The sequence below is a fragment of the Sciurus carolinensis genome, chromosome 15, assembly GCF_902686445.1.
Source record: "Sciurus carolinensis chromosome 15, mSciCar1.2, whole genome shotgun sequence".
Classification (NCBI taxonomy): Eukaryota; Metazoa; Chordata; class Mammalia; order Rodentia; family Sciuridae; genus Sciurus; species Sciurus carolinensis.
Genome location: NC_062227.1, coordinates 30720964 through 30793052, shown reverse-complemented (window position 1 = coordinate 30793052; position 72089 = coordinate 30720964). Strand labels below are relative to the sequence as shown.

Here is a 72089-nt window from a genome sequence, read left to right as displayed (position 1 = left end):
CCAACGACCTGGAAAAAGCAGCAGCAAGCACCAATGAATTATAGAAGACAACTGTGGTTCCAGGCTGTTCTTGCCAGCTCAGGTGTCAAGGAAACTGGTCATAAAACAAGGCAACCGTGGACTGCAGTGGAAGGGACAGCTCGCGGATGCAGGGCTGGGCGGGGTCTGGCGGCGGGCTGGGCGGGGTCTGGCGGCGCGCTGGCAGCCGCGGGAGCCCGAGCCCCGCGCTCCGCGAGGGGGCGCCCGAGCGCAGGCGCGGTGACGTCACGGTAACAACCGCCGCAGGATGGCTTCCAGCTTCAAGAAGCCAACCTTGGCCTCCACCAGCCAGAAGAAGAAAGTGGGTCCGAAGCCTGAACTCACTGAAGACCAGAAGCAAGAAGTCCGGGAGGCGTTTGACCTCTTCGATGCCGACGGAAGCGGGACCATCGACGTGAAGGAGCTGAAGGTGGCCATGAGGGCGCTGGGCTTCGAGCCCCGGAAGGAGGAGTTGAAGAGAATGATCTCCGAGGTGGACAGGGAGGGCACGGGCAAGATCAGCTTCAACGACTTCCTGGCCGTGATGACCCACAAGATGTCGGAGAAAGACACCAAGGAGGAAATCCTGAAGGCCTTCAGGCTCTTCGACGACGACGAAACCGGGAAGATCTCTTTCAAGAACCTGAAGCGGGTGGCCGCCGAGCTGGGGGAGAACCTGACGGACGAGGAGCTGCAGGAGATGATCGACGAGGCGGACCGCGACGGGGACGGCGAAGTGAACGAGGAGGAGTTTCTCAAGATCATGAAGAAGACCAACCTCTATTAAAGTCGGCTCGAAACTTCAGGTGACTCACGAGGTTCCCTGCTCAACCTGGAAGACGGCGGCTGAATTCCCTCCCTTCCGCTCTCGATTGTCTTGATGGATTTCTAACCTCAGCATCAGTTATAGTATTTTAAAGATTTCCGTAACCTGAATTTTTCCCCCCCAAAAACAGATCTTCAGTACCATTGGTTAACTTAAGGGCCCTGAAGGTCCACCCACCACTTGCCTTACCTTGCAGGACACCCATCAAACTAAACAGGGCAGCTTCTTCCGACAAACAGAAATGTGGTTCCTGTGTCACTTCTTTGGTGGTCTTAAATGATCTTGCTTCCTTTATCATTCCCTAGATTCAAGTTAGTGTTCTAGCATGACGAGGTGGAATCTGCCAGCAGGTCATTCAAGCCGTTGCTTGTCACTTAACTGAATACTGGTTTGAAGAAAAACAGTATGGACACTTAAGAACTTACTGAGCTCAGGAAAAGACACTTTTAAAGTATAGGCTTGCCTTTGGGAGGTAGTAAACCGGGCAATGTAGACTGTTCCCTGGCTTCATCAAATGCAAATGGGTCCTCATTTAATGACTATAATTATCCACGGAGGGTTATCCTAGGCCAATATGTAGACCAAAGCTACAGAATAAAAATAAAATTTCATATTGATCCAAGCAAATTATAACTTGTTTATGAGATTAAGCTAACGATTTTTTGTATGTTTGGTATTGGGGATTGAACCTGGGGTGCTCCACCACTGAGCATCACCCATATATTTTTTTAACCATTTATTTTGAAACTGGGCCCTGCTAAGTTGTCCAGGTTGGTCTCAAACTTGTTATCTTCCAGCCTCCGCCTCACCATCCTGAGCATCAGGGATTACAGGTGTGTACTACCACACCTGGCTAATAATTTTTTTAAAGTAAATATTTACAAACATAAGATCTTAGTTTAGAAAACGTCTTAAAAATCTAATACATTCCCTGGATTTGATCTCCAGGTCCACCACCACCACCAAAAAAGGTGGGAGGTGGGGAATTCTGACACATTTTAAGCTACTTATCTTCCTGGAAAGATCAATGGATGTTTTAGTTATTACATTACTACAGCATAACCACTATATGCATTTTATTATACAAGCCACTACCTACCTTCTAATTCTTAGAACTCTTGGTTCTTGGTACTTGATTTAGTCCCCCTCTATATAGTTAATGTCAGAGTATCTGGGATATAAGTAGTTCTCTGTTTTATAAATCCCAGTAAACTGTTTTACCATAACTTGGTGTATGTGTTAATACTACTTAGTTTCTGTTATAAATTAAAACTTTCTTGTTTTGAAATGAAAGACATGTGTCCTTGAATGTCTACAAATCTGAAGTTAGAGAAAATTTAACATATCATTTGAGATGGAGGTTTTGACTAATGGCAACAAAAATTGTTAAAGAAATATTGTTAAGGATATCTTGGTCACAACTAAACCTAAATTAATCTTCATAAAAAGTCTCATTAAAATAAATGCTCAAGTCCTGGAAAAGTTTTCACTTGCTCTGCCAGTAATTTTTCCCTTCAGAGGGTGGTGGCTCTAATCAAGGGAACTATTACTTGGAGATTCTCATTAACAGGGACTAATTTGTCAAAGCAGTGGCACTAGTTGAAGTGATGGATATGTAGGCATTCACTGTGAGAAAAGGATTTTGCTGAGGTAGTTGGCACAGGGCAGGGGAACTCACCCAGACTGCAGATGATGCTACCAGTTCAGGGTCAAGAACTTTGTGTGGACTCAGGTGCAGTTACGGTGGCAACAGGTGCAACTTGGGCCGGCATCTATGTGAAGGGCCTGATCTGAGGACAAAGGGTACATATGGCATTCTGGGAAATGAGAGTTCCTGGCGCCCTCTTGACCAGAGTCTTGGCACAAGCATTGACATATCAACCAAGGTAGAAATACCAGAAAGAAAGTTGGCAGAACTAGGAGACAGGATCAGAGCCTCTGCCAACTGGACTGGGCTCAACATTGGCTCCTGGCCTAGCAGAGAAGAGAAGTGAAAACCAGGAACCTGGGCTGAGGTCCAGCAGTCAGGCTGGCCACACTGTGGGGTCAGTTGCAGAGGCTGCAGCATAGTACTTAAAGGGGTGATCTGAGGTCACAATCCATTCCCAAACCAGGAAAGGGGGCTTCAGAATCTCTCTGAATCCCATTCACTGCTAAGAAAGAATCTCTCAGTTCATTGAATAGTGTGTTGTTCTATTTCTTAGTTGATTCCTACTCTGGAGAACAGAGAATAAACTAGGGTAGGAGGGTGAATTAGAATATGCCTACACTGATAGTTGAATTTTAAGAAAATTTAATCATACACTGACTGGGTCAGACATAGACCTGTTTTTTTTTTTTTTTTAGCAGGAGATAGGAGGTATTGAAGATTGAACCCAGGGTGATCCACCACTAAGCTACATTTCTAGCCTTTTTTTTTTTTTTTAATTTTTCAGTTTGAGAAAGAATCTCATTGAGTTGTCCATGTTGACTTCAAATGTGTGATTCTCCTGTCCCAGCCTCTAGGGTAGCAGGGATTACAGGTGTGCACCACTGTGCCCAGTTATATCCTGGTTTTTACAAAAGTGGACCATGCAAAATTCAAAGAATTTGTAGATATCTTTATGAAGATGAAGAAACAGCTGTAAGGGCTGGGAAGAACTAAAAATGTCATTTTCATGGGGCTATCACAAATTGTTCCAATAAAGAAAAGAAGCCTATCAAGGATAATGTGACTGTAGGGTCCTCATGGATGTGCTCTTTCTTTCTATTGACATTTGCAACAGTTGAAAAACAGAGCATCAGGCCAAGGATGAAAACACAACAGTATCAAGGTTATATTAACATATTATCAAGAAAGCTAATTCCCCAAATGAGCAGAGAACATTTCAGTTATTCAAAAATAAGATATAGGTAGGGATAGGCCTATCTCTTGAGATGGTTGTAGTATAGTTTCGATGGGAAGTAGACTCAGTCTGAGATTTGTATGCAGGACATGAATTCAAGTGTGCCTTGAGGATCACACAGGGAGGAGGGAAGAAACCAGGATTGGCAAGAAAGAGGTTGTGTTGAGATGAGTCACAACAAAGGTTTCAGCTGATCCATGGACACGTTGAAGCTAGATGGCTGGCCCTCCAGCAGTGTTTCAAGTTGGGATAAGAAGAGTTGGGTCTTTAAAACTTCTCACTGATTAACACTCACTGGGCATGAACTACCCTGGAAGTCAGGGTATGACCTTGGGTAAGGTGGTCTTCTTTGGTCAAGGGCAATCACTGAAAGGGACAGTCCAGCTACAAACTGACTTCAACTTCCCAACACCTGGGAGAATAAGAGTGCTTCAGATCCAAGGTGCAGGCAGGGCAGGTGGGTAAAGAGGGGTCTCTGGGCAGTGTTCCACAGCTTCTACTTACTATAGTCCACCTCTCGTACCACTGGCCTTTGGTTTTGTGGGTTTGTTTGTTTGAGGGTATTCAACCCAGGGGTTTTTATCACTGAGCTTCATCCCCAACCCTTTTATCTTGTTTTGTTTGAGACAGAATCTCCCTAAGTTGCTTAGGGACTCACCAAGTTGTTGAGGCTGATCTTGAACTTGCAATCCTCCTGCCTCAGCCTCCCAAGTCACTGGGATTACAGGTGTGCACCATCATGCTTGGCTGAAGTTTGGATTTTAAGTGTCCCTCAGGAGCCTTTAGGTTAAGACTTGGTCCCCAGCTTGTCACCATGGGAGGTAGTAAAATTTTAAGAAGTAGGTCCTAGTGAGAGGTCTTCCAACCATTGGAGTGTGCTCCTGCCCCTTCCTCTGCCTTTCTCTTTGCTTCTTGGCCTTGAGGTGATAGGTTTTGCTTTGCTACATGCTTCTACCATGATGTGCTGCTTCAGCAGAGGTCCAGAGCAACAGGACCAATCATGAACTACAAACTCTGAAACCATGAGCCACAATTAACCTTTTCTCTTTAAAACATTGGTTGCCTCAGGTATCTATTATAGTAAAAGAAAGTTGACAAATCCAGTCTTTATTTCTCCTTCTCTTTTCTTTTGAGGGTGAGTACTGGGGATTGAACCCAGGAGCGTTTTAACACTAAGCTACATCCCCACAACCCCAGTCCTTTCTTGATTTTCTCTTTTGTATGTACGTTGAACCTAGGAATGACTTATGTCTGAGCTACATTCCCAGCTCCACCCCACACCACTTTTTTGAGGCAGGGTCTCACTAAGTTGCTGAGGCTGACCTGGAACTTGATTGGAATTGTCCTGCCTCAGCCTCCCAACTTGCTGGGATTACAAGTATGAACCACAGTACTTGGTCTTTTTTAGATGTTTTTTGTTGTTGGTGTTTGTTTTGAGACAGAATCTCACTAAGTTGCTGGAATTATGGGCATGTACCATTGCACCCAGTTCTCCTTCACTTCTGAAGGATAAATTCATTGCATACAAAATTCTAGGGTATTGTTTTTTACTTTCAACACTTGAGGTATTTACTCCACTTTCTTCTTGTGTGCATGGTTTCTAAGAGAAGTCAGGTGTAATTCTTTTTTTTTTTTTTTTTTTTTTTTTTTTGGTATCAGGGATTGACTCCAGGGACACTTAACCACTGAGACACATCCCTAGTCCATTTTAATTTTTTTTTTTTTTTTTGAGATTGGATCTTGATAAATTGCTTAGGATCCCCACTAAGTTACTGAGGCTGACTCTGAATTTGTGATTCTCTTGCCTCGGCCTCCCCAGCTGCTGGGATTAGAGACGTGCGACCCTGCGCCTGGCCTGGTGTAATTCTTATCCTTGTTTTTCTATAGTAAGACAGTTTTGACCCTTTTGCTTTGTTTCAAGAATTTCTGTTTGTCTTTGATATTCTACACTTAAGATATAACTATGTGTAGATTTGAGGGAATTTATGCTGCCTGGTCATTAATTCTGGAAAATTCTCAGCCATTAAACTTCAAATTGTTCCTCTCCTCCTTTGTCTGTTCCTTTTCTTTCTTGTATCCTAGCTAGACCTGAAGTCTGTGTTATCTTGTATCAATAGGAACTACTCTGCTTTCCTTTAATAATTATATAATACACGTTTTTCTATCCTTTTACTTTCAACTTGCTTAAATTGTTATATTTGAAGTGAAGTTTTTTTTTTTTTATAGATGGCATATAGCAGGTTTTACTTTAATTCACTCTGTCAACATCTTTTTTTTAAAAAAATGGTGCTTGAAATTGAACCCAGAGCATCACATATACTAAGCACATGCCCTGTGACTGAGTTATACCCCAGCCCAATCTCTGCCTTTTGAACCGTATTTTCAGACCATTTGTACTTAGTACAAATACTGATATACACAGGTTTAAATTGCTATTTTACTTTTTTGCTTTCTCTTCTCCATTTTTCATGTGTGTTTTCTTTTTCTTGTCTTCACATTAGCTATATGAATACTTTCATCATTTCATTTTGATTTACCCATAATGTTTTGGGTTCTTTTTTCCTTTTTCTTTCTTTATTTTTTCTTTTCTTTTCTTTTTTTTTTTTTTTTTTGTGTGTGTGTGTTTTTTTGCTTTTTGTTAAAGTTGAGATGAGGGAGGGTTGGTATAGTCCGAAGACTTTTATTGTTTTCTGAGGTTCTGGGGACCCGAACCTGGGTCCTTGAGCACGCTAGGCAAGCACTCTGCGAGCTGAGCTATTTGCCCACTCCCGTATTTTTTTTTTTTTTTAAGTACTGGAGATTGAACCTAGAACCTCAAACATGCTAGGCTAGGCAAGCACTCTATCACTGAGCCACATCCTTTTATTTTGAGACTGGGTCTCACTAAGTTGCCCAGGCTGGCCTTGAACTTGTGATCCTCCTGCCTTCAAGTAGCTGGGGTTAGAGCCCAGAGCCTTATGCATACTAGGCAAACACTCAACCACTGAGCCACATCCCAGCCTCGGTGTTGCATTATATACACATAACATCACAGTACACTGGTGCCATCATTTTACCAGTTCCAGTGTAGTACAGAAACCTTTCCTTCTTTCACATCCTTTACCCCATTTATAACACAACTGTCTTAAACATTTCCTCTACATATGTTTAGAACCAGATCAATGTTATAATTTTTGTTTTATTCATCAAATAATTTAGAAAATTCAAGGGAAGGAAACTTACTGTTTTACCTACGTTTTTGTTTACAGTGTCATTCTTCCTTCTTGATGTCCCCAGGTTCCTTCTAAAATCATTTCCTTTTTGTTGAGAGAACTTCCCCTGGTCATTCTTTTAAGGTAGATAGGCGAGTGACAAATTTCCTTCGTTTTCTTTTCTCTGAGAATGTCTTCATTTCCCCCTTTATTCCTGACAGATTGGCAGAGGACTGGGTATGGGATTCTGAGCTGATGAGTTATTTTCTTTTGGCACTTTCAGAAGTATGCAGTATGGCTTCAAAATGAAAATTAACCAAAATGTGTAAGTTGCTAAATGAAGAGGGGGCCTGCCTCTGTAATCTGGAAGATCATGCTCACTACATCTGAAAAGGAAGTGGAGAAATCAAGGTCTGTTGAAATCAGTGAGATAAATGGGATGAAGGGACACAAAGCCATGTCTAAAGAAAAAGGATTTAAAGGGAGGAGCTTATTTCTTCTGATACAGAAAAGTACTCTGGATGCATATGACCTTCCAAGAAACAGAACTTGTGTCATAGGCTTCCAAGAAATTTCTATCAGAGAGAATAAAAAGGGAAAGAGATTGTGGTTTAGTATCAGGAAGACTTCTAAAGAACCCGGCCTGCCTGAAGATAGACTGCATTGCTAAGAATCGTGTGCCTGTCATTAAGGGTGCAGAAGCTCGGTTGGATGCATATTTCCCAAGACACCACGGGTATTTCAGGCTATTGCGATGTCATACCAGGCATCTCCATGTCAATATGGGTTTCTAGGATGTAACATGAAATGGAATTTATGTATTTCTTTCTTTCTTTCTTTATTATTATTGGGGATTAAACCACTCAGTTTAACCACTGAGCCACATCACCGTTTTATTTTTTATTTTGAGACAGGGTCTCGCTAAGTTGCTTAGAGCTTTGCTAATTTGCTGAGGCTGGCCTCAAACTTGTGATCCTCCTGCCTCAGTCTCCTGAGTCCCTGGGATTATAGACTTATGCCACTGTGTCCTGTAAAATGGAATGTATTTAGACAGACAATCTACAGATTTTCAGACTTCATTTTGATATAAACAGCCACATGAAATTACTTTTCTTACATAAGAACATTTTGTCACTAATAATTCATGATGACAAGTTACAGGAAATGTGCCTCCCTTGTTATGATTCTTGCTTGATCTGTTTATAATTCAAGTTGCTATTATAAAGTGATATGTGTGGTTTTAACTACTTACATTAATTTACTTTAAAGTACAGAACACATAAACAATGCCACTCAATATGACTCTTGAAACAGCACTTGTCTGTATGTGCACCATCAGGAGGGTTTACAGATTCTATTTAGATGTTCATTTTACAAAAGAGGAAACAGGCATGGAGAGGTTAAGCAACCTGCGCAAGTTTATGTAGCTAGTCAGTGGTAAATATGAAGAATCTCAACCAAGTTGGTCTGGCTCCAGAGTCCAGGTGCAAAATCAGTATCCTGTTAACTATCCTAACTATTTAGTCTAACCAGCTTGTCACCCTGTCCAGTTCAATGAAAGTATCCCCTCCAAATGTCACACTCTTAACCAATGGTATTTCTGGACTCAGAACTTTTGGAACTCCTTTTTTGGAGACAGCACCTCCAAACCTTCTGAATGTTCTCAGGAGCCAAATCTTTCTCCATTGAGAATGGACTTCGGTTTTTGAAACAATCTCAAGTTGATGAACAATTCTGATGAACAGAGTGATTGAAAAGCTGGATTTTATCATTTGGGGTTTAAAATAATAAATGTTGCTGGGCACAGTGGCACATGCCTATAATCACAGCTACTTGGGAGGCTGAGGCAGGAGAACCACAAGTTTGAGGCCACTGTGGACAACTTAGTGAGACCTTCCTCTCAAAATAAAATTAAAAAGGCTAAACATGTAGCTCAGTGATAGAGCACTTGCTAGGCATGTGTAAAACACTAGGCTCAATTCCAGCACCACAAAAAACAAACAAACAAAAGAAAAAAAAAAAAGTACATGCTCAATTTCTTTGAATGGTTTGAAGACCAGCTTTGAAGGTACTTCCCAAAGAGCAGCACTAGAAAGGCAGTCACTGACAACAGCATCATTGGAATAAGTCTCTGATCTCCAAGGCAACCCAATGTTTTGAAAGAACAACATTTTCTTGGGTGTGTATATCTGGTGACAGTATTTTCAAAATTACATACTATGCAGATGCACCCTTTGCTGTATATAAGAACTGTTAGTACATATATGAAGAAATAAAAAGGGAAAGAGAAGTCACCAGATTCTCCTGTATTAAGTGCTCAAATAACATAGATTTTCATTAAGTGACATTAGGAAGCAAAACCACAGACTTCACCACCTGAGATAGAAGTAACAGTCATTCACTTCCTAGCAAGACAAACATAGGTTGAAGTCACACGTAGCCATTTCCTGGCTAGTCCTGGGGAAAATTACTTCTTTGAGACTCATTGTCTTCATCTGTAAAATAGGGAGAATTTTATTACCTTGTCATACTGTTGTTAGAATTCAAAATTATTTATCTAAGGTGATCTGGCCCGTAAATATAGCAATAAAAGAAAGATATCAAAAATAATAATAGGTAAAACATACCAAAAAAGAGAAGGTAAATAAATAAGTACATCCTTCTCACACAAAGAGTACAACAATCTCAGAAAAATATTGCCTAAAATAAATATGCATGCTGAGCCAACATTCTCTATGAGAACTAAGGTTGGGATCCATTAGATTAGGATTCAATAAGGGAAAATATTTTAAAATTTTATGACCCCTTAGCAAGCATGGACTTGCAGTTTGTATTGGCTTCTCTGCTCTCTAGCTACCTCTTCCATCATCCAGAGTTTGTGAGCCTGAGACCCAGGGACAGAATTTGGCTTGCACAGATGCACTTGGCAGCTACATCAGGGTAGCTACAGCTGTGCAGGTTGTCCCTACATGAAGTCCCCAGCCAACCTGCAACCAGAGACTGAAATCCAGCCATGGTCCACTCATTAAGCCCAGGGCCCTGGCACAGGGAGCAACTACTCAGAGGTACCTTTTATTTGGCATATAGGCACAAATCGCCCTTGCCCCTTATCTGCCTAAGGGAGGTCTTTAAAAAAAAAAAAAAAATGAGCAAGGCATAGTATATATTGCCTGAGGACTTGTCGTCATTTTTTTTTTTTTATGCTTTTTTTTTTTAATCCAGTTAGGTAGTGTCTTAGTTACCTTTGCATCACTCCAACAAAATACCTGAGACAGGCTACTTAGGAAGTAAAGAGAAATTTATTTCTTTCACAGTTTTGGAGCTTCGAGAGCACGGTGCTGGCCCGCCCTTGCATCACACGACATGAAAGATAGCAATGGCTGTTACGTGGGAGCCAGCCTGTTATTATATCTTTAGGAACAGAGAGAAAGTCAGAGATAAGGTGCCACAATATCCTTCCGGGGGGTTGTTAGGGCCAACGACCTAAGGACCTCCACGGCCCCCCACCCCCACCCCTTCCTAAGTTTCCACCACCGCCAACAGCTCCTCCCTGGGACCCCAGCTTTTAACACTGGAGCCTTTGGGGAATACTGATCCAAACCACAGCAGATTGCCAAGTTTGAAAAATCAGGGATCTCACATAAATATCCATATTTCTGGTTTTTTAAATACTAGATGCTTTTTCTACAGTGGGCCCACATTTCTTCCTGACAACCATCAACACTTAGCGGGAAAGAAACTGCCTCCGCGGGCGGTGGGATTTCCGCAGGCCCCGCCCACTGTTACCCGCCTACCCCTGGCAGATGGGCAGGTCGCGCAGCCCCGGTGCTAACTAACAGTGTGTACTGTTGCATTGGAAGTCATTCCTCCAGCGGGCAGCACTCCAGCGCATCTTTTGAGTGACAGGTGACGGATAACCTCAGGCCAGAGAGATGTCCGTCCTCCTCGCAGCTGCCCATTTGTCCCGAGAGCCAGAGAGAGGCGCTCTCAAGCCTGGCAGGGCAAGCTCTGCGAATGCCTGGCCTCTCTGGCGTGGGCAGAACAAAGCCACTCCCTGTTCTTGCCGGAGGAAATGGAAATACCGCTGGCTGCTTCAGAGGCTGCCAGCAAAACTCAGGCAACCTACTGGGCTATTCCGATTCATTTCTTGTTTTTTTCAAAACATCCAGGAGGAGGAGGTAGATGCAAGGAGACACGCCATCCATACAAAACCATTGGCAAAAACCAAGCAGAAAAATTATCATCCAGACACCTAAATATCAATGCAATGCGTGGAATTCTCAGCCCAATTTGCTAAAATCATCATTCAAGAAATCGTGGATGAGCCCACTGGTTTTTATTACCGTCCTAGATAACTGAGGCTAATGAAATGAGCTGAATACTCTATTTATGGCTACATAAAACCGATTACTCTGGATTAGCCTACTTTCAATCCATAGATCTGACTAATAAACAACTTGAGGCTCTGTTATGTTTTTCTCTCCCTGGGACTTTTCCCTGGACATAGAAAACAGAAAAACTTATTAGGCCACTTGCACCTGCCTCACTCAAAAACAGGACTTTCAAACTTCCCTCTCAACACTAATGCAATCCCTCAGGTCCTGACAACCAGGGGTGGGAAAGTTTCCAGAAATATGCAGCAGCACGATTTCCAAGAAGAGATGAGATGTTGTTACCTAATAAAAATGCCGTAAATACATAATGATGAACTACCATGGGAAATGAATGGATACAAAAGGACAGGTTGGAATGTGGGGTAGTAAAATTCACTTAAACTTTGCATGACCTTGGAAAAAGTCATAGTGATCTATTTTTCCAGGTTCCTCAAATAGTGCATTGAGATATGGCTGCTTCCCAAGTGTTACTGTGTAATGAAATGAATTAGACCCTTTCTCAGTCTTCCTCCTTCCTGGGGTACCCTAGATGCTCTCTTGAGTGTCCAAGTTACCTGGGTTTCTCCCTGTGCTCAGCATCCTCAGGCAGTATCAGCTAATGAGACAATTACTTCCATGGAGGCCTCTCACTTCTGACCCAGGGGACAGAAGCGCCTCTCTTTGATAATTCAGAACAGTGGGGAGCAGAGGGTCATATCACCCTGGGGTGATATCTACAAAAAAGTGTGACACTGAGTTCCTGGATGGTTTGCTACAGCTGGTCCAGATTTTCCATGGGCTCACCTTTAAATTAAAAGAATTTCTGCACTTTCAAGAATTTGAAAACAAAGCCATGTGTGAGAATATGAGAACTGCTCTAATGCCCTTCTAAGAAATAGGTTGCATTCCTTTTTCTACCCTTAAAAAAAAAAAAAAAAAAAAAACTCTCTTTTTCCTCCCCAGAATGCCATATATGTAAATGATCCCAAATTAATCTTTAGCATGTGCCCATGTTGTTTTGATTTACTAAACCTTAAAAATATGCCCATTGTTCTCTTTTAACAGTTTTTGGCAAGTTTTTCAGAAATTGAAATACATTAGCAAAATGAGTACAATTAGCAAGTGCCATTCAACGATCACTGGAGGTACAAATACCCTTATAACATACAAAAGGCATGTTTCTTATAAATTTTACAATGCCACCTAAGATTTCTTATTTAACTTCATTCTTAATCAGCAAAATGCAGTATAACTACACAGAAAGAAGCTAACTAATATAGTTTTCAGAATAGTATTTTGAAATGACAGTGTTTTTGTATTTAAGGTAATTACATAATGTAGTAGAAAGAAAGAGACCTAAGTCAGATAGAATTCTGGTTCTGTATCTTAACAGTTCTGTGATATTGGCCATATTCCTTAACTTCTCTGATCCTTGTTTTATTTATCTTTTGGTGGGTATTGGGGATAGAACACAGGTCCTTGAGCATGCTAGGCAGGCAGGTTCTCTCTAACCCTGAGCTATACCCCACAGCCCTTCCTTTATTTTTCTATAGAACAGGGTTGGTAATACTCATAGAGTTTAAAGGATTACCTGAAATTCTATGTTAAAATGTCTAACAGAGTGGTTGGTACAGTAAAAGATACTCAATAAATGAATCTCTCATCATCAGTAATTCTCTTATAGATGATGGTGATTTAAAAACTTTAGGTACACATATTAAAACTTTAGAAATATAGGTGACCTACTGTATCCATGGACTCAATCAACTAAGGATCAAAACAATAAATTTTTTAATTGTATCTTGTGTCTTGGGCTGGGGGTATAGTAGTTCAGTGGTAGAACATCTACATAGCATGATCAAGACCCTGAGTTCCATCCCTGGTACAGAAAAAAAAAAAAAAAAAAAAAAAAAAAAAAAAAAAAAAAACCTCAAAATCAAAACAGTATGTCCTGTTGTCAATACTGTGGTTCACACCTGTAATCCCAGCCACTACTCAGGAGACTCACTCATAAGTTTAAGACCAGCCTGGCAAACTTAGTGAGATCTTTTCTCAAAATAAAACAGAAAGAATAGGGGGCAGAGCACTTACCTAACATGCTCAAGGCAAATTCTGGATTTAACCCCCAGCATGGGGGGGAAAAAAACACTCAAGGTTTTTGAGTATTATTCACTGTATATGATTATATAGCATATAGCATATCAAATATGTGTGAATCAACTGCTTATTTTATCAGTAAAGCTTGTGGACAATAGCAGGTTCTAGTAGTGAAGTTTGAGGAAAATCAAAAGTTATACACAGATTTTTGACTGCACAAGGGTCAGAGCCCCTAACTTCTGTGTTGTTTAAGAGTCAACTGCATGTGGGAGAATAAACTTGATTATATGCAAGTACTAAGCCATTTTATATAAGGGACTTGACCATCCTCAGATCTGGGCATTGAGAATGACTACAGTGGCTCTTCAAATGATTAGAATAATTTATTTTCATCACCAAAAATGTCAGTGACTGCCATAATCTTAAAAATTACAAACGAAGCCTGGGTCCACTGACACACACCTACAATCCCAGCAAACTAGGAGGTTAATGCAGGATTGCAAGTTTAGAGGCCAGCCTGGGCAATTTAGAGAGATCCTGTCCCCTTCCCCATCAAAATAATAACAATAATAATAATAATAATAATAATAATAATAATAATAATAATTTTAAAAGGGATGGGTGTAGTTCAGTGGTACAGTTCCCCTGAATTTCATCCCCAGTACCTAAAAGATTTTTTTAATAATTATTTGAATAACTAGTATTAACCCTTTTTCTTAATGTTACATCACACAGGAAAATTTTAATTTTGTTTGTTGGTTTATCTCTCTCTTTTCTATTTTTTCAGTACTGGTTTGAACCCAAGGAATTTCTACCACTGAGCCAAATTCTCAGCTCTTCTTATTTTTCCTTTTGAGCCAGGGTCTGGCTAAGTTGCTGAGCCTGGCCTCAAACTTGCAATCCTTCTGTCTCTGCCTCCTAAGTAACTGGGATTACATGCATGTGCCACCATGCCCAGTTCTGATCTTCTTCTTCTTAAATGCTGACTGCTATTTGGTGAATTATCACTTGCATGTTGTCACTGCACTCAGCACTAGGATTTTTAAAAATTTGCTTCAGAAGCATCAGCCTTTTCTACCAAGATTCAAACAATTTGTTTCTTTCTAAAATCTCTCATAAATTTTAAATACAATATACTAGCTTAAATGTTTCCTGTACTTACATAAAGGACACATAAATCAGTCTATATGTGATGCTTCTCACTGTGAAAGGAGTTGATTTGGTTCAAAAACCAGGCAACTTTATGGCATATCAGATTTCTATAGTTCAGCCAAAAGTTTGAGGATGAAGACTTGCGCAAAAAGTCTCAAATTATTCTCCAACATTTTCCCTTTTAACATGGGCAGAGATGTGAAATGGTCATTGATAGCATAGTCATGTCTGCATATTCCTCTTGTAGAATATTAGAACAAGGGACTTGCAATTTAGAGAGGAGAAGTTGATTGGAAATACATCCAGAAAAATCAGAAAATTGGTGGAAAGGGAGGTTTATTTCTACAAATGTGCCAGAGTACATTTTGATTTTATGTCCCAACCCGCGGGACATCAACGCGGACGGCAAACCTAAGAGAGAAGGAATGAAGGGACAAGAGACACAGGGAGTGACAGCAAGACAGGAATTCTGATCAAGCTGCAAATTTTTATTGTTCTCACGGGTATTTATGCTGAGGGAATGAGGGGTATGACGAGGTGCAGCCTGGTTGGTTGTATTCTTCTGCTGGGTTCCTGATAGGGTGCAAATTCGCGCTGGCGGGAAGGTGAAGTTCACGCCGGCGGGAAAGTGTAGTCCCGGAAGAGAAGCCGTGGGCGCCATAGGCGCCATACTGTCAGAATTATCAGCCAGGAGGGGGGGAGGGGCGCTGCTGCTTATTGTAAAGGTCAGAATGTTCTCAGAATGAGAACTTCTTGGTCCCTGACATTTCCCCCTTTCTTATATAAAATTATTGACCATTTTTCGATAGCCATATTTTAAGGGGGTGATAGAGGTTATGTGGCGAGACGGGGGCACAGCTTGCCTGAACAGGTATAGGGCTGGAGTGACAATCCCTCGGGAACTGCGCCTGTCTTAGGTTGTCCGTGGCAGAGCAACATCCTTACCCGTCATTGGATAATGAGGCTCTGGCCCTCATTTCCTGTCTTAGGTTGGTATGAGCTCTCACGAATCTTACCCGTCATTGGCTGTCCAGTTCAGCTCACAGGGGTGATGGTCTTTTAAGATCACCATCACGATCCATCATCTCCAGTCGATGGTAATGAACCTGAATAGGTTTCGCCTGTATAGCCTCAATTTGAGCTTTAAGAAAAGCCATGATCTTGTTGAATATCAAAGGACCTATAGATACAATAAGCAGCAAGCAAAGGAGGGGACCTAGGAAGGGAAGGAGATAGGGAAGGAGTCCACTGAATCCAGTCCATAGTGGATTATCAGCCAGTGCTTGTCGGCGTTTTTCTAAGTCTTCCTGCAACTGTTTGATCTTGTCCTTAACAATTCCTGACTTGTTGGCATAGAAACAGCATTTTTCCTGCAAAGCCAGACAAATGCCTCCCTGTTCAGCAGTTAGAAGGTCTAAACCTCTCCTATTTTGTAGGACCACTTCTGCTAAGGAATCCACCTGATCTTGAAGATCTTGTATGGTACTTGAGAGTATCTGTACATCAGAAATCAATTGTCTGGATATGATAGAAACTACCTGAGCAGGATAGACAGCAATAACTTTAGAGGATGTGGCGGGCAAATGAACCCAGAGTAAGGGGCAACCTTTATTTTTAAAATATGGATCCCGCTGCCAGAATGGTCCTGTGGGTGTATGAGGGGTGTGTAATATAACCAAAACCAAAGGAAGGTTATAAGATATTTGTGTAACAAATTGTTGAGCGATGGCTTCTGTGACTTGAATTAATGCTTGCCGTGCCTCGGGAGTAAGCTCTCCAGGAGAAGAAGGGTCAGAATCTCCCCTTAAAATATCATTAAGAGGCAAAAGCACATAGGTGGGTAGTTTTAAATATGGTCTTAGCCATTGGATATCCCCTAGTAATTTTTGGAAATCGTTAAGAGTGTGGAGATGGTCCACACGCAATTGTATATTAGGGATTTGAATTTGATTAGTTTGAAGTTTGAGGCCCAAGTAGGTGTAGGGGTCCTGTGTTTGAACCTTATCAGGGGCTATCTGAAGTCCCAAGGCAGTAAGGGCTTTATAGAGATCCAAATAACAATTGTTAAGATCATAGGTATTAGGTGCAGCAATTAACAAATCATCCATATAATGTAATATATAAACTTGTGGCCACCGCTCTCTCACAGGGTCTACTGCTTGAGCAACATATTTTTGGCAAAGACTAGGGCTGTTAGCCATACCCTGGGGAAGGACCTTCCATTGAAATCTTTGCATAGGGCCCTGAAAATTGATGCGGGGGAGGCTGAAAGCAAAATAGGGTCTGTCATCAGGATGTAAAGGAATAGTAAAAAAGCAATCTTTTAAGTTGATGACCATTTTATAATAGTCCCTAGGAATAGCTACCGGTGTAGGGATGCCTGGCTGTAATGCCCCCATCGGGCGCATAACCTTATTGATAGCGCGCAAATCCTGTAAAAGGCGCCATTTGCCTGATTTCTTCTTAATAACAAAAATAGGAGTATTCCAGGGTGAGGTTGAGGGTTCCACATGGCCGACTGTCAACTGTTCCTGTACTAACATGGAGGCAGCCTCTAATTTTTCTTGGGTAAGGGGCCACTGATCCACCCACACAGGAGTTTGAGTTTCCCAAATAATTTTGTCTGCATGGGGTACAGGAGGGTCAGGGACCGACACTAAAAAGCCAAATACCCAAGTCCAAATTTGTCTGTTTTTTGTATGGACTGTACAGGCTCAACCTGTCCTTGTCCTAGCCTCCCAAGGCCTGTACCAGGGATAAAGCCCATACGAAGCATTTGATGAGTGACTAAAGAGTCGGGACTAGCAAGAATAACTTTCATTTGGCTTAGAATGTCTCATCCCCAAAGGTTGACAGGGAGATCAGGAACAACGAAGGGGGTAACGGTTCCTTTATTCCCTGTGTTATCTTTTGTGTCAGTCCAATTAAGCACCCTGGAGCTAACTAAGGGGTTTCTTGACTGCCCTATTCCTTTAAGGTCAGTTAGTGATGAGGTGAGGGGCCATTCTGATGGCCAATATTTTTGAGAAATAACTGTGGCGTCCGCACTAGTATCTAGGATCCCTTGGAATTTCTTTCCTTCAATAAATAAGGTAAGAGTGGGTCTTTTGTGGGAGATAGGTTGGACCCACTACACATCAGAGGAACCTAAAGAGGCTGTGTTTCCTGGTGAATTTCCTGAATTGAGGGGAAGGAGTATTAATTGTGCAATTTTTGTTCCTGCAGGGATGGCCGCTACTCCGTTAACAGCTGTGGCCAGTATTTTAATTTCTCCAGTGTAATCATCATCAATGATGCCAGGGAAGACCTGAACACCTTGTAAGGTGGTAGAAGCTCTCCCAAGAATAAGAGCACACATATGAGGTGGAGGGGGGCCTACAACCCCAGTGGGTATTATTTGAGGTCCTTGCATAGAGTCTAATATTGTATCGGTGGAGGCACAGAGGTCCAATCCTGCGCTGCCTGGGGTAGCACGTTGGAGGGAGGTGATTGTGGAGAAGGACAGGGAGCCTGGATTGGGTTGGGAGTCTGAGAGGGAACAAACCTTATTGCCCCTGGGTCTGCTCTGGGGGTGGTCGGGGCCAGGGGCTGGCCCCGAGAGGAGTTTCCCGAGAAGTTAGAGGGAATAGGCTGTCCAAGGGCATTGGTCTTGGATCTACACTCCTTGGCCCAGTGGCGACCTTTACCACATTTAGGGCAAAGGGTGAGCGGAGGTGGTTTAGTCCTTGTTTGAGGAGATATGGGTCCTTGACCCAGTTTCCCTGTTGGGCAGTCTCGCGCAAAATGGCCAGGTTGTTTGCAAGTAAAGCAAGTACGTGGGCCAGGGTGGTGAAGGGCCTTGGTGAAGGCGGCACCAATGGCGAGACCCATGGCATGGGCTGTTCCTACCCCGGCACACAGCCTAATGAAGTCAGAAAGGTCCCCTTTATCTTTGTGGGGCCGAAGAACATCTTGACATATTGGGTTGGCATTTTCAAAGGCAAGATATTTTACAAAGAAGCTCTCGTTTTCACTTGGTCCAAGTAAGCGCTCCGCAGTTAGATTAAGCCGGGCAACAAAGTCACTGTAAGGCTCGTCAGGACCCTGACGAATTTTTGCTAGGGAGGTAGTGGCCGAGCCCTTTTGAGGGAGCCGTCTCCAAGCATGCAAACCAGCAGTTTGAACCTGTGCTAGGAGCCCAGTAGGAAAGCGTGCCTGTTTAGGGTTAGTATCAAATGGCGCATTACCCACTAGTTTAACATAGGTCCAGGATTTAGAGGAAGCCTTGGTTGAATTTTTTTGGGCAGTTTCCCGACAGTATTCCCTAAAGTCTGCGTTCCACAACAGGAAGTCACCCGCACTGAGGGTGGCTCGGGCCAAAAATTTCCAATCATTAGGGGTGAGCCACTGTGTACTATGGTTCTCTAGCAAGGCCAGTGTATAAGGTGCAGTGGGGCCATACTGTGTACAAGCCTTTTTAAGTCTTTCAAGAAAGCGGAGGCTCACCCTTTTATAAGAACCAAGGGCTCCACTCTGTCCAGAGGTGGGCTCCTCCTCATCCCCTGATTCCTGGTCCTCCTCTTGTTCCCTCTCTGGTTCTACCTCTTGTTCCTCCCCTGATTCCTCTTCCTGACTTCCTTTTAAATTCTCTGCTTCAGTTTGTGCGGGCTGATCTGCTTGACTGCGAGTGACTGGAAAGGCAAGAACAGGCTGACCACGTGGCTTCACCTTACGAGTATTGAGGGGTCTTGGGCCAGTTTGTGTTAACTCCGTGCCCAAGGCCAGTGAGCGAAGCTCGGCATCAAGGGCTTTTAGTTCTTTTAAAAGTTGGATTTGTTCCCGCCTATGTTGGAGAGACTCGCGTAAAGGGGTTAGATTAGGCAAGGGAAGTGGGGAAAAAATGTCTGGGGGGGCAGTAGGTCCCTGAAGGGCCGGAGCACGAAAGGCAGGGGGTGTATAAGTGGGAAGTGGATTTTTAAGAGGTGGCAGGTCTGGAGAATGGTGTTGAGCCGCTGCCTCCTCCAGGGTAGCCTCACCCTCTGGGGTCAACTCATCATGGGGATTTAAAACCGGATAAATCTTAGGGGGACTTTTAGGGGACTTTTTTGGTAAGGTGGGGTCTGGGAGGTTCCCGGGGTCTGGGAGGGTCCCAGGGTCCTGAGAAGGCTGAGTAGGGGGCATTTGAATACTAACCGAAGGGCATGCCGATGGGGGGCGAGAGGTGGATTGCATTGCCTGCTCCCCAATCTTTACAAGTTTTAAAGTACCACTGTCAAAGGGTGAGCTTTTAAGAATCTCATTAATTAAATTCCAATAAGAAAAGGCAGTGACAGGCACCTTTTGAGGACCAAAAGTCTCATAATAATCTTTGAGGCAGTCTCCTACTCTGAGCCACCTTTTACCATCAATTGACCCCTTGAGGGGAAACCAAGGACACAAATCCTCTATGTGTGAAAAGAATGATCTTAAATCCTTTTTCTTAACACGCGCTCCCCGAGTCTTGAGGGCCTCCTCAAGACCCGTCAGAAACAAATCATGTGACGAAACTGCTTGTCCCATGGTGCGTCACTCACCTTGCGCTGGCCTCACTCTCCTCCTGGATCTGACTCCCGGTCGTGTCCACCGAGGCGATCCCGAATCCCGCTTGGCCAAGTCTTCCCCAGAGGGCAGCGTTCGCTTCTCAAACAAAGGCTCGAGCCAACCACGTTGGGCGCCAACTGTCCCGACCCGCGGGACATCAACGCGGACGGCAAACCTAAGAGAGAAGGAATGAAGGGACAAGAGACACAGGGAGTGACAGCAAGACAGGAATTCTGATCAAGCTGCAAATTTTTATTGTTCTCACGGGTATTTATGCTGAGGGAATGAGGGGTATGACGAGGTGCAGCCTGGTTGGTTGTATTCTTCTGCCGGGTTCCTGATAGGGTGCAAATTCGCGCTGGCGGGAAGGTGAAGTTCACGCCGGCGGGAAAGTGTAGTCCCGGAAGAGAAGCCGTGGGCGCCATAGGCGCCATACTGTCAGAATTATCAGCCAGGAGGGGGGGAGGGGCGCTGCTGCTTATTGTAAAGGTCAGAATGTTCTCAGAATGAGAACTTCTTGGTCCCTGACAATTTTATACCTAAGAAATTAATTAGATTGAAAATTTTTATAATGATTGAGGTTAAGAGAATACTAGAAGTGAAGGGTTTGTCTTTGTTAATTGATTAATCAGTGAAGTTATTCAAGGTAACTGTCAAAGAATTGTAATGGCGTAACCGTCTTTCAGTAATACCTCTCAATGAAGTCATCGCATGAAAAATCAAAATCTGTATTTTTTTTCATTGAACCTTTCCCAGTTTTCCTGGGGTCGAGGGACTATCCCTAAACCCAGGACAGTCCCAGGCTGACCTGGACAGTTGGTCACCCTACCCAACAGTCTCATCTCTATCATTAAAGTATCTGAATTACCTCAAACAATTGACCTGGCTTGCTTATGCAAGACAGTCAACAGGCTTTTATTAATTGCCCACTGTCTGCCAGGGTCTAGAGGTGATGATCAATTGATTAACAAGCATCACTAAAGGAAATATTTTGTGGTTCTCATGGTTTATATCTTGTGCTGATAGCTTCATGTGGATACTACTACTTCTAGGTTTGTGTTGCTTCTAGAGTTGTTAGGTTGAACTCAACAAAGCAAGATGACCACAATTAACTTTTACAGTGGATTCATTCTTGTTGTGTTGTTGTTTAAATTAGATATGATATCAAGGAACGTATAAAAAATTCCATGTGAAAATAGGCCAAAGATGGATAATAAACAACTTATTTACCTGCTTTCCCTTCAATATTAAATTAAATATAAATATTGTACATGCCCTGACATTATAGTTTGCTTCCACAAAGATTTATTGAGTGCTTACTCTGGGCCAAACTTGTGCTTGGTGCTCAGATGCATGGATGCATGAGAAGTGGTTTCACCATCAGGAACATTCTACCTAGTAGAGAAATAAAGACGTGTGCTGGTTTCTCTCTGTTTGCCACCCTTTCCCTGAGATCCATTCACAACCTTTCTTTGCCCTGCTCCATGTCCCAGAGAATTGACCTTTGTGAGCCACATCAGAGGGGCTCCTTGCTCTGTGGCTTCTGATTGAGTTCAGCCAGGAAGAAGCTGGTGTGGTGTCGGGGTTTCTAGAGCCCCCAGCCTTAGACATGGTCAAGATGGCGCCTGACGCTGAGCCAAAAGCGGCCAGCTATACAGTAAACAACCAGCGAATTCCAATGATTGGCTAGTTAACGATGTGATTAGAGCATGCCCCCCCTCGTGTACCCATCCTGTGCCTGCAGCTGTCCGCGTTTATCTCGTGTACTCTCCCCTGATTGGTTGAAGTGTATATAAGCCTGGTGGGTGGGAGAGTAGGAGGAAGAAGCTGAGGAAGGGACGGAAGAAGCTGCGGCAACGGCGGCGGCGACGGCGGCGACGGCGGCCGCGGCAGCAGCGGGAGCGGAACTGGAAGGAGGGAGTACGCAGGAGTGGAAGGAGCTGGGAAAAGGGAAGCTGAGAGTGCGCAGAAGCTAGGGGTAAGAGAAGCGTAGGAAAGAAACTGTGCACAATAAACTTCCAAAGCTTCAGACGTTTGCCGTGTCTCTCTCTGCGGGCAGAGGGGACGCGACAGCTGGTGCCGAAACCCGGGAGGATAAAAGGGACAAGGTAAGATATCTTAAAATCTTTTAACAAGCTAAACCGGTTATAAAGAAGTCAAAAAAGGTAAACAGGTAAAGGAGAGGCGCCTCGACGTTCGCGGTATAGCGACTATCCGGATACGCGGAATGCGGTCCAGTTAAAGGGTATCAGGACACGCTATCAGCGGTCCTGGGGGCACGCGGAATGCGGTCCAATTAAAATAAAAATAAGGACACACGGAAGGTGGTCCGATATCGGGACACGCCATTAGCGGTCCTGGCGCGTGGAACGCGGTCTAATTAAAGTGAAAGTAGAAACACGCTTGGAGCGGTCCAATTAGGTAGTAAGTGAAAAGCCGCTATAAAAATTTTAATGCGCACTTGATAGTTTTCCTTTCAGCAATCTCCTTGCTCCTGGCAGCTAGGCCACTGTTATTGTAATTGCCATAACTAAAGCTATTCAGATTAGTAGCAATGGGGTCTGGGTGCGGCAACCCCTCAGGGAACCATTGAAAAACAATGGGACGCCATTGAGAAAAAAAAAAAAAAAAAAAACAGCTAAAGTAAAGAAAAGCCGCTTAGTGTGCCACAAGGGGGATCTTCATGAACAGGGTCTAATAGTAACAGAAAAGAATGCTTAAAGAGAATAAAGTGAGGAAAGATTGAGTAGTGGTGACCTAGAAAATAATTGCTCAAAAAATCTGAGAACAAGGGAAAAAAAGGGAATTAAGTTTAACATAAAGAACCCCCAAAAAGGAATAACCAAGTGGTAGTGAAAACTTAAGAACAAGGGAAAAAGGTAGGAGAAACCTAAGCCTAATAGAAAGAGCTTCAAAATTTGTAGAACCTGCCCGTATTTGAGGAGCAAATGGAGATACCATCAACCATTAGAAAAACTTTAAAGAGGCAGTTAAGACTTGGAGACAGCTATGCAGAGCAGTGTTATCTGGAGAACAATGGCTAATTGGGGAAGCTCAGTGGCAAGAAATAGCTGTTGAAACTGCTTGCAGAAACATAGTGGCAAGGTTTCCCGATAGAAATGTTAATAGGAGAAGACCAATACGTTTCAATAGATGCACAAAATCAGCAGCAAGGAGATAATGCCCTAACAAAAGATAAGAGATAACTATAGTAAAATCTGTTACACCTTATGCCCCAGGGCTATGTCCAAGATGCAGAAGAGGAAGTCATCGGAATAGTGCCTGTCAGCCTATTAGAGATAGGGAGGATAATTTCCTAGGGTCGAATCCTGAACTTCAAAAAAATGGGAGACAGGGCCCTCCCTGGGGCCCGCAACAAATATACGGGGTAATTCAACAAGTTCCCCGACGGTGGTATCCTCCCACAGAGAAGGGGAGCGCAGAGCCACCTCAGGAAGTGCCGGATTGGACATCTGTGCCACCTCCAGACTCATACTAACCCCAGATATGGGGGTGCAGATGATTGATACTGATTGGCATGAAAAAATCCCACAGAATAGTGTAGGACTATTACTAGGTAGAGGTTCCTCAACACTAAAAGGACTTATAGTACACCCAGGGGTTATTGATCCTGATTTCACTGGACAAATAAAAGCCTTGGTCTCTTCACCAAAAGGAATTACGGTCATCTCTCCAGGGGATCGCATTGCACAAATGCTTATATTGCCCAGTCAACATTCTTTGTGGCCCAGTAAAAATACAAATAAAAGACAAGGAGGTTTTGGATCAACAGGAACCACTTTAATAAACCTTACTATGGATATGGAACAGAGGCCCCTCCTAAAATTAAAAGTGGGAAATATGGAATTTACAGGTTTATTAGATACAGGAGCAGACAAAAGTATTATCAGTGCAATGGTCTGGCCAAAGCACTGGCCATTGATCACAGCAGCTCAGAGCTTGAGAGGCTTAGGAGTGGCAGAAAGCCCCAATCAAAGTGCTTCCTCATTATCGTGGAAAGATACAGAGGGACACACAGGAATATTTCAACCATATGTCTGTAATGTTCCTATTAGCCTATGGGGACGAGATGTCCTGCAGCAAATGGATATGAAACTCACCACTGACCAGATTTACCAAGGGACTCCTGTAAGAAATATGTTACAAAATATGAATTATGATGATAAAAAAGGATTAGGAAGACATAGCCAAGGATCTACCCAACCACTGCCTTTACTTCCACCAAAAAATGATTCTCATGGATTGGGTTTTTCCTAGGGGCCACTGATAAGCCATCAATCCCTATAATATGGAAAGATGATAAGCCTCGCTGGATTCCACAGTGGCCCCTAACAAAAGAAAAGCTAGAGGCAGCTCATAAGTTAGTACAAGAGCAGGTACAAGCAGGTCATTTACAACATTCTACCTCTCCTTGGAATACTCCAATATTCTTAACAAAGAAAAAATCAGGAAAATGGAGGTTATTACATGATTTAAGAGCCATAAACGAACAAATGTACCCTATGGGACCCGTCCAATGTGGACTCCCTCTTGTTACTGCACTACCAAAAAATTGGCCTACTATTATTCTGGATTTAAAAGATTGCTTTTTCTCTATACCCTTGCACAAAAATGATTGTTGGAGATTTGCCTTTACTTTGCCCTCTCTTAATCACACTCAGCCTGACCAGAGATTCGAATGGACTGTGTTGCCTCAAGGTATGGCTAACAGTCCTACTATATGTCAAATATACGTAGATAAAGCGTTAACAACTACTAGACAAAAGTTTAAGAGATTGTTGATTTATCACTATATGGACGACATACTTATTTGCCATCCAGAAAAAGAAGTTTTGTTAGAAGCATTACAATTTATAACTCAAGCATTAGAAAAGAGAGGACTAATGATAGCCCCTGAAAAATTACAATTAGAGGAGATCCAAGAATATCTGGGTACAAGGCTCACTGCTACTACAGTCAGACCAATAAGGTTGACCATCAGGACAGATCAATTGAATACCTTGAACGATTTTCAGAAACTCTTAGGTGACATTAACTGGATCAGATCCTATTTAAAATTATCTACAGGGGAATTAAAACCTTTATTCGATATATTAAAAGGTAATCCTGATTTGAATTCCCCTAGGAAACTTACTCCCGAAGCACGGATATCCTTACAGCTAGTAGAGAATAGACTTCAGCAGTGTTACGTTGATCGTTGTGATCCTACTCAACCATTAAGTTTAATCATAATCTCAGAGAAGCATACCCCTTTTGGCATAGTTTGGCAAGGAGGACCTCTGCAAAGTATAAATCTCCCTAGCTCTCCGGCTAAAACATTGCAATCATATCCCCAAGCTATTGCTCAGGTAATATTCAAGGGAATAGAATCTTGCATTACTGTTTTTGGAATCCATCCGTCTATTATTATAACTCCTTATTCCACTCAGCAAATTAAATGGCTAATTAATAATGATGATGATTGGTCAGTATTATATTGTTCCACTTCAGCTCAGTTCGATAACCATTATCCCCAACATCCCTGGATTCAATTCTGTAAAAATACTCCCATAGTTTTTCCAAAAGTGACTAGTGTCCAGCCTCTTAAAGACTGTGTAACCATTTTTACTGATGGCTCCAAAAATGGAGTAGGTGCAGTACTTATCGGTAAACAACTTCACACCATAATAGTTCCACCCAACTCCGCACAGGTTATTGAACTTGCAGCTGTAATATTAGCTTTTAAATTAGCAGATAATCAGCCATTCAATCTTCTATCTGATAGCTTATATATCGTTAACGCTTTACAGGTTCTTGAAACAGTACCCCATATTTCTTCTATGTCCACTGTAGCTTCTTATTTTACTACGCTACAAAACCTTATCCTACAGTGTAAACATCTATTCTATGTAGGACATATTAGAGCTCATTCTAATTTACCAGGACCTTTGGCCAATGCTAATGACTTGGTAGATATGGCCACCAAATCAATTTTTGTTTTTTCCATGGAGGAACAGGCAAAACTCTTTCATGAAAAATTTCATGTAAATTCCACTACTTTGAGCAGAAAATTTCCTATATCTAAATGTATGGCTCGACAAATAGTAAAAAATTGTCAACATTGTGCTCCTTTAATCCCAGTACAATCCTTTGGAGTTAACCCTAGGGGACTGCTGCCTGGCCATATTTGGCAGATGGATGTAACCCATATTTTTGAATTTGGTACTGTTAAGTATGTACATGTGTCAGTAGACACTGTTTCAGGAGTCATTATGGCTTCTGCTCATTCTGGAGAAAAGGTAAAAGATGTCATTCAACACTGCCTACAAGCATTTGCTGGCTGGGGCATACCTAAAGTTATTAAAACAGATAATGGTCCTGCTTATACTTCCAAAAGCTTCCAGTTGTTTTTACAAACATTTAACATCCAATCAGTCACTGGCATCCCCTATAATCCTCAGGGACAGGGCATTGTGGAAAGAGCACATCTTACTTTAAAAAATTGTCTAAATAAACAAAAAGGGGGAATAGGAGCCTCCTACAAGTCTCCTAAAGATAAACTTAATTTAGTTCTTTTCATTCTAAATTTCTTAACTCTGGATAGGGACGGCCATTCTGCAGCTGATCGACATTATAATCCCCATAATACTCCTCAAGTATGGGCAAAATGGGAAGATATCCTGACAGGTTGTTGGAAAGGACCGGATCCAGTCCTTCGTTGGGTCCGAGGGTCTGTTTGTATTTTCCCACAGGATCAACAGACTCCAGTCTGGATTCCAGAAAGGCTAATCAGAGTTTTACAGCATGCAAATGATGCTGCTCCTCCTCACAATGGCGAGTCTGAGCCTTCCTCCAATAACGAAAACTCAGACGGAAAGGCAAACCCGGAACCTATGGGCCATTGTTAGCCTGGCCATATTTTTCATTTCTGGCTAACATATTTTTTATCCTTCCTTTTCTTGCTTTTCACCAATTTCTCTACAAGTCTGTCAATTCTACTGATGATTTTTCAGGTCGTGCTGTTTTTGGTGACAAGGATATTTCTAGCCTTTCTTTGCTTTAACAGGAGAAATTCTGCACTTTGCCATTGGAATCATACTACAAATCAGACCCAGAGTAGAGCAACTCGTTCTGCTGACCCTAGCTATGATATTGCTTTTTCTCCTACGTCAGCTTGTGTATTTCCTCTTTTCTATGTTTCTACCAACTAACATTTCTAATAATACCTCTTAACTGTTCACTAACTGTGTCCTATCTCTCACAATACTGGAATGGTTCTTTTGCCACCTGTGCAATTTGCACATTTCTATCTTCCTACCAGTCCTAGTTTCTGTTGCAGATACAGAATTGTCAGTGCTATTATCAAAAAACAGAAGAGGCTTTGACATTGCAACAGCCGTGATCACTGCCACCACAGTCCTTGCAGTAGCAGCATTGACACAACCACAACAACGATCATTCGGCCGAGAATGCAGTTGCAGCCTTACAGACCATAGAGACTCTATCAGAGAATGGACTCATTATAAGAACAAGTGGATACCTTGCAAGAACTTTTGGGACTGGGATGCGTTTATTCCCTGAGAGCTGTTTTGTGTTACCCGTATTGTAACTCCATTGGGATGTATATTGTTTCTGTATTTAATATGGCTATAAGGTTCCTCTTCTGTTTATAGATTTGTCAAACAGTGGGCAAGCTTAGGAACTATGGTGGTACTCCTCTGCCTTGGCCTTCTTCTCTTCATTTGTTTTGGCATGCATCTGCAAGCTAGCCAATAGAGAGATCAAATTATTTTTCATCAGGCCATGACCGCCCTAAAGGCCGACAGCCCCCCATTAGTATGGCTCCTGATGCTGGATCGGTAGTCAAAGACGGGTAATGAAGGAGGTGGCTGTGTACCGACCTAAGACAGGAGCTGCAGCATGCTCTGCAGGCTCTGATGACGGGTAAGGACATATGCTGACCACTCAGCCTAAGACAGACACGGTCCCGAGCCTTAGTTTAATATTAAAGAAGGGGGATCTGTCGGGGTTTCTAGAGCCCCCAGCCTTAGACATGGTCAAGATGGCGCCTGACGCTGAGCCAAAAGCGGCCAGCTATACAGTAAACAACCAGCGAATTCCAATGATTGGCTAGTTAACGATGTGATTAGAGCATGCCCCCCTCGTGTACCCATCCTGTGCCTGCAGCTGTCCGCGTTTATCTCGTGTACTCTCCCCTGATTGGTTGAAGTGTATATAAGCCTGGTGGGTGGGAGAGTAGGAGGAAGAAGCTGAGGAAGGGACGGAAGAAGCTGCGGCGACGGCGGCGACGGCGGCCGCGGCAGCAGCAGCGGGAGCGGAACTGGAAGGAGGGAGTACGCAGGAGTGGAAGGAGCTGGGAAAAGGGAAGCTGAGAGTGCGCAGAAGCTAGGGGTAAGAGAAGCGTAGGAAAGAAACTGTGCACAATAAACTTCCAAAGCTTCAGACGTTTGCCGTGTCTCTCTCTGCGGGCAGAGGGGACGCGACAGTGTGGCAGCACTGACTGTCCCTCTACCATTGTGATTCTCTCATCCAGGACTCCAGCACTCACTGGGCTCCTGTATCCAATAACTAATATCTTAACCATATCCACTTCTGAAAATAGTCCCATCATAAAATTATTTGCATACATTTGTCTGAGTGTACTTCCTACTTCCTGTGCAGACCCTGACTGACTCAATGGGAAAATAAACTATTGAAGTAAAGGAAGGTAAGGGTAATAATGGAGGCTACACAGGTAGAATGGTGCAATAAACAGTGAATTCTAGCACTGGCAACAATGTCCAGAGAAGGCAAATACAATCTGAACACTAAGGGACAAGTGACAAGTCAGAGGAAGACCTGGAAGGAGCAATGTTTATCATGGAGAGAAAATAAACCACAGAGCAGCCATGCAACTGTTAGCAGTTCAGGACATCTGGAGGACCAAGTACAGATGCTCCCTGACTTGTGGGTTATGTGTCATTAAACCTATCATAAGTTGAAAACATCATAAGTCAAAATGCATTTAATACACCCTACCTACCAAACACCATAACTTAGCCTAGTCTATCTTAAATGTGCTCAGAATACTTAACATTAGCCTAGCGTTGGACATCACCTAACACAAAGCAAAACATATTTATAATAAAACATTGACTAGATCACATAACTTAAGTTTACTGAAAGTAAAACCAGAATTTTTGCCTGGTTGTGCTTTCACACCATTACAAATTTAAAAAATCATTAAGTTGGATCATCGTTTAAGTCAGGAACCATCCGTATATGGAAAGAAACAATGGAAGATAGTGGGAAGAGATAGGCCAAGGTCAGGTAGGAAATTTTGTTTATGACACACACACACACACACATGCGCGCACATATGCATGTACGCACGCACACGCACACACACACACACACACACACACACCCCTGATGTGACAAATGCTGTTCCAGGCACTTGACACTCATCAGACAACAAAACAGACTTTGGAGTCCCTTAGAAAAACCTAAGTGATAAGCAATGGATATAGTATACAAATAAATCACAGAGCATGTCTTAAGGTGGTAAGTTAATGGCAAATGGAAAAGTTAAGCGAGTAAGGAGATCAGGAATGAGCTGCAGTTGGGTAGTAGGCTGCAGTTTTAAGGAGCCAAATAAGCCTCACTGGATAAGCCACACTGAGAAGGTGATTTGTGCACAAAAGGAATTGAAGGAGAGAAGAATGTGAATATCTGCAGGAAGAACATTCCAGGTAGAGGAATCATCCAGTGCAAAGGGCCCATGACAAGAGCATGTCTGACATAGTCCATGAACATCAGTAAGGCCAGATAAGCTAGAGCTGAAGTGGAAGAGGAAAGAATAATAAGAGATGAGAACAGAGAGTTTCAGAGTAGGGGAGGACTTGATGGGTTTTGTAAATCCTTTGGATTTTATTCTGAGGGTGACAGGGAATGTGTTAGTCAGCTTACTGTAGCCATGGCCAAAACATCTGACAAGAACAACTTAGAGAATAATAGAATTATTTTGGCTTATGCTTCCAGAGGTCTTAGTCCATGGTTGGTCAACTCCATTGCAGAACCAACATGGCAGAGAGGCATGATAGAGGAAAGGTGCTCAGCTCAAGACAGCCAGGTGGGGAAGAGAGAGAGAGAGAGGAGAGAGAGAGAGAGAGAGAGGAGAGGAGAGAGAGAGGAGAGAGAGAGAGAGAGAGAGAGAGAGAGAGAGAGAGGAGAGAGAGAGAGAGAGAGAGAGAGAGAGAGGAGAGAGAGAGAGAGAGAGAGGAGCCAGGACAGACATGGTCCCCAAGGCCATGCTCCCAGTGACCTACTTCCTTCAACCATACTCTGCCTGCCTAGAGTTACCACCTGGTAGTCCATTCAAATTATTAATCCACCAGAGTTCTCATAATACAATGTTTTCACCTCTGAACATTATTGCCATATTGTATAACACATGAACTTTGGGGCGCAGGGGTTACATTCCAGATCCAAACCAGAACAGGGAACCATTGGAAACTTTTGAGCAAGGAACTACATACTCTGACTGAAATTTATTCTGTGGACAATGTGAATCAACTGAGAGAATTTAAGTATGGGTATACAGCGAAAAAAAAAAATACTTAAGATCTTTGTTACTCAAAGTGTGGTCTAAGGTCAGTAGCATTATCATAACCCAGGGACTTGCTAGAACTGCAGAATCTCGAGCTCCAAGACAAACCTGCACTTTAACAAGATCCCAGGTGATTCAAATTATGGTAGAGTTTAAGAAGGACTGATTTAAAAGATCCCTTTGAAAGAAGAGTGGAAGATAAATCTGAAGCAGGAGCAACAAGTCAGAGCGGGGTGGGAAGAGCCTAAAAAAGGACAGTAATAAAGATTTTTAAAAGGGTGAGAAATTTAAAAGAAATCAAAGAGAAAGACAATGCCCAGCATAACACAGATAATTCCTAGATACCATTTTTTTTTTTTTTTTTTTTTTTTTTTTTTTGGTACCTGGAATTGAATCCGCTTGGGGCCTCACTAAGTTACTGAAGCTGGCTTTGAAATTCCAATTCTCCTGCCTTAGACTCCCAAGTTGCTGGAATTAAAGGTGTGCACCTCTGTGTCCAGCAGCCTAGGCACTTTTTAAAAAAGTTTCAAAATATTATAGATTCACTGTGGTTGCAAAAAATGTACAGGAAAGTACCGTGTGCCTTTCACCTAATCTCCAATGTTAAGTTTATACAATTATAGTACAATGTCAAGACTAAATCTGACACTGCTATAATCCATAATTATTCAGATTTCACCAATTATTAAATGTATGTGTGTGGGTGTCTATAATTTTATCCAGGGCAAATTTATCACCCAATCAAGGTACTCAAACCATCACCACAAGACTTACCTAGATTACTTCTCTAGGGCCATACCCATCCCTCCATCCCTAATCCCTGCTCTGTTCTTCATCTCTAATTATGATAATTCACAAATATTATATAAATGAAATCATGGCCATAGGTAGCCTCTGGGATTGGCTTTTCTCACTCAGCATAACTTCCTTGAGGTTCAGTCAAGATATTGTGGGTATCAATATTTCAGTCCTTCACGCTGATGAGTAGCATATTCCATGGCAGGGATTATTAGAGTTTGTTCAACCTGCTGAACCCACTGAAGGGCATTTAGATAGTTTTCCAAGTTTCCAGTTCAGGGCTATGGTGAACACAGCTGCTTTGATCATTAGTGTACAGCCTACATACTTTTTCAATGAATGAATGAGATAGAATGGATAAGATTTAGTGATTAGCTGTGAGGAGAAAGAGCGGCATAATCAGCACAGAAGAATGAGCCCTAATGCAATGTAAAGCCACCATGTACAACGAAAAGAGTTTATTTTGTTTTATACGCACACATACACACACACACACGCACTTTACTAATCAGCAAACAGTATCCTTTTATAAGACAATAATTTAAGTGAATCGTGAACTTACAATCTAAAGTAAAATTTGACAACATAGACAATAGTTCTCAATCCAATCTTTTCAGACATTTGTGTATATTTAGACTAGCTTGTTATGGTTTGATATTTTAAATTATTTATGTTTGAAATTGTTTTAATAGTTGCTTGAGCTCCTATTCTGTAATGTATTATTATTATTACTGTATCACAGCATTCCTCAAATAGTTTTTAATTTGAAGAAAGAACATTCTACATAGTCATGGAAAGTGTCAAAAATAAAAATGATAAAGAATACAAAAGAGCTGGTCGCAGTGGCACATGCCTGTAATCCCAGCAGTTTGGGAGGCTGAGGCAGGAGGATCACAAATCAAACCCAGCCTCAGCAATTTTGTGAGACCTTTAGCAACTTAACAAGAGCCTGTCTCTAAGTAAAATAGCAAAAAGAGCTGGGGATGTGGTTCAATGGTTAAGCACTCCTGGGTTCAATCCCCGGTACCAAAAAAAAAAAAAAAAAAAAATTAGGAAAAACACATGGTATTTTTATATTATCTATCTCAGAATAATTCCAAGATAGCATCCTTTTTCCTTTTTTTTCTTTTTTTCTTTTTTTTTTTTTTTTGCATTTTAATGAATTTACCTGGAACTCAAATTTCCCTTAGTTTTTTTTCTTCCTTTCAGTATCACACTTTTTCCTTCAATATTCAAATCAGAGTCATTCAAATCCTTACCTGTGCATGCTAAGAACAGTCCCTTCCCCAGTTGGTATTTGCCCTCAGGCTGGGAACTGCACCTAGATCAGTGTTCTCTGGGAAATGATGCTCCACTCTGGGCAGACACGGGGGAAGAAGGAAGGCCACAGTACCCAAGGACACCCTCCCACAGCCCACTCCTGCCTGCCTGCCTCTGAGCCTGACTCCAGCCTGAACAGAACAGGAAGCAGTTTACAACACCGCCACCTCTCTCAGGCCCCAGACCATACGCCACAACACAGGAATCCTCTCAAGTCAGAGTTTTCTTCATGACTTTCTTTCTGCAGTCTCAGGAACTCTGGTCCTTCCCCCACCTCTTATCCCCACCCCCATCTTCCTCACCTACACCCAGTCAGGAGAAGCCAAAGCATCAGTCAACCTCCCGGGAGCTCAAGTCTTTAGCTTCCTCACCTGGGGCTCACTGCAAACTAACTGCACACCTCTTTATTAACTTTAATTTTTTTGGTGCTGGGGATCACACTCAGGTCCTTGTGTATACTAGCCACATGCTCTCCCCCTGAGCTACATCTCCAGCCTGCTGACCTTATTCTTATGTAACCAAAAGACTATTGGAGTCTTTTTCCAAATAAAAGAGATTTTATCAAAGACTTAGAGATTTAAACATGAAATATTATGATAAAAAATAAAACATCAAACACATACACACACAAAAATTAATTAGCCAAATTTGAGGCCAGTTGGGGCCACTTAGGAAGACCTTGTCTCAAAATAAAAATAAAAAGGGCTGGGAATGTAGCTCAATGGTAGAGCACCCGTGGGTTCTGTCCCCGGTACCAAAAACCAACCAAACAAACAAACAAGCAAAATATCTGACCAGGAGGGTTGGGGATGTGGTTCAGTGGCGGTGCACTTAGTTACCTAGTGTACATGAGACACTGAGTTCAATCCCTAGCACTGGGGCATAAAAATCTTGCCATGACAGAAGAGATTTCATAAAGGCACTTGATCTAGCTATATGTATGTTTTCGATCATTATAATAATTTCGATCTGTTGTCTTCATCTTTCAGAAATAGTCAATACACAAAAAGGATTCTTTTTTTTTTTTTCCATTTTACAAAGTCTGCTTTGCTCAGGAGCAATTTAACAAGTCAAGATGATATACTGTAATATTTATATGACCTTGTTTATACTTTTAACATTAATCTGGATTTGCAGCTGCTTAGTCGATTATACCTTAGAAGGTGGGACTTAAATGTCACGTATAACAGATAGAAGGATTTATTTCTCCACAGGCCAGAGGGATAGGAAACAGCACCAAATGCTTAGAGTATGTTACCACCTGTTGTCATGGAGATTAAGAACCAAATTAAAACGTGTTTGCCAGGAACATAATAATGTAGCCAGAATTTCAAGAACAGATTGATTCTAAATTACTTATCACTTTACTTGTTTGCTTCAAAGGTCTACCAATTTCTGCAGGCCTTAGGTTACTCAATAATGAAGCTCAGTCCTTCTAGAGCTATGAACTCACGTGGGCCTCTATGTTGCCTGGGCCCAGATACAACACATCTGGCAGTCGCTTGGGTTGGCCATGGATTGCAGGAGAGAGAGAGAGAAGCCTGGGATGATTCCCAAATGTCTAGATCTGGTGACAGGGAGATATGGCAGGGTGAGCTTGAGGAGTAAAAGCTGAATTAGAAACTGTTGGCCTGAGATCGTGTTCTCTGTGGACCACGATGACAGAGAGACAGCCAATGGATAGTGGGCTATGCACGTCTGGGTGCTGGGTAACGTCATCCAAAGTGAGTTCCAAGGCAGTTGAAAGGAAAAAAACCCTAGGGAATGTAAACACCTCAGGGTGGGGCAGAGGAAAAGGACTCAGTAATGAGTCTGAGCAGGCGTCCTATGTCTGATGAAGCACGTGGCACATAACAGACACTCAGCGAATACAGAGAAAGAGATGAATACATAACCCAGCTACCAGAGCCTGCAGAGGATTGGATGGGCCTACAAGCTCAGCCTGCTCTTACTGGCAGAAATCAGAAAGGGTCTGGAATCCTGAGGCTCTGCACACACTGGCTGCTCTGCTGTGGTCATCTCCCGGTCAGCCTCAAGTCCATACGTGCTTGTCCCCTTCCTCCTTGGTCTCCCTCACACTGGTTTTTCTACTCCCCTTCTCTTCAGCCTTTCATGGGGTTTCTCTGTGCCAGCTATTCCTGCTTGCCTTCACATTCTTCAGGGTGGGGTCCTTACAGGTTGAACCCTTTGCCAGTACAGATTACCTCTCAAAGCATATTTGTGGTTTTTTGGGGAGCGGGTATTGGAGATTGAACCCAGAGGTGCTCTACCACTGAGCTACTTCCCCAGTCCATTTTATTTATTTATTTATTTATTATTTATTTTATTTTGAGACAGGGTCTCACTGAGTTGCTTAGAGCCTTGCTAAGTTGCTGAGGCTGGCTTTGAACTTGCAATCCTCCTGACTCAGCCTCCAAAGCTACTGGATTTGCAGGTGTGTGCCACCCCACCCAATTAATTATGGTTCTTTATTAGGCATAAAGACCTTCTTCCTGTGGAAAGCTGAGATGGAAAAGATAAAGGAGATTTAGAGAATGCAGAACTTCATCCTGTTTTACCATTAAAAAAATTGTATCCAAAGGATTGCTATAGTTTGAATATGGTTTGTCCCCAAAAAACTCATGCTGAGGTTTGATCCCCAATGTAACAGTGTTCAGAGGAGATGGGATCTGTAAGAGGGATTAATACTTTTCTTGCAGAAGTGAGTTTTCGCTCTCTCAGAACTGCATCAGTTATTATGAGAATGGATTATTCTAAAGTGAATGTGGCACTCCCTACCCGCTCTCTTACATGTGCTCTTCCTTCTGCACTTGTCTACCTCCCTTCCACCATGAATTGAACCATCATAGGCTTATGATGAGCCTAGCAGATGCCAGCACCATGCTCTTGAACCTTCAGAACTGTGGGCTGAATAACCTCTTTAGTTTTTATAATTTCCAGCCTCAGGTGTTTTGTTATAGCAACACAAAAAGGGTTAAGACAAAGATGTAGAAGGTGGCAACCCCCATACTTATCTATAAACAAAAGGATCAGACTGAGAGGTAGGAGGTGAACCAAGAGGAAATGGCGTCATCCTACCAAAGAAAGAGATGCTTTAAAAAGCAGTTGCTAGTCAACTACACTAAATGCCAACATAAAGGACAGGTGAGGAGAAGAATACAACGTAACCAGAGGATATGGTAATCAGTAGCTTCTTGGTGAATTTGGAAATTCCCATCAGTAGGGAGAGCAAAATCCTGAAGCTTGGGGTTGTCAACTGACAATGAGAAAGGCAACATTCCCCACTGTGCCCTGCCCCAGCCTCTCTCATTTTGGAAAATGGCATCACATCCACCCATAACCCAAGTCAAAACTCCAGCAACCATCCTGGATTCTGCTCCTTCCTCTACCTCACCATCCAGTCCTATCTCCAAGACAAATCCCAAATCCGACCACTTCTCACTCTCAAGGAGTAAGCCCTATCTCCTTCCTGCTGATGGAAATAGATTCCTGATTGCCTTTCTACCTTCTTTCTGATGATCCATTCTTCTCAGGACAGCCACAGTGGTCTTTTAAAACTGGTAAATCACATCATATTATTGCCCTTTGTAAAATCCTCCCCAATAATTCCAACTCTCTTAAAATTTTTTTCTAACTTCTACTATCGGTTTAGAAATTTTCTGCTTCTTGACCTGATCTTCTTTTACTGCACTTTGAACATCACCACGTTTCCTGTTCTAAACTTGTTCCCACCCTTGCATTTACTCTTCCATTTGTTAGGAATGCTCTTCCTTGGATTTTCCCGTCCCCGAGCCCCCCATAGTGGGGGTTGAACCCAGGGTTGCTCTACCACCAAGCTATATCCCCAGACCTCTTTATATTTTATTTTGAGACAAGTTCTCACTAAATTGTCAAGGTTGGCCTCAAACTTGGGATCCTCCTGTCTCAGCCTCCTGGGATTACACTGCACCCAGCTCTTCTTTGGATCTTAGAAGAGGTGCCACTCCTTGTCTTTGATACAGGACCAGCTTCATGCACCAGCCACCTGCACCCTACCCTTGGAAGGACTCTTTATTTGGCTTCATACTCTGCTAATTGCAGTTATCTTGTAATTCGTAATAAGTTTTTAACCCAGGGCCCATATTTTCATTTTGTACTGGGCCCTGAAAATTATGGAACTGGTTCAGCTTTCAGGGATCATGTTAGGAATCCCCTTGTCTGAGAGCCTTCCTTGGCCACCCATCCTAAGGAAGCAGTTTTCATCTTCTGATACTTTCTTGCTGTGTGCCTCTTTGTTACAGTGCAACATGAGCACCTACAAAGCAGAGACCACCTTATCCTCAGCCATTATGTGGGACATAATAGATGCCCAGCGCACATATCCTAAATAAACTCTTCCAAGAACGATACTTGCTGGAAGCAAGAGAAGCACTATACTAGGTGAAATGAAAATTTAAAACATTTGATATTTCTATTCATTCTAATCAATAATTAGATTTGTGTAGCGCTGGTCTAAACAGATAAATTCTGGTTTCACAATGAGGTTAAATGGGATATAATTTCCTCATATTGTAGTCAAACTTGAATTCTTTTCAGGCAAAGTTGTTGTTGTTGTTGTTGTATTGTTTTGTTTTTATCTTTGCAGTACTAGGGATTGCCTAGCATGCACTCTACCACTGAACTACATTCCACTTTTTTTTTTAATTTTTGTAGTTGTAAATAGACACAATATCTTTATTTTATTTATTTATTTTATGTGATGCTGAGGATGGAACCCAGTGCCTTACAAATGCTAGGCAAGTGCTCTACCACTGAGCCACAACTCCAGTCCCCGTTTTTAATTTTTTTTAATTTTTATTTTATTTTATTTTTGTGGTGCTGGGGATTGAACCCAGGGCCTCATGCATGTGAGGCAAGCACTCTACCAACTGAGCTATATCCCCAAGCCCCAGACATGTTTTTCTAAATTTTATTATGAGACAGGATGTGGTTAAGTTGCTGAGGCTGACTGGCCTTGAACTTACGATCCTCCTGCCTTATCCTCACAAGTAGCTGGAAATTACAGGTGTGTGGCACAGCACCTGGCTTTTGTGAAGGTATTTTTGTTTTTGTTTTTGTCTGTTTGTCTGTTTGATCCCAAGGGCACTTTACCACTGAGCTGCATCCATCCCCAGCCCTTTTTGTTTTTTATTATTAGACAGGGACTAGCTAAGTTGCTTAGCTAAATTGCTGAGGCTAGCCTCAAACTGTGGTCTCTTGCCTCAGCCTCCCAAGTCACTGGGATTACAGGCATGGACCACCATGCCCCACTTTATGAAAGATTTTGAAGTCTGAATTCAATGTTTATTTTTGCTACTTAATTACTATGAGCTTAAAATAACATTTTTAGTTTAGTCTGAATTTTTTAAAGAGTTTATTGTTCTCCTTTCCACTTATGTTGTATTCTATGGCTCAATAAAACATTTTTGTTTGTTTTGACTAATTTGTTCTACTCAGCAACTCTATATACTATACAACTCTGGCTGTAATTCTTCATTTTGGAGATTACTTTGAATCACTTATTATACTCTCCAACTATGCTGAAACTTGGTGAGAATACATGAACAATAATCACAAAACTTGAAAGCTGGAAATAACAGTAGAGAGTATTTCTTCCACCCTCTTATTTTTATTTATTTTATTTTATTTTATTTTATTTTATTTTATTTTATTTTACTTATTTTTTGGTATCAGGGATCAAAGCTAGTGGCACTTAACCACTGAGCCACATCCCCAGCCCTTCTTTATAATTCATTTAGAGATGAGGTCTTGCTGAATTGCTCGGTGCCCCACTAAGTTGCTGAGACTGGCTTTGAACTTGTGATCCTCCGTCTCAACCTCCGAGCTGCTGGGATTATAGGTGTGTGCCACCACACCCAGCCTAACACTCTCGTTTTTAGATGAAGACTCTGAAGTCCAAGGACACAGGATCATGAGACAACTGTGTGGCAAAGATTTTGATGGAACTTGATCTCTGAAATCACTGATCTGGGTACTATCCCACTGGTCTTTTCTATCAAGAGCAAGGAGAGGAGTTGGTCTTCTAACCTCCCAAAAGTCTCTCCCTCCTAAATGTCCACCATCTTAACAGGCCCATACTAAAGACCAGCCTTCCAACACATGAATCTCTGGATGGATAAACCACATCAAAACCACAGCAGGTGTAAATCAGAGAAGACATAGTAACAAGACTGTTATGACCATGATTCTGCCCAAGCCTAAACTTAGCCACAATGAACCTAACATGTTGAAGTTCATCCTTGAGACGCCTCTATCAATTTCTCAGTTGACCACACACATCCTGTTGCTATCTTTCTTAAGATGACCTTGCTTTAGATCTCAATTGCCAACCATCTTATAATATTTTATAATTAATTATACCAACTATTTTATAATCCACTTAAATCTTGAGCACACTGATGTCATAATTATTAAAGCAACCAGTTCACATGAAGTATTCCTTAATCTTAAGGACAAAATGGCAGCTGTGAAAACAGATGAAGTAATTCGAGGAAAAACTTTCATGGAAGTTTAAAGATATTTCAAAAGGAATTAGTATTAGTAATGAAGTTCTGTTCACAGGAATTACACATAAAGAGGAAACACGGATTAAAGAAAAGATCAGCTTCTAGAGGGTGAGTCGCTCAATTTCCTAAACATCCGGTTCCATTTTCAACAAAATTTGTGCTCCTTGAAAAGGAATGTGCAGATGCCAGCCATGACTTCAAATGGCCCCAAATGTAGACAGCAGCAAATTAATGAGCAAAGGGCGTGTGGAGAAGGAACAGAGCTGCTCGATTTCCTATGACTGACTCTTCTAGAACTGCGCTCTTCTCTTCCTGAGAGGAATACCTAACATGCTGCTTCTTCTACCGACCAACCAGTCATCCATTGCTCAGAATGGGACATGTCTGTTTACAAGTGTGGATTTTTGTTGCTCAAAAGTGAGATCGGGCTGTTAAAGTTTTGCTTTGAGTTGATGTTTTCCGACAGAGCTATGAGATTTCCTACTAAAACAGAATGCATAGGTAATCAAGCCTACTCGAGCTAAAATGAAGTGTGGGTCCTTTAATTGCTCACTCCCCGTGCTCAAGCAGAACAGAGATGAACTCCAGGTTACATGTTGCCCAGAGTCAAGGACCAAACTCTAAGGACCCCCGAAAGGTAGGTGGACCAGTTCAGAACAGTCAAGGTCTATTTCTTTAGAAAAGTACTGAGCACATAGTAAATATTGACTGACTGAGATGGTCTCTCAAACTTTCAGAGGGCGGCCAAGACCATCTTGCAATTTCAGCAATCAGACACACCATGGCTGTAGGTTCTAGAGCTGGCCTGGTGACTACCAGCGCTCCAAACTTTTCAAGTGAATGACTCGGAGCCACGTTTTCAGTTCAGCAAATTAATTAGCAAATTGCCGTGGACCTGAAATACTCATCTACTGAATTGTTTATGAGTGAGATTTTTATCACTTTATGTAGTTAGAAGTGATACCGTCATTTGTTATCACTTCTTACAGCAAAAAAAGAAAGAAAGAAAGAGAGAGAGAGAGAGAGAGAATACTTATACAATTGTCTGGATTTCTTTCCTTCTTTCTTTGGTGCTGGAGGTGGAACCAAGGGCTTCTCCAATGCTAGGCAAGCAGTCTACCACTGAGCTACACCCCAGGCCCTATGTAAGGATTCTTTTCAAAATGTTTTAACTTAGAGTTTACTTATTTTCACTTTGTTCCTTCTTTTTCCAATCTAAGAGATGTGTTTTACCTATGTTGGAATATGCATGTCATAACTTTCAAATTAAAAAGATTTTTAAAAAATTTTCGTTGTACACACAAGGGGTACAACTTTCATTTCTCTGGTTGTACACGAAGTAGAGTCACAGTTTGTATAATCATACATGTACATAGGGTAATGATGTTTGTCTCATTCTCTCATCTTTCCTTCCCCCGCCCCCTCCCCACCCCTCATTTTCCTCTATACAATCCATCCTTCCTCCATTCTTGCCTCCCCCCTCCCCCGTTAGGTATCTTCAGAGAGTCCCACCAAACTAAAACTGTATTAGTGTAGGAGGCAGCCGAGGCCATTGGTCTGATTGTGTGTCCAGTCTGCCCTCTAGTGTTTCTTTTTAAACCATGCCAAATTTTAAACCATAATCTTAATCTCAAAATATTGGTTTAATAGGATTAAGAACTGTGTCATCAAATTAACAGAACAGAGCCAAATCCCTGACACGGATGGGAATTAAATCAGAGAAAAGTAAGGAACCTTCCTGAAACTGGTGGCAACTTCTCTGGAAAGACACTGCAAAGTTCGAGGTAAATATATTTTATCAAAAGTTTCATCTGGTAAATAGAGTACTAACAGGAGAAAAAATTAGTTCAAATGACATGTAAAATGTGATAACCGTGTAACTACTACTATACAGCTGTAGTATTAAAATGATATTTCAAGTGTTGATTAAATAATGGAAGTTTTTGTTATTGTTTTTAATATGGCAAATACACAGAAAGCAGATAAATATCTCCTTTGGAGGAAGTCAAGATAATCTGTCTTAATTTATAGATTTAAATTGATTAAAGAAGACAGTTGTTTTAATTTAACTTTTCTTAGTAAGTTTTAAATATTTGTATTTGGAATATCTATAACTAATATATATCAAATCAAATTTATTTATTTTGGCACCAGGGATTGAATGCAGGGGCATTTAATAGCTGAACTGCAAATCCCCAACCCTTTTAACTTTTTATTTTGAGACAGATCTTGCTAAATTGCTTAGGGCCTCACTATATTGCTGAGGCTGACCTCAAACTTGCAATCCTCCAATCTTAGCCTTCCAAGTTGCTGGGATTACAGGCATTTGTCACCATGCCCATCATCAAATTAACTTTAAAAGGAAAGTCATTATCTGAGACAAAACCTAAATGTACACTATTCATATACCATCATAAGTTTTATAAGAAGCATGAGAAAAATGTGTGAGACATTTTTGCTTTCATAAAAAAGTAGTGCTGAGGCAGAAGGACCCCATGCTTGAGTTGTTTAGTGAGATCTGTCTCAAAATAAAAATTTAAAAGGGTTGAGGATGTAGTTCAGTGGTAGACCATTCCCAAATTCAATCCCCAGCACCTCTTAAAAAAAAAAAAAAAAAAGGTCATAAACTACCAACGTAAAACTTTTTCTCAGGGACTTAGAATTTCAGGGGGAAAGATTCTCTGTGATGTATTACAATTAACTCCGTCTTTAGAGATGTTCACTGCTGGCAAGAAAATAAAATGGGACATTGATACACACTATTCATTGCCTTGATTTTCAAATACGTCAAGGATGACTTTATTTGACTGTCACAAAGAGTGTGAGCTCAATAGGAACTCCGACTTGTTTCTTTTTTTTTTTTTTTAATGTCCCAGGCATATTAGCATGAGATGTCTAAAGTCATAAAGAAAAATTGACAGAAAAATGCGTTGGAGCTCCATGTGTTTCTAATTGATGCCAACAGAAACTAACCTCATGGAAGACACGTGATGCAGGTTTATTTTTCCTTTGCAGGAACAGCAGGAACATGAAGCCGCCACTCTTGGTGTTTATTGTGGGTCTGCTATGGTTGAAAGATTGTCACTGTGCACCTACTTGGAAAGACAAAACTGCTATCGGTGAAAACCTGAAGAGTATGTTTGGTTTCTTATCTGTGTGGAGTCCTGTTTGCGTGTTTTCATGTCCTGCTGGCATTTACAGTGCCTTATAGTTGAGAGATAACGGTATTCACGACATCTCACTGTGAGAAGTTCTCTAGGCACTTAAACCACGTCATCATGATGCCAAACATCTGGTCAAAAATAGAAAATTCCAATCAAGTCTCTGCAAGTGAGCGTTCACATATCCAGATGTTTGCTATCCTGTAGATAAGACATGCCAGCTTTTTGACTGCATTTTTTTCTGTATCATCCAGATGTTTGGTGTCATCTCAGCACGGCCTTAATGAGCAGTGAAATACTTCTCTAGCATTTAAAGAATTTAAACCATTAGAGTCATTTGTGTAATTGTTCTTAAACTAGTGAAGGAATGGGTTATAATTACACTGAATCTGGTTGTTTCTGTGGCCATTGACTCATGACCTTTCTTAGTGACACAGGTTTTGGGTAGTTAACCCTTGAACGAATTAGTTAGCTAAAATGGGATGGATTTGGAGTCTATAATTAAATTCAGAGACAAGAACAAGCTTTTTGGGAGACCACACTGGCTACTGAGAAGAAAGACTGACAATGAGTTTTCTACCCACTTAGGGTTTATTAAAGGTGTGAAAGAGATGGTCATTCGGTTATTAAGAAGTCTTGTTATGAGATTCTTTCTTGATTTGGTGACTTCTTGGAAGGCAATTAAAGCTAAAAAGGGAAAATTGTTCACTGTTTGAAGTCCTCAGCTGGGCATTTCATACAAGTTGTTGGTAAAGAAAATTCAAAATTTTCTCTAATAGAAGAAAGTCCCCTTTCTCTAATATAAGCACACTTGAGACTTAAATGAAAGGGGAAAAAATGGATAAATGAAAACAGGGCCTGCAAAAAATGACAAGAACAAGGTTAAATGAGCTCTGACTCATTCAGGAGTTTACAAGTAAGGGACAGAAGGTATCATCCATGTGGCAGCTGACTGCTAATTCATTACAATCTGCTTTCAAAGAACAATTAAGCCTCTCTTAAGGGGACATGAAATATTGGTCAACAATGCATTGTTTCAAATTCTAATCAGATCTTTAAAAACAAACAAACAAAAAATCCTCCTGCAATGTGTCTTCCAGGTTTTTCTGAGGCTGGGGAGATAGATGTAGATGGAGAGGTGAAGAAGGCTTTGATTGGTATCAAGCAGATGAAAATCATGATGGAAAGACGAGAGGAAGAGCATACCAAATTAATGAAAACCTTGAAGAAATGCAAAGAAGAAAAGCAGGTACTGTAAAGAAAAAGAATCTGTTGACTTTTTATCTTTTTTCTTTTTTATTGTTTCGGTGCATTGTAATTATACATAATAATGGAACTCATTATGCCTTATTTATACATGCATATAATTTTTTTTCTTTTTTCTTTTTTTTTTTTTTGGTACTGGGGATTGAACCCAGGGGCACTTAACCACTGAGCCACATCCCCGGCCCTTTCTATATTTTAATTTAGAGACCGGGTCTTGCTAAATTGCTTAGGGCGGGGCTAGGTTGCTAAGGCTGGCTAGGTACTTCCATCCTCCTGCTTCAGCCTTCCAGGCTGCTGGGATTACAGGTGGGTGGAGCCCAGCAACACATAATTTCATCAGTCTCATCCCCCTTTACTTTCCTTTTCCTTCTCCTCCTCCCTCCTCCTGATCTGCTTGCTCCACTCTACTGATGTCCCCTCTATTACCATCATCATCATTAATCGGTGCATTATAACTATATATAAAAGCTGAATTCACTGTGGTATGTGCATATGTGGACACGGCATAATTCGTTAGATTTTATTCCCCAGCACTTCCCCACTCCCTTCTCTCCAGCCTCCCTCTCAACATACCTGTTCTTAAACACATTTAAACTATAAATATGGCACTAGTGGCAATCGATGAGTTACTTATTTCCCCTAATAATATATTTTCTGGAGGGCAAGACTGGAGGAAAAGTTTGACAGAAACTTTAAATTTCTTCAGAGAACATACTTTGTAGAAAGGGTCTTTGCAGGACTCCAGACACAAGAATTTGGAGGATTCGTCTCTGTTTGAGAGAAGTGCTGTTTTCTCAAAAACGTTTTTTTCTTAGTTCTTTTTTTTTATTTATTTTATTTTTTTCCAATACCAGGGACTGAACTCAGGGGAGCTTTACCACTGAGCTACCTCCCCAGTCCTTTTTTATTTATTTATTTTTTATTCTGAGACCGAGTGTTGCTAAGTTTCTTAGAACCTCACTAAGTTGCTGAGGCTGATTTTGAACTTGTAATCCTCCAGCCTCAGCCTCTGGAGTTGCTGGGATTAGTCTTAGTCCTTTTTGATTTAGGATATTGAGTCAAAGGTGTTCAGAGAAATTTGAGGCTAGATCAGTCATCTCCAAAATTTTTCATCTGCCATCCCTATTACTAAAAAATGTGTTAGCACTCACTCCTAAATATATGTATATTAATTTATTTGTAAACTAGATACATGAATTGCTACCATTAATATTTTGAGGTACAACATGGATTTTGGGTGACGTTCATCATTAGATCCAAATTTCAAAATAATCTAGATATTTTGAAAGTTTTAGCTGGCTTGCCAAACCTAATTAGATCATTATAGTTTTACTTTGTGGCCAAAACAGAGCTCATGATGAAGAACTGTTGCTCTGTCATGTGCATTTTATTCATTTATGCTTAAATTATTCATATTCATGTTTTAATATTCCAGTTCTTCCCCCACTCTGCCCCCAGAATCTTTCCAAGCCTTCTATTCATTTTGTGAGGGTTAGTTTAGTTACAACTAGATAATAAAATCATTGGTCCACCTGAATCCTCTCAACAGGGACTCATTATAATTTGTTTCAAAGGAACAGAGAGAGATGGAGCCCTGGCCAGTGTTCTAAAACGTGGAGGTATCCCTCTCCCTGGGGACCTCACTTAGAGTTGACCACAGGCCATGTCTGACATGGGCACTCAAGAGAGTGCCAGTGGACATTAAATATTGCATCAGCCAAATCCATTTTATTTATTTATCTTCTGTGGTGCTGGGAATTGAACCCGTGTAAGTCTAGCGTTTACCACTGAGCTATACCCCCATTCCCTAACCCATTTTTAAAAATTCAAATACAGCTTCTTTAAATAGCTATAGTTTAAACTGTGTCTTTTGCCTATATAGAATACACATTATATCCAAAAGTCCTTGAAAGATGTTGAAAAGTGTTCACAAGCTACTGTATAAAGCTCAATAAATTTCCAAACTACATACTTAATAGTTTAATAACATTTAACTATGTTAAAAACAACACTCAAAACAATTTTTTTTTAAAAAAAGGTTATCTTCCAATATTATCCTTAATCAAAGAGAAAATAAGAACTGTAACAAAAATAATGTCAAATTCTGGCAAAATACAAATAATATAAAATTTACCATCTTAATCTTTTTTTTTTTTTTTTTTTTGGTGCAGGGAGTTGAATCCAGGGGCTCACACATGCTAAGCACATTTACCACTGAGGAACCCATCTTAGTCATTTTTAAATGTACTGTGAAGCAGTATTAAATACATTCAGAATGTTGCTCAACCAACCCCCGGAATTCTTTTCACTTTGCAAAAACCAAAAATCCATGCCTATTAAACAACTACCCAATTCCCTTCTCCGCCTACGTGTGTATGCATATACATACATATACATATTCATACACAAACATTTCCGTGTTAGAGATCAAACTTCCTCCATCAATTTTCAAATTAAAAAATACAAGTGGAGTCCTAATATGTCCTACCTATACCTAGGCACACAAACCTATAAAGTCGGGGCCCAATGAATTCCAGGCAACTGCTCACAACTCTTCACTCCCAAGCCTCCTGGCCTCTGAGACTAGAGCAGAATCTGACAGGCTGATCCCAAAGCTGTGTGTCAGCCTGTCACCAGGCCAGTTAATGCTGCAGCCACACCTACCGCCTGGAGTCAGTCTGGGTTCCTGGCAAAGAAAGGAGATTGCCTGACCAGCAGCTGCAAACCCTCCTCCCTTTGGCAGCAATTAAAAGATTTTGAGGAAATCTAAAATAGCTCAGCATCAGGACAACATGGAAGTCCCTCAAGCTGGGTTCTACCCTGGTGGGCTTGTGAGTCTGGCCATCTGGGAATAGTGACACTAAATGCCATTAACAGAGCTTTTACAAAACACATTATCACATGGAATGCTTCAAACATCTGGGTAAACCATACTTTCCTTTTACAGCTAAGAAAACTGAGGTTGGAGATGTTAATTAACATGTTACTCCAACATTGGAAGGAATAAACCAGGAGAAAGCCAGCAGATGTGTGCAGAGGGGACCTGGTGACTTTTGTTTTGTTTTGTTTTGTTTTCACTTTTTGGAGCCTCCTGGCAAGCTAAGTCTGCAGTACTAGGAAAAGAATATTCCAGTTAAAGGCGGATCAAGTAAGCAAATGTTGATTTCGATTCTGGTCCTGCAACTGGTAGAATTTTTATTTATTCTTAAAAACCTACTTATTACATAAAAGTTCCTTGCATTATACTCTTCAGTTTGGGCACTCAATTAAAAAGTTAATGGAGCGGAAGATCTTTAGCCCTAAGTCTCTCTCTCTGAAATTACTTTAAACCTAGAATAAGGGTCAATTGAGCCAAATTAGGACTTGACAAATAAGGGGTGGGCACACCCAGTCTCTGGTACAGAGCACCACCCATCCTCGGTGACATGGCACCATCACAGTCCTGTACCTCGTCCCCTCCCTATTAATATTGATTGGGAGCATCTGAAACTTACTAAAATAGGAAAGCCTGGAGTGGCCCATACTGATTTGCCAGGTTCCTGGTTATTTTGATGACCTGTGAACTATAAGAATAGAGTTCTAGCGGTTGGGGAAGCTGAGGCAGGAGGACCACGAGTTCAAAGTCCAGCCTCAGTAACTTAGTGAGACTCTAAGCACCTCAGTGAGACCCTGTCTCTAAATAAAATACAAAAACGGGCTGGAGATGTGGCTCAGTGGTTGAGAGCCCCTGAGTTCAATCCCCAGTGCAAAAGAAAAAAAGAATAGAGTTCTAAATGTGGACTCTGTTCATGGGTGGAATATTTAAGAGAAACAGAAGGAACAGTAAGACATTCCTAAACCAGAGACCTATCTCATCCAGGGCAACATTTCATTTTTAAAACTTGGGATGTGTGATTTGATTGATGGTCTTTGTTATGCTTCTCAAGGTGTGAGTGGGACTAGGTCTAAGAATTATGAATTATAATAATTGCTTAAAAACTCACTTCTTTGTCTCATTTAACACAAAACCTTAAAAGGGAGCCCTTACTATTATTCCAATTACCTAATGAGTAGATTAAGGTTTAGACATATTAGGTAATTTGCCCAGGGATACACTGATGAGTATAGTTCAGAATGGGAATACTGGAATTTTGGTTTAAGGGGACTATGTGCAGAATATTTAAAATAGGGACTGACTGAGAAAACTCACGAGGTATTGTTGCCTGCCAGGGTGAAACAACCATTCTTAAGAAGATGCAGGATTCCAACATTGTTCTGCAAAGCCCAAGGGCACACATACACAAATTCCGTTTGGGTCACAACATGCTTTTGGGCAACCTGGGCCCTGCTGATTTTCCTCTGTGGGTGGTAACAAATGCTACTTGGCTGAGCACCAGAACTCTGCAATAAGGCCAACTGGAAAATCCAAGCCAGGCAGAGGAAACATGGAAGATTGTCAGAGCTTGGGTGATTCTTTAGGCTTCATATGTCAGGAAAAGGTAGTTTCTTTTTCTTTTCCAGTGTGTTAAAAAAAATGTACAATATATATATATTTTTTGTACTGGCAATTGAACCAGGGGCACTTAACCATTGAACCAAATCCCTAGCCCTTTATTTATTTATTTATTTTTAAATTTTGAGACAGGGTCTCACTAAGTTGCGAAGGGCCTTGCTAATTTACTGAGGCTGGCCTTGAGTTTGTAATCCTCCTGCCTCAGCCTCCTGAGTCACCGGAATTACAGGTGTGTACCCCTGTGCCTGGTAATAACTTGGGTTTTAAGTACCAAAACTTTTTTCTCCCATAGGCATTTTTCACTTAAGGGAGATGCCTTTAGTTCTGTCTTCTTATGGACGGGTCCATTATGCGCTTCATTTCCCTTAACTCCACCTAAGGCAAGCAGGGGGTCAGTCTCAAAAGCCCACACTCAGAGGGAAGCCAGGGATCTAGGCAGGGGCACAGGAAAAAAGTCCTGATGTGCCATGGAGGCAGCCTTTGGGGACCTCCAGAGGCCAGGCTCAGGCTTTCAAGGACAGGTGCCATTGATTGTACTGGGCTCCTTACCTCTGGATGCAGGACCTGACCCAAGTACAGCCAGCACCACAAGGGGGAGTGCTTGGAATATACATAAGTAGAATGCAGACACTCCAAAGGCAGCTTCTCTGTAATTAGAATGTGAGATCCAAGAATCACACTTGGATGATTCTTCTTTTTTGGGGGGAGAGGGGGTGACAGGAATTGAACCCAGGGGCACTTACCCACTGAGCCACATCCCCAGCCCTTTTTAATATTTTATTTAGAGTCAGGGTCTCCCTGAATTGCTAAGTGCCTCGATAATCTGCTGAGGCTGGCTTTGAACTCTTGATCCTCCTGCTTAAGCCTCCCAAGTTGCTGGGATTTAGGTGTGTGCCACTGTGCCGGGCAAGAATCATACTTTCTTACAGTGTATAAGAACATACAACAGTTAAAGGCAGCATCACTGAAAGAAATAAAATACGTCAGTTTTATGAGCCTCACAGACCATCTTCCACATCCCCCATAGACTAGACATGCAGAGGACAGGTAAGCAGGTAAGTCACGGCGGTTCCCCCAGATAGAGATGACATCTTTGGTGTTGGCTTACCCTCGTCTAGTGTAATGTCCATCCACATAGCAAACACTCAGTAAATACTTATTGAACAAATGAATAAACACGAATAACATTTGTAGTCTTCAATAAAACTCGATCAGGGGGTTGGGGTTGTGGCTCAGTGGTAGAGCGCTTGCTTAGCACACGTTAGGCACTGGTTTCGATCCTCAGTACCACATAAAAATAAATAAAATAAAGGTGGTGTGTCCATCTACAGCCAAAAAAATAAATAAATAAATAAAACTCAATCAGTGCTCTTTTCTGAAACAGAAAGCACTACAGCAGATCTGTCAGCTGCTCAGGGCCTGAAAGAGGAAGGAGTAGTTTAGAATACACACATTTTTCAAAGAGTGGAATCAACTAAGGCACACAGAGAATCATGAAATGGAAAAAGAACTTGCATTTCTACTTTTTAATTAGGAGGCTGTGAAACTTATGAATGAAGTTCAGGAACATCTGGAGGAAGAAGAAAGGATATGCCAGGCATCTCTGGCTGATTCCTGGAATGAATGCAGGTCTTGCCTGGAAAGAAACTGCATGAGGTTCTATGCAACCTGTCAGCCTGGTTGGTCCTCTGTGAAAAATACGGTAAGAGGAAATTCAAGAGTTCAAACTTTCAGAGCTCTTAAGGCAGCTATGTCAGCTTGCTTTTAAAAATAAATTTATATTAATGTTTAGAATAGAGATGCCCGATCAGTATCAGCCTTCTGTCATCGAGAATCTAACACTTGGGCTATGAGCCATCATCTGTGTACATACAACTTATAAGTTAGAACAGCCATTCAGTATTTATCCTTCCTTTGAATGACACTACATGTATCTCAGAAATACCCCCTTTCAGTCTTGTACTTATTATTCACCAAGTTTCCACTAGATTGTGAGCTCTTTGAGGGCAGGGATCATAGATTATATGTCTTCATTTGAGCATTATAGGCATCCAATAAATGTTTGTTGAATTGTGTTCTCAGTCACACTATGTCAGTCTCTGATCAATCTGCTTTCATTTTCCCCACCAGAGGCCATGTATGTGAAGACATCCTCTGCCTCCTGAATCTCTCTTTCAATGTACTTATCCTCTTCTGTGTAGCACATACACACGTGCGTGCACACGCACACACGCAAACTTTCATGTCCCCTTTTATCCACATATGTCCTATAGAATTGGCATGTTTGTGTTTTGCCCCCTTTGGCTATGTTTTGGGCAGAGGGAATCACAGAGGGTGGTGACCTACATAAGATGAGCTTTGCCCTATAAACAACTAAAATTGGCCTGAATTTTCCTCCTCCTTGAAGAAGTAAGCAAAATATGAAAATTGCATAGAATTTCACTCTTCTAGCAGAACACGTGCTAATTAGAGGATGCTCCTGGCTTAGCAGCACCACACTCAATTACAAAGGAGAAACCCTAAGATAAGGAGTGTGCCAAGCTCATTTGCCTCCACTGTTAACTGCATCTGCTTTATTTTGAGAGCCACTGTCACTGTCAAATACATGGTGGGATGAGTACTGGCTAAAGCCAGGAGATTTTTAAAAAATATTTTTCAGTTGTTGATGAACCTTTATTTTATTCATTTATTTATATGTGGGGCTGAGGATGGAACCCAGTGCCTCACACATGCTAGGCAAGCACTCGACCACTGAGCCATAACCCCAGCCCCAGAAGTCAGGAGATTTGGAGATCATTTCCATCTGGGCCAGTTGTGTCACCTTAGGAAAATTTCTCGGGACTTTAAAATGTTTGGTTTTTGTTTTCTGTTTTGAGAGGGGTCCGTCTATGCTGCTTAGGCTGGTCTTAAACTCCTGGGATCAAGTGAACTTCCTCCCTCAGCCTCCCAAGTAGCTGGGATTACAGACATGCACCACCATACCCCAGAGTTGAAGTCTTATTTTTGTGGATGGAACCAAGTAAACAAAAGCTGGCAGAGTGAAAGGCAGACAACTTCCCACCCAGATTACTTTCTGGGAAAGTCACAAGTTCTCTAAAAATTCCTGGAGAATTTTTTGAACAGTAGGGGGTGGTGCTATGACAGTCATGTTCAATAGCTGATGAAACACTGAGCACACCCACATCACTAGATAAAAGGGTAACTCTGATCTGCCCCAACTTAGGTGTCAGAGATGAAAAAAAGCATACTGTGGATGCTGGAAAAATCTTCTCCCATGGAATGGTATCCAAAATTCTACAATTAGGCCTTCATTCCTTTGACTATAGCAAGGAAGGCTTCCATCATTGCTAATATGTAACATCCCTAAACAACCTGTTAAGCTGTATCGAGTATCTATAATTCAATGTAGATGCATTGATATTTTCCTTTCCATTTAGGCAATGAGAAAAAGGAGAGTATATAGACATTAATGATATTTCATTAAAGAATTTTTTTTTTTTTGGTACCAGAGATTGTACCTAGCGGCGCTTAATCAATGAGCTACATCCCCAACCCTTTTAATATTTTATTTTAAGACAGAGTCTCGGTATGTTGATTTGTGCTTCAATAAGTTGCTAAGACTGGCTTTGAACTCATGATCCTCCTGTCTCAGCCTCCTGAGTCCCTGGGATTACAGGTGTGTGCCACTGTGCCCAGCTCACTAAAGAATTTTTTTTTAAAAAGAGTGAAGACAGGTGAAGGACAAAAGCCTTCATCACAGTTTTCCGGCAATTTTGATGGTGTCCTGGAAGCACCGGCAAGTCAACTACTGCCAGTGCCTCAGGCTACAGCTGCTCAATGGTTTTGAAAACACCTTTCAAGTCATCAGTGGCCAAACCTCCACCAGGAGGAATTTCAGGTCCTTTTTCCAAAGTCAAAATCAAAGCCAGGTATAAGAGTGTTAATACAATATCTCAGAGTTGATCACCTTTTCTTACCTTGCCCAGAATTGTTCTTGATTCGGAATGACTATTACTATAAGGTGACATCTACTTGCAATAAGAAATGGTCAAGAAGGAAAATAAATTTTTATTCCCTGTCTGTTCCCCAACCTGCCCTATAGATTGAGCAGTTTTTCAGGAAGATATATCAGTTTCTGTTCCCTCTCCGTGACGATGATGAGGACAGCCATCTCCCCCACAGTGAACGGCACATGCAGGAAGATGCACAAGTGACCCAGATGGAGGATGCGTTTGTCCAGCTGACTGCGACTGTGGAATCCCTCTTTAACAGGAGTTTTTACGTCTTCAAACAGATGCAGCAAGAATTTGACCAGGCTTTCCAATCATATTTCATGTCGGAAACCAACTTAATGGAACCTTACCTTTTTCCCATTTTATCCAAAGAGCCGACCAAGAAAGCAGATCTTGGGCAAAGCTGGGATATTCCCCACTTCTTCCAGCTGTTCTGTAATTTAAGTCTTTCTATTTACGAAAGTGTTCGTGAAACGATTACTGATACACTGAGTGCAATAGAGGATTGGCCAAAATATGATGAAGGCAAGTATTTTTTTTTTAATTTTTATAGTTGTAGATGGACAGAATGTTTTTATTTTACTTATTTATTTTTATGTGATGCTAAGGATTGATGCTAAGGATGTTAGGCAAGTGCTCTGCCACTGAGCCACAGCCCCAGCCCTGTGTCAAGTATGAAAAGATTATTTGTACTTAGCTGTCTCTATGAAGGCAACTTTTGTTTAGCTTAGGAAATGATAGACAATTTTGAGTCACTGTCTAGTATTTCTTGAACTGATGATTTGTAGATAATCAGAGTTTCTAAGCTTCTTAAAAGGAGCTTTGAAGTCTGCCATCCTCCTCCCATTATGGTTGAGAACTCTAGTGCTATTTTCTCTCTTTAGAGCAAATTTTCAAAGCTAAAAGAAGAAACTGCCACTAGGGTGAGAACTTGAAAAACACAGTTCCCTCTTTTCTTTCTTTGTTGTTTTATGGTACTCGTGATTGAACCCGGCCTTCTACCACCGAGCCACATCCTCAGCCTTTTTAACTTTTTATTTTGAGACTGTCTTGCTAAATTGCCCAGGCTATCCTTGAACTTGCGATCCTCCTGCTTCAGCTTCCCCAGTAGCTGGGATTATAGGTGTGTGCCACTGGGTGGCTCCTTTTGTTTTAATTCTTATTTAGAGATTCAGCTTTATGTTGTTTGAACATCAGGGACTTTCTTTAAAGTTCCTTTAGGATCTTCACCTTCCACTTTATAGAGAAGCCTAGTCTCACATGTAACCAGGTCAAATGAAGTGTTAGGACCTTCCTGAGTCACTACTTTAATTCCCTGAACCATAAAATATATGTCTAAAACTAGAGAAAATGTTCATGGGTGAATCCTAAAATATAGAAATAGAAATTAGATAAGAATTGCCTTCTGCCAATATGCCCCATAATATTCCATGTTTGGAAAAAATGCTGCTTTATGTTTCAAGGCAGGGGATATCTTCTCCCAGCTTCTGTGAAGTAATTTAGACACAGCATTTCAGAAATGAGCATTGCTGTGTGGAAGATTTCCATTTCCTTGGACTTATCTCTTTGAAGCCACAAAGCCACGTTAAAGGCCTCTCAACTCTGAAATGAAAACTAAAATGGGCTCTTTCTGGCTATTTTCCACTTATATCAGCAGTAGCTGGCAACATGTGAATTAGATTCTCAATGTTGCTATGGCATTACATAACGAGCTTCAACAGAGGAGGGTTTACCTCACACATTTCAGAAACTCAAGCCAGGAAACACATCCTTCAGATTCCATGGCTCCTTGAGCAGAGAACAGGCATCATTACTGGAACTGTCAGGCTCTATTTCAGGGTCTGGTGGAGTTTTCTCCTAAGTCAAATGTTTTGTCTGGTGTTCCATTCTGAGGTTCCAAATTCATCCAATATTTAGGAGAAGTACCTGGGCAGTAGATTAAATATTCCAATGCTGGGGTGCTATCAAATAATTTTTGCCTGATCTTTTAAATAGATATCATTTGTCTTGGAATAATATCCAGAATGTGTTTATTGGAACAAAATGGCACCCCTTCCTTCATATTGTATAGGGACCTAACACGTGTGCCAGGATTAGGACTGAATCAGACATATCCCAATGATTTCCCAATCACTGCAACTCCCTCCAACCCCACTGACTTAATAAACGTGGGTCACCACTATTTGCCTGAGGTTCCTTCTCATTCACACATCTGAGGACCAGCTCCCACTCTCAGCAAAGCTCACTATCCTGGCCCCTCGGTACCACCTCCACCTCTGTGATAACCTGTATATCCAGGGTACCCTGTAAATGCAAATGTTAAAAATAAATTGGCAAACAAAAAAAAAAAAATCTATGTTTCACTAAATACTCTTCTTTCTCCAGTATCCTTTCCCTTGCCAGGTAGTATACAGAAAGCTCAGCAGAGGAGATGTTTTGGTCTCAGATGAGCAAATGTGGACTATTTATCAAGAAGAGTCAGGCTGTAAAGCATTCGTATGTGGTTTCCATCACTCTACTATACAGTGGGTTGGTAAGGAATACGCCTGTTGTCTCTAGAAAGTCCACCTAATGAGGAGACATTTTGAGCTTTGCTCCTTGGTAACAGGCAGAGTGATGGCTGCCCAAAGATATCTATTCCTTAATCCTCAGAACCAGTGACTTCTTTTTATTATAAGGCAAAGCAAAAGCAAGGTTACAGGCGGGATTAAGAATGCTAATCTGTTGACTTTAAGTTTTGGAGGTTATTTTTAATTATGATGGTGGACTCAGTGTAATCACAAAGTTCCTTGAAAGTATAAGGGGGAGTCAGAAAAGACTGAGTAGAAATAGCATTAGGGGAAATACTATGTCCTTCTTCATTGACTCTGAAGATGGAGGAAGGGGGCCTCAGCCAAGGAATGTAGGTGTCTCTAGAATGGACACCTACATTGTAGGTGGTATAAAAATAGATTCTCTTAGAGTGGTCACAACAAACTAGCCTTGCTGACACCTTGATGTCAGCCTTCTGACATAGGGAACTTAAGATAATAAATTTGTGTTGTTTCAAGCCACTAAATTTGTGGTAATACATTATAGCAGCAAGAAGAAACAAACACCTCTTGTCAATTACAATAGTCAACACTGACTACTGTGTCTGTCAATGATCATGGATGGGCTTTGTTGGCCATGATCACCCTAAGAGCTAAAATTAGAAAATAGCTAAAACTGAATAATGAACAACCATTAAAAGGAGATAGGAAATAATTTTCAAAATCTGAAATATCTTGATATTTCATGTTACTTTTTAATTTTATTTATTTAATTTATTATTATATAATTTATTATTATTTATTTAATTCTCCTAGAAAAAAAATTGTTTCTTAAAATTTGATCTGCTTTAGGTATTTTCCTAAATCATAAACTCACTATTGATAACTATATAATGCAAAAAAAAAGAATAGTACCATAATTAAACAAATGCCTACCACCCAGTTTAAGACATTGCCAATATCATTGGAATTCCCAAGTACTTCCCAATTATAGCTTTAAAATTTTTAAATACTTATTAAAGGTTTTGTTTTGTTTTGGTTTTTGTGGTGCTGGGATGGAACCTAGGGTTTCAAGTATGCTAGGCAAGCACTTTACCACTGAATTACATACCTAACCTTAGGAAATTTCTTTCTTTCTTTCTTTCTTTCTTTCTTTCTTTCTTTCTTTCTTTCTTTCTTTCTTTCTTTCTTTCTGTCTGTCTTTCTTTCTCTTTCTTCCTTATAGAAGTCTAAAGAGACAAGTGGTTTACACTCGCCTAATTACTTAACCCTATTGATATCAGAAATAATAATGATTAAAAATAAGATACACTAAATTTAAAATAATACAAATGTACAAAGGAACAAAATAAATGCAAGCTGCCTTCTACCCTATCAAGTACTTCTTCTAAGAGATAATTACTAACAATTCCTCATGCTGCTTTCTAGAAAATGAAATCACATGCATTAATATGTGTGTGGGTGTGGGTGTTTCGAGTGCTAATAATACATTTCTAATAACCAGATTCCCGGATTTGAGGGTATGTGTAATCTTTAATAGATGTCAAATTGTCTTAGCACATGATTGCAACAATATGTGCCCCTACGTTTCAGTACAGGAAAAAAATTTTGAAGCACTGTTAAGAAAAAGCAATGATATAGTCTCCTGTTGTTTAAAGTACAAACTCTAATGACACTAATGTGTAAATGTTGTGTTCCCTGCAGATTCTCACCAGGGAGGATTGATTTCAAAGACATTACCTGAACAGGACAAAGGACTGTGTGGGGAACTTAGTCAAAATTTTTCTGGATGTTTCCAATTTCATGAAAGATGCCAAAAATGTCAGGATTACTTATCAGAAGGTAAATGATTATTATTTTTTCCAGGGTTTCAACAGTATTTGGTCGAAATCTCCCTTTCACAAGTTTTGTGAATTGATTTCCTTGCTTTCAAGTCCTTTTTGCACTTTCATTTCCACCTGACAGAGGTCATTGTAGGTTTATAAATTGTTATTATTTCAAAGTATTTCAATTCACATTTCTACTTTCTTTAATTCCTTAATTGTTCCTGTGAGAATTTTATAATTAAAGACCAAGCAAACACTAATATATACACAAAAGAGCAAAACAATGAACAAACTTGGTCAACTCCTTCCCTCTTACCGGAAAGAAAAAGAAACTTCACCAATGAAGAAAAACTTCCCATCAAATAAATCAATTTTTAACCAAGTGAGTTTTTTTCTTTCTATTCGGTGGGTTAATTGACCATTAGTGTTTATTTATTTATTTTTAGTACCATTTTACTATTGAGCTTCATCCTCAGTCTTTTTCTTTTCTTTCTTTCTTCTTCTTCTTCTTTTTTTTTTTTTTTTTTTTTTTGAGACCAGGTCTCATCAAGTTGCTGGTCCTCCCACCTCAGCCTCCCAGGTAGCTAGATTACAGGTGTGCAATGACTACTGCCTTGCCTGGTGGCCTGCCTGACTAATTAGTATTTAAATAGGAAAAGTGGCTCCTTTCTACAGTTCCCAGCAAACCTTTCCCTCCTAGATCAGGCAAGAGTGACCCTCCCCAAGCAGGACATCCTTCCTTCTGTCCTCATCCCTCCCTTTCTATCTCTGTCTTCCTCCTAATAAAGTTATTCCTCCCATCCTACCAGACCCCAGTCAAAATTTTTCTTACAAAACACAAGAAGAGATTTTGGTCCCGATGTTTTTGCATTTTATCTTGCTAAAGGCCTAAGGAAGGACATTTTTTAAAGTGTGGCTAATGACTTGGAGAAAGAGGTCAGAAGATACAGTAAGAGCAACACAAATTAGTATCTTCATAAATTATTCTACCCCACTAGCTTGCGACTTTTGGTGAGTCAGTTTTGCTATCTAGTACTCAACTGAGTAATCTTTAAAGAAAGGGCTTGAGATCATCTTTGAGTTCTTACAAAATTATTCTCCAAAGCAATTTCAGGGAAAATGGAATCATAAATTGCTAAATATAAAATAATAGCTCTTGCACCCTTAATTTCCACCAATCCAAAGACTACTAAAGTAATATTTACCCCTGCAGCAAGAGCAGCTCCTTCCAACCAGCAGAAATTCCTTTATCCTCCTGTTTGCTTTCTCTCCACACCCCTCTAACAGTGAGCAATGTACCTAATTTAGCTGTTTAGAAAAAAGGGAGAATGCAATTGTTCTGATTTTGAAAAAGGTAACACAAACTGGTATTATAGTACAGGTGGGGTGGTGCACACCTGTAATCCCAACTCCTCAGGAGGCTGAGGCAGGAGGACTGCAAGTTCAAAGCTAGCCTAGGCAACCTAGCAAAGCTCTAAGCAACTTATGGAGACCCTGTCTCTGAATAAAATATAAAAAGGGATGTGGCTGAAACTGAGGATGTGGCTTAATGGTTAAGCACCCCTGGGTTCAATGCCTGGTACCAGAAAAATATATATATACACATAAACTATAGGCACTTTTAAAAAATATTTTGTTTTTTAGTTGTAGATGGACAGAATGCCTTTATTTTATTTGTTTATTTTTTGTGGTGCTCAGGATCAAACCCAGTGCCTCACACATGCTAGGCAAGTGCTCTGCCACTGAGCTATAACCCCAACCCCACCAGAAGGGCTTTTAAAGTATCATTAGAGACACTATAATATTAATAAAGGTTATTTTTGGATTTTAAGATTAAGGATGAGGGCTGGGGTTGTGGCTCAGTGGTAGAGCTCTTGCCTACCATGTTTGAGGCACTGGGTTCGATGCTCAGCACCCCATAAAAATAAATAAATAAAATAAAGGTATTGTGTCCATCTATAACTACAAAATAAAAGATTAAGAATGATTTTTTATACTTCTGTATTTTCCAAACTTTATCATAAACATACATGTATTTTATACTGTATAATATTAAAAATCATTAGACTTCTAAATTTTGTTTGATTTTTTTTAATGTACTATTACTTTATTTTATTTTTGTGGTGCTGGGGATTGAGATCAAGTCCTTGTACCTGCTAGGCAAGTGCTCTTCCCACGGAGCTACATCCCCAGCCCACGTGGTACTTCTTTCATTTAACCATCCTGCTCTGGCTGCGGGTGTAGCTCGGTGGGAGAGCACATGCCGAGTATGTGAGGTGTCCTGAGTTCTGCCCCAGGCACCACAAACAAAACAAAACAACAAAACAACCCCTCAGAACAAAAATTCAGCCCAATCTCTTAATCACCCTACTAATACGGATTAATATTCTCTACTAAAGAAACAGGTTTTTCATCTCATCATGCAAGTTAATGCACTGGGAGGTTCTATACATAGACGTGTGCTTTGCAACTCAAAAGGAGTAAAGTTCCCATTCTATTTTTGTTGTTGTTCAACTAAATAACCAAAAGATGAATTAAATAGTTTATCAAATATTTGGGTGGTTATTAACACCCCAATATAGTTAACAACACTCCCTTTTATCTTCTATTTGAATATCACCAGCCTGGGCTCTTGTTTCTGAATTCTCAGGGTGAATGGGCTTATGGGGGTTGGGAGGATGGTTCCTGGGCTACAGAAGAGGAGCAAGGATTGCTTTGTCTGCCTCTTCCCTCTCCTCTCCCTCCCACCTCTGCCTTTCTTTAGAGAGCAATGTCCATTCCAGCAATGACTTGAATGCTTCTCCGCATCCCTCTCAGGTCAAATGTTGTTTCCATGGACACACCTACTCCATCTTAGAATGTACATCAGAAAAAATGATACCTAAAATCTTTCTTGGTAGAAAAAGCTTTGGAAAGCATTGCTTTTAAAAGCTTTGACTATCAACTGAGCCTTTTTTCAGAGTACCTGAAACAGATGAGGGTCTTATTCCTCCTAAATTGCCAAGTGAGTGACTCTCTGGGCTGCTGTTTTGTCATTTGGAAAATGAGAGTAAAAAAGCTACTTCATACAGGTCTTTGAGGATTAAATAAAATGTCTGAAGTATCAGTGGTATTCATTATTCAAGTATTTGGATTTTTCAGTTACAGGATTGCATATAAGGTTCTGTACAGAAGAAACAGATGTTTTTATCACGTGACTAGATTGATTACAAAAATCATCTTACTCAAGCATCCCATCTATGTATCATTAACATCTGTTTTCTTCTATTCAGTTAAAGGATTTGATGAAAAATCTCCCCCTGCTTGTCACAAGATAATAATAGAAAAAATCAGATAACATAGATGTATCTGATAATCAATATCTATTAATGCGTTATCCATCTTTTCATTACTATAAAAATGCCTGAAATAAATCTTAGAAGGAAAAAAAAGTTTAGTTTGGCTAACAGTCCATAATCGATTAGCCCCGTGGCTTTGTGTCAAGGTACCACATCATGGTGGAAGTGGATGGAGTGAAACCTCTTACCTTGTGGCAGAAAAGAGCAAAAGAGAAGAGCCGAAGCAGGCTCCCAAAGATCTAAAGATCTCCCACAAGACCCCACCTCTTAAAAGGCCACCACCTCTGGGCTGGGAGCCAAGCCTTTAACACAGGGCTTTTGGGGAATATTCCAGGTCTAAACTATAGCAATTAGCTAATGAATACAGTGTACATCAGATAATACAGTGTAAATGCAATGCAAGTTGATTGTTACAAAGATAAAATATAAAGAAAAGATAACCCAATGTGCTTCCATAGTGTTAAAAACTTATAAAATACAATGTTATATAAAGAACAGTAAAACAAAAATTCATGTCCTACCACCTAGATTAAAAAATACTTCACCAAAACAGATGAAACCCCATGGTGTCCTCCTCCATATCACATTCTTTTCATGTAGCCCCTCAAAAGAAAGTGGCCATTTTAAATTTGGCATTTATTATTTCTTTGTATTTCTTTATGCTCTATCACATATTTATTTATATAATATATGTTTATATATATGCATACACCATACTTAGCAATATTTTGTTTTAAATTTTTATATTACCAGTTGGCTGTCGTGGCCACATCTGTAATCCCAGTGGCTAGAGAGACTGAGACAGGAGGATCACAAATTCAAAGCCAGCCTCAGAAATTTAGCAAGACCCTAAGTATCTCAGAAAGACCCTGACTCTAAATAAAATACCAAAAGGGCTGGTGGTGTTTCTCAGTGGTTAAGTGTGCCTTGGGTTCAATCCCCAATACCAAATATATATATATATACCAGGGATTAAACCCAGTATCACTTAGCTTAACCACTGAGCCACATCCCCAACACTTTTGTTATGATTTTATTTTGAGACAGGGTCTCATTGAGTTGCTTAGGGCCTCCCTGAGCCTTCCCAGCCTCTGAGATTGCAGGTATGCACCACAGCACCCAGTTTCAAAGCATAATTTTTAAACTTAAAAATATGATTCATATATATATACATACATATATGTGTATACACACACACACACACACACACACACACACACACACATATATATATATATATGATGAGCCCATGTCAAAAGTAATGTAACTTATTAGTAAGGGAACCTACAGATTGTTAAAGTTGGTTCAAAGGAGTATATGACACTAAAGTATTTATAGTCAAGAATAGATATAATGCTGAACTAAGAATACAAAATTAGATATAAAACTAGTTAGTACACTAGAGGGCAATCAAAGTAATAACTTTTGTAGTTATCTTTTCTATCAGACTAGACATCTCTGCTAGACAAAAATCATTTGCAACTTTTCAATCCATAATTTACATATAACTTCATACAGTCTGGTTCTAATCAACAGTATATAATAAATCCAGCAAAGGATCGTTTCCCTAGAGAAATGAGGAATCTGCGGGTGGGCCTCTTGGAAAGACCTTGAATATATTACCCTGAAAGGTCATGCAGATGTTCTTGTGCCTTATTTCCAAGTTCTGGATAATTTTTCTTAACAATATAAATATCATTGCTTATTTATTCTCTTGCAACTTTTTCACTCAATGTTTGTGAATTTAGCCATGTGTAGTTCATAATTTACTGTTGTATATTGGTCTATGTAGGCACATCACAATTTACTTATCCATTCACTAGCTGAAATAGCTTTAAGTTGTTTCCAGAGTTTGGTTATCACAAACAACTCTCCTACATTTGATCAAACAATAATTTTGCCTCTTCAATCAATACTTGATTTCTTTCTTCTAAGACTAAACACATCACTCTAATTATAATCTCATGTTTGATAAATACAAGATAAGTAAAATATTTTTCCAAACATCACTGATCATGCTTTTCACTATATACTATACATTTTTTTGTCCTAATTTTAAGTATTTACCATAAAAGTTTCCTCCTTCCTATACCGATTACCAGTACTGACTTAATACATCCAAATCCATAGTTTCCTTTTGAGGAGATTAAGGGGATGTGTTGTGAAGGGACAGAGCAAGACCTTCTGCTTTAGTAATGTTTCTTTTCCCTTAACATGGGTGGTTTGGTATGTTGAATTTACACTAAGTTCTGTCTACAGTCCAGTTTCTATACATAGAACTACATAATTAACTGGATCTCATTGGAAACTGATGGGGATAATATGGATATATGAATGGCCACTCCAGAACTGCAGGCATAAACTAGGAACTCTCTGAGATTTAAGCCCAGGCCACCCATGTCCAGGACTCACAGACCTTCGTTTTTACCATGTGCCTTCTCTGCTAGACTGTCCTGATGTGCCTGAACTACACATAGAATTGGATGAGGCCCTTAGACTGGTCAATGTGTCCAATCAGCAATACGACCAGATTGTCCAGATGACCCGGTATCACTTGGAGGACACCATGTATCAGATGGAGAAGATGAGCGAGCAGTTTGGCTGGGTGTCTGAACTGGCAAACCAGAGCCTAGGAGCTGAGAACATCTTTAATTCAATAAAGGTAATGGCGAGATCCAGAGCGTGTATGGAGATTATGTGGGTGCGTTGATTCTTCCGTTAGTTTACTTAATAATTATATCTGAATATGAAACCAAGCTGGGGGAAAATAGTCATATTTCCACTGTGTTTATATTCAGGCTGACTTGATATAATGAACTACATTAGAAAACAAGAAATTCTATAAAGAAAATCAGTTTAAAACAAAACAAAACAAAACGTTAAATCAATTAAAAGCAAAAAATACTTTCTAATCCAGTGATGGCTAATTCTGCTCATAGTTATAGGACTTGAACTGATTGAGGTAACCTTGAAGAAAAACCAGACAATGTCATTTTTTGTTGTTGTTTTTGACAATGTCATTTTTTAAATATATTTTTTAGTTGTCCATGGACCTTTATTTAATTTATTCATATATGGTGCTGAGGATCGAATCCAGTGCCTCACACATGCTAGGCAAGTGCTCTACCACTGAGCTACAACCCCAGCCCTGAACATGGAGAAGAATTACAGATAAAGTAGTTTGAGTTCAATATTTTACTTTGAGAGTTAAGAGCTACAAAAGCATGGGAAAGTTCCTTAACTTTTAGGCCTCAGTGTTTCCACGTGAAAAATAGAAATAATAGCAGCCACCTTAACATGTGTGTCTGTAAATTCAGTAGCACAGGTCACTTATGCTCTGTAAATTAGAGCTCTTATTAGTGTTTTTTAAATTTTTGGACTGAGGATTGAACCCAGGGATGTATGACCACGGAGCTACATTCCCAGCCCTTTTTATTTTTAATTTTGAGAGAAGGTCTCTCTAAATTAGTTGCTAAGCCCTTACTACATTGCTGAGGTTGATCTGAAACTTGCAATCCTCCCACCTCCTCCGCCTCTTGAGTCTCTGGACTTAGAGACATGCACTACCACACCCAACTAGTCATATTGGTTTTCAACATAATAAGCTGCTGAGTTATGAGTTACCTTGAGAATTACACATATTTAATTTAATTTAATTTTAGGGTTTTTCTTTTTGCTGTGCTGGGGATCAAACCTAAGGCCTCATACATGCCAGGCAAGCCCTCTATCACAGAGCAAAACCCCCTGATTGAGAATTACACACATTTTATATATTTATTTTCACATAGAAACATACTGTCATCTAAAATTGCAGCTATACGGACTCCCACATTCAATCAAGAACTCTTTGTTGCATAAAACAGTGACCGACTTTCTTTCCTCAGACAGGTACCCCCACAACTGCACAACCAAGCACACATTACATTGATTACATAAGTGTACCATGGTGCTTCCTGCTGAGGTTGGTATTAAGGGGTTCTAAAAACACCTGAATACAAAAACTACTAAGCTGAATAATTAAAGATGCAATATTCTGAGTAGCATGTGATGTTGGCACCCATCCCAGATCCCTGGGCAGTCCTTTTACCAGTTTCCGCTCTGCTAACTACTTTCTTCACTTGGGGCCACTGAGCTCCAGCACTCTCTGCAGGATCAAGTCAGGGCTAGAGGTCACCTGAAGCCATTTCCTTGCTTAGTTGCTCCCTCTTCTAGTTTGCTTTCCTTCTCCCCTTAATAGTGGCCCCTGAGAGTATTCCTTTTCAATCACTCAGTTAGGATCTCCAGCTCTGCTTCTTGGGGATTTCTGTAATCCAGCATTTTGTTCTATTTCAGTCCACAAAGTTGGGGCCCATGCATGGCTTGAAAAATAAGCAAAAAAAAAAAAAAAAAAAAAAAAAACACACTTAAAAAATACACAAAAAAGTAGGGCAGAAAAGAGTAGCGTGCAGTGCATTGAATAATTCATATGCATGTCATGGAACTTTCATTTTCCATGTGTCTGTGTGTGCAGACTTATAAATATATACATACAAATGCAGACGTGTGCATTTTGAGTCATGATGTAAATGTATTTGCTATTTCATACCATAGTCAAAGGGTGCTGAAAGCCACTGTTCCAGTTTCTGCTGACTCAAATTCTATGACGCCATTAGGTCACTCTCTAGGAGGGCAAAATAACTCAATGTGTTTAATTATCCTCACACATATGGACTTTTTAGTCAGTGAAGAAAAACTTGTCTTGAAGGATGAAATCTTAAGAAAATCTTTATCAGTGCTTTCAACCTTCAGAAAGCTACAGTCATTATTTTCCTTTCTATACTTTGATTTGCTTCTATTCTAGGGTCTCTGAGTAACAATAACAGATCAATCTGAAGTTCTTTAGACTGATAACAAAGGCACCCATGTATAAAAACTTCCATATAAAATAAATTTCTGGTTTTCAATTACATCTTTAGGATAATCATCATCACTAAAGAGCATTTACTATGTTTTGGGCAATGCTCTAAGAATTTTTTCTACATGTCTGACCATTTTATTCCCCTCAATGATCATATAAGGTAATGTCTTAGTACATTTTTTGTTGCTATTACAGAATACAGAGACTGGGGCTGGGGGTTTACTTCGGTGTACAGCATATGCTTAACATGCATGAAGCCCTGGGTTCAATAATTCCCAGCACCAGGGGGGACCCACGGATGAGTGATTTCAAAAAAAGGTTTATTTCACTCAGTGTTCTAGAGACCCAAAAGTTCAAGATCATGGTATGACTCTGCTTAGCTTCTGTTGAGGGCCATGTGCTCCTCCATATGGGGATGGGGAAGCAGCATGCATGGAAGGAGCACATGGTGAAAGAGACCAAGAGGAAGTACAAAGGGGAGGTGCCAGGCTTGCTTTATACCTTCTGCTTTTGTGGTAATCAATCCAGTCCCTCCAGACCTAACTTCATTCCACATGACCTAATTGCCTCCACCACCTCTCAAGAAAACTATGCTGGGAACCAAATTTCAGCATCGGTTTTGGTGGGGACCAGCCATATCTGAACCACAGCAGAGAAGTAGTAGTATGTTCCCTGTGTTTCAGGTGAGGCATAAAAGAGAAGCAACTTGTACAAGTGTAGCTAGTAAGTGGTAGAACTGGAATGCAAACTCAAGCAGGTCGATCTGGACTCAGTGGACTTAACCACTTTGCTAAACGCCCTGTAAAATGTATTTTTCTCAATGCAGTTCTTTAATCGTGTAAGGGAAAGTGCAAACCCATAAAATGGCAAGCATTGAAGGGAAGCTTGCCAGCAAGTGAAAAAATTATGGGCCCTGGTTTTAGTTACATGTGTGTTTGCATTAAAGTTATTTATTAAACTCTACATCAATGCTTTATGCAGTTTTCATGTATATTATATTCACTAAAAAAAAAAGGGGAAAAACTTACACAAGTCATTCCTTTATAAACTTGGATTACAAAGTTACTGGTTTCAACCTGGTCTCAAATTTTTTTGCTTCAGTTTTGATAAGAGAACTTATTGAAAAACATTTTCAAAATAGTTCTCTTAAATGACAACATGATGAATGTCAGTTCAGTGCCATTTAAATTATTGAAATTAAAGTATGCACACTTGAGAATTCATTAGGAGTAACTGATGGACATTTTGCCTGACTGGGTCTTAGCAAAATCACACATACATCCATTAATTGTAAATTTCCTAGGAAAACTCAGTCCCAAACTTTGCACTTCACATTAATGCCAATAGCACAAACAAAAAACATTAAATATTTTACCTGCTCATTTCAGTTCTAGTTCCTATTGTGGTTAAGTTGTGCCATGTGGCAGGGCCTGGCCAATGGAATATGAGCAAAGATAATAGGGTTTATTTCTAGGATAAAACAGTTAAGAGCTATGTGTACTCTTCCTTTGCTGAGAGGGCCCAAAAAAAAAAAAAAAAAAAAAAAATGGTGTTCATATGCCTTAGCCTTGAAATGATGTGTTTCTATCATCCAGGGTCCTCCGTGTCTATATAGTGTAGTGCCCTTATAATGGACAGGTTTTTATGGCAAGAACTACAATAAATCATCAAGTCAATCTTAAGGCAGGAGATGGAACCATCTTTATTCACTGGTGTTCTAGATTCACCAGCTGGTGGGACAGAGGGGCAGGCCACAAGTCTATATACCCTTCAACCCCCTCCAAGGGTTAGAGTACACCTTTTATACCATAAGTAAAGCATGTCAGTACATAAATCATAAGTGGCTGTTGCTATGATTAAAGAATGGTTGCTAACATCTAGACAATTCTGACAGCATACATTGTCCAGGAAAAATGGGAACCAAAAGGAGAATAATTTTACATTGTATAAGAATTGCCATTTTGCATTGCCAAACATGCTATGCTAAGCAACTGTTAATGGGTACAGAGGCAGGGTGTCCCCATGGAAGAAGCATTTCTTACATGACATGGAGTCATGTAAAGGTAAAATGGAGTCTGTTTGGTCATTGCCCATATAACCCGGCCCATAACATTATAACAAGAACAAGAGATAAATTTTTGTCGTATGAAGTCACTGGAATGTTGGGACTAATTTGTTACCTCAGCACAACTTAGCCATTTCTGACTAATGTGGTATTTATTTTGATTGTGTGCTGGGATGTACTAAACCTTTTTACTATATAATCCTTCTTCTCCAGGCAGTTCCAAGAGTTCATGAAGGAAATTCTTCCAAACAAGATGACACGATGGTATACTCAAGCATTCTGCCTTCCCCTAATTTTACACTGGGAATTCCTCTTGAAGAAAAAAGTGCTGAGATTTCTAACTTCATTGACTATGTGGTAGCAAAAGTTCTACAGCATTTTAAGGAACATTTTTAGGCTTGGTAAGCAGAGTGCCTGATTAAGAATGCTTTGACAGGAATAGATGATTCATAAAAGGAAAAAATAAAACTAGTTTTAAAAATCCCCTGAAAATATGTTCAACCTCATAATAATCAAAGACATGAAAACAAACATCATTTACTGCCTATCAAATGTGCAAATTTTAAAAAGACCCATGAAATCTAGATACAAGTGTGATAAATTGGAAATCTCTTATATTATTGAAGAAAAATAAACTGACTTTGCCTATTTGACTTTTTTTTTTGTCTCTTTCTTCTTTTTGTGGTACTAGGGACTGAACCCAGGGCCTTGTACATGGGGCAAGTGCTTATCACTGAGCTACAGTCCCAGCCCCCACCCTTTTCGGGGGGCAGGGGAGGTACAGAGATTGAACTCAGAGTGGCTTTACCACTGAGCCACATCCCCAGTCCTTTTTTTATTTTGAGACAGGGTTTCACTAAGTTGCTTAGGGCCTGGTTTAGTTGCTGAGGCTGGGCTCAAATTCATGATCCTCCTGCCTCAGTCACCTGTGTCGCTGGATTACAGGGATGGGCCGCCACGCCCAGCTTAGTCCTGGCCCTTTTTATTTTAAGACAGGATCTCACTAAATTGGCCCAACCAGCCTTGAATTTGTGATCCTCCTTCCTCAGCCTCTGAGTAGCTGGAATTATAGGTATGTGCTATCATTCCTGGCTGTCAACCAAGATCTTTTTAACATCGACTGTGTTAAAGCATAGAACTCAGGTGCTGTGGAGGAGAAAATGAGGAATTTGAAAAGATCCTGTCCCAAAGGAGCTCTATCCAGCAGAGTAGAACACAGACACAAGTCCTCAGTGCCAGGCAGGATCGCGTGAGTCTGGAAGAGCAGGTTCACTTTCTGGTAGGGTAGAAACTACTGAACTGGATGTATTTCCTTTCCTCTCTTCCTTTTCTACCCCCTTTCTATCTTCCCCTATCTTTTCTTCTTCTCTTTTCCTTTATCCTTTCCTTCTTCCCATCCTCTCTTCTCTCTTCCTTTCCTAAGAAAAATTAATCAATTATATGTAGGTATATAATCGAATGGAGGTAGCACAAGAGACTATTACAAAAGAAAAGCGGGGGGGAAAGGTGAGCAAACAGGCTAAGACAAGTGGAGTGTCAAGGGATGTGGAAAAGTCCTATTAAACTGGTGCTCTCCCACTGTGAGGCCTTGAGTGTCCCTCTTTGGGGAACCTCTACTCTATGGGGGTCTGGAGTCTGAGTTCTTTCTTTAGTTACAATCAGGATCAACTTAGCAAAAGAGAAATGGGAGGATACTGTTTGACTCACAAAATCAAAGGAGAACTGGATGACATGCCTGGGCCAGGGCAGGAACCAGGTGGCTCAGAAGGCGGGAAGGTGGGACCAGTGGGCAGTTTCTTCAGGGCCCAGAAGAAGGTCAGAGTGAAGCAGCTGCAGTGGTTTTGTGTGCTCAGCTGACTCTGTTCAGGATTCGAGTTGCAGGGAGGAATCAGTCTGGCCCAGGTGGGTCATGTGGGTCTACCTCTAGATATGATCGCCCACCGCCCGCGGGGATAATCACAACACGCACGCTCTTCTTGATCACAGGAACCAAAAGGAGTTTATTCCGCAAGTCTCAGACTTATATTGAGAACATAAGCCTATCAGAGAGTAGACTACCAGGAAAGTCAGCCTATCAAGGAACAGTCTCCAGGCAGATACCAGGATCGCCTCATGTACAACAGCCAACCAGAGTTACTTCCCAAATGTTTATGAGTGCAGCTATGTCTGGCAAGCTGCCAGGCGCCATCTTAGCGATCAGACCACCGTGCGGCTCTTGGGGCCCTCAGAGCCCGCCCCTGACATCTAGACCAGGAACAGAAGGACCTCCCAACACATTAACTTCTTCTTCTAGGTAACTCTGAGGCATCAACAGATGTCAGTTCAAACTGTCACTTCTTCAGGGACGACACGTCTGACCCCTAAACTAGGCTGGACCCCCTTACACATGTGACCTTAACACTATGCAACACTTCACTCCTGAAAGTTTGCTTTTAGCCATGTGGTTCTTTGAATGATGTCCATCTCCATCACTGGATCATATGGTTCATCAGAGTAGGTGACATTTTAGGGTTTTTGCTTTCCCCTTGATTCCACGGGCCTAGGACTGTGCCTAGCCTATAGCAGACCCTATGGATAAACACATGTCAACGAACAGAACACAACAAGAAGACGGAAAAGCAAGGTTGGGAAGAGGTCGGGAGGATTATGAATGACAAGCTATGGAGTTCGAGTTTCACTCCATGGACACCAGTGAAATTCCATAGGATTTTGAGAAAAGAAACAATGAGCTCAAGTGGATACTAACCACATCTTTATAGTCAATCACAACATTCTCAATGAAATCTCTTCACAGATGTTGGAACACTGTAGGTGCAATGACAATGAGAAATAAGAGACTGAATAAGAGATCCGGCAAATTGTTTAATAAGAAGGCACAAAGTGACTTTTTTTCACAAAAGCAATATTAATTTCTTCTCTTAATTCATAATTTCTTCATTCTAAAAATAACAAAATCACCATTTCTGAAAGTTTAGAAGATAAAAATTATCTATAATTTTTTTAAAAAAATTTATTTTTACAGACTGCATTTTGATCCTAACTAGCATTTCTACTGAAATTTTTTTCCATGATAAACATTTACTCTGTTGTCATTTTTTGTGTTATTCATGGGAATGAGCATTTTTCCAACTTGCTTACTAACTGAATTTTTTCCTTGTGCATCTTATACAAGATAATGGATAAGATTTTTGTCTGTGTTCTGATTAAATCAATGCATCAGGGTCTCATATTTGCCAAAGTTAAGAGAAAAACTAAGGAAAAAAACTGGAAAGGTGGTAGAAAAGAATCATCCTTGACTCTTTGAACCATGCAAACATTTATTAGGTGCCCTAACGGCATGTATGTAGTTCACTAAAACCTGAATTACAATTTTATAGAGGGAGACATATTTAGAACCCTGTTCTAGAATTGTCATCTAGTTATCTAGCATTCTAAGTGCCTGGTGTTCCTGACTGTTTGTGATGTTTTCCCTACTCCATACTTTCACTGGGATCAACAGTGACAGGCTGTAACACTGTCTTGCCCCTCCTGACTATTTAACAAGCTTTTGTCGGTGGATTCTTACCATCATTGTTGTGAAAGACACGTAAAAAATTTGAGTGACAAAATTTTATGGAGAAAACTCCGAGTGCACATAGAGTGTAGAGTAAAGCATTTTCACATCAGAGGAAGGGACCATCTTTTTTTGCTTTGTTTTGCGCTGGGAATTGAATGGGCTCTACCACTGAGCTATGTCACAGGGACCATCTTAAAGGTTCAACACACCAGGGGAACTATGATTTCTTCAAGTAATAATAAGAATATTCAATCAGGTGGGTTTTCCATTGTTTTACTATATATTTCTTCCAAAAAACAAGAGCATTTATGCTATTACCTATTCTGAATTTTCACTCCAAGAAAAAAATGCTACCTACAAGTAAATAAGTAATGTTTTGATTATTGTTGCTTTTTTTTTTTTTTTTTTTTTTTTAAGGTAAGAAGATCTAATAACAACAAGAATTACCTCATCAGCTGAGACCTGAAAATCCCGAATTACAATGGAGGCTAGTGCATTAATTTTAATTGCAGGAAAACAAGTTAGTTATATATTATTAAGTATTGTTAATTTACTTCTGTTGAATGAGGATTTAATAGCTAGTCAAACAGTTAAAATGAAAATTTCTTAAAAATCAAACGTACAGCTCTTGTAATCCCAGCTACCTGGGAGGCTGAGACAGAAGGATCACAAGTTTGAGGCCAGCCTCAGCAACCTTGATTAGCAAAACCCTCTCTCAAAATAAAAATAAAATAAAAAGCGTTGGGGAGCAGTATCACCCCCCCAAAAAAAGTCAAATATACATATGCACTGTATGATAAATTAGTAATTCTTTATAAATTAAATAAATATTAAATCACCTAGGTATTTATGTTCTATCATTTCCACAAATGTGCCATTTTCTAGTTAAGAAAGGGTTCTTTCTTTAATTTGTTTTTTGGAAAGTGTATTATAAGTGACTTTTTGAAAAAAAAGCTAATTTATTCTTTTATTTTGGTAAAAATCCAACAGCTTTTGCACAGTTTTTAAAAAAATTGTGGTAAAATACACATGGCCTAAATCTCATGATTTTAACCATTTTAAAGCGTGTGGTTCTGTGGCATTAGTTCGTACTTTCATACTGTGTAACCGTCTCCAAAACTTTCTTCATCTTCCCAAGCTGAAACTCTGCACCCATTGAACACAAACTCCCCATTCCTCCTACCCACCAGCCCCGGAGCCCGGAGCCCACCGTTCCACTTTCTGTCTCTAGGAATCTGACTACTATGCATTCCTTACATAAATGGAATCACACGGCGTTTGTCCTCTTGTGACTGACACATTCCCTTAGCGTAATGCCTTCAAGGTTCATCAAAATCGTACACGAATCAGATCTGCCCTCCTATCTAAGAATGGACTAAGGACTGATTTTGTTTATCCATTCATCCATGAATGGATAATGAGTTGCTTCCACTTTCTCACTATTGTGAATGATGCTGCTTTGAACATGGGTGTACGACACAGCTTCATATTTACATTAAAACAACATATTCTTTTTTTTTTTTAACAGGGCTGTATATATTTTATGGACGACACAAGATGTTTACAGCTGA

The 72089-nt window shown here is 40.6% G+C and overlaps 2 protein-coding genes across 2 annotated transcripts; both read left to right on the top strand.

Moving 5' to 3' along the window:
- The first annotated feature begins 286 nt into the window (after positions 1–286).
- Positions 287–805, top strand: Cetn1 (centrin 1). Its single transcript, XM_047526951.1, has one exon. It carries the CDS (start codon positions 287–289, stop codon positions 803–805), a length of 519 nt encoding a protein of 172 aa, XP_047382907.1.
- A 41583-nt stretch (positions 806–42388) lies between these two features.
- Clul1 (clusterin like 1) lies at positions 42389–67358 on the top strand. The gene is made up of 7 exons (XM_047525877.1): positions 42389–42507; positions 43635–43783; positions 49827–49994; positions 52395–52830; positions 56541–56678; positions 62448–62662; positions 67176–67358. The coding sequence occupies exons 1-7, from the start codon at positions 42402–42404 to the stop codon at positions 67356–67358; spliced, it is 1395 nt and encodes a 464-aa protein (XP_047381833.1). The 5' UTR covers positions 42389–42401.
- Positions 67359–72089: the final 4731 nt, after the last annotated feature.

Coding starts and splice junctions, on each gene's coding strand:
- Cetn1 (XM_047526951.1), top strand. CDS start 287: ATGGCTTCCAGCTTCAAGAAGCCAACCTTGGCCTCCACCAGCCAGAAG.
- Clul1 (XM_047525877.1), top strand. CDS start 42,402: ATGAAGCCGCCACTCTTGGTGTTTATTGTGGGTCTGCTATGGTTGAAA. Junction 43,784..49,826: donor AATGCAAAGAAGAAAAGCAG/GTACTGTAAAGA, acceptor CTTTTTAATTAG/GAGGCTGTGAAACTTATGAA. Junction 49,995..52,394: donor GGTCCTCTGTGAAAAATACG/GTAAGAGGAAAT, acceptor CCTGCCCTATAG/ATTGAGCAGTTTTTCAGGAA.